This window comes from Petromyzon marinus, unplaced genomic scaffold (genome assembly GCF_048934315.1).
Source record: "Petromyzon marinus isolate PM22_M1 ecotype Great Lakes invasive population unplaced genomic scaffold, UKy_Petmar_22M1.pri1.0 PM_Scaffold_46, whole genome shotgun sequence".
NCBI classification, from domain to species: domain Eukaryota; kingdom Metazoa; phylum Chordata; class Hyperoartia; order Petromyzontiformes; family Petromyzontidae; genus Petromyzon; species Petromyzon marinus.
In genome coordinates this window covers 149,499-221,587 of record NW_027423457.1, presented here as the reverse complement: position 1 = coordinate 221,587, position 72,089 = coordinate 149,499, and the positions used below count along the sequence as shown (strand labels likewise).

At 46.8% G+C, this 72,089-nt stretch overlaps 1 protein-coding gene and 1 long non-coding RNA gene across 2 annotated transcripts; one reads left to right on the top strand and one right to left on the bottom strand.

Annotated features, from left to right (window-relative positions):
* Window positions 1-25,841: 25,841 nt before the first annotated feature.
* On the bottom strand, window positions 25,842-33,476 carry LOC142923368 (uncharacterized). The gene is made up of 3 exons (XR_012940704.1): window positions 32,400-33,476; window positions 32,119-32,275; window positions 25,842-26,149 (listed from the first exon to the last, which is right to left on the bottom strand). It is a non-coding gene; the product is annotated as an uncharacterized LOC142923368 (long non-coding RNA).
* A 22,678-nt stretch (window positions 33,477-56,154) lies between these two features.
* LOC142923367 (uncharacterized) lies at window positions 56,155-65,164 on the top strand. Its single transcript, XM_076064455.1, has 5 exons — window positions 56,155-56,236; window positions 57,507-57,902; window positions 59,223-59,385; window positions 60,613-60,699; window positions 63,415-65,164. Exons 1-5 carry the CDS (start codon window positions 56,184-56,186, stop codon window positions 64,267-64,269), a joined length of 1,554 nt encoding a protein of 517 aa, XP_075920570.1. The 5' UTR covers window positions 56,155-56,183; the 3' UTR covers window positions 64,270-65,164.
* Window positions 65,165-72,089: the final 6,925 nt, after the last annotated feature.

Here is a 72,089-nt window from a genome sequence, read left to right as displayed (position 1 = left end):
TCACCACAAACTAGGCTATAATGGTTATGATATTGTGATAATTAGATTTTCACCACAAACTAGGCTACAATGGTTATGATATTGTGATAATTAGATTTTCACCACAAACTAAGCTATAATGGTTATGATATTGTCATAATTTGATTTTCACCACAAACAAGGCTATAATGGTTATGATATTGTGATAATTAGATTTTCACCACAAACTAGGCTACAATGGTTATGATATTGTGATAATTAGATTTTCACCACAAACTAGGCTATAATTGTTATGATATTGTGATAATTAGATTTTCACTACAAACTAGGCTACAATGGTTATGATATTGTGATAATTAGATTTTCACCACAAACTAGGCTATAATGGTTATGATATTGAGATAATTAGATTTTCACCACAAACTAGGCTATAATGGTTATGATATTGTGATAATTAAATTTTCACCACAAACTAGGCTATAATGGTTATGATATTGTGATAATTAGATTTTCACCACAAACTAGGCTATGATGGTTATGATATTGTGATAATTAGATTTTCACTACAAACTAGGCTACAATGGTTATGATATTGTGATAATTAGATTTTCACCACAAACTAGGCTATGATGGTTATGATATTGTGATAATTAGATTTTCACTACAAACTAGGCTACAATGGTTATGATATTGTGATAATTAGATTTTCACCACAAACTAGGCTATAATGGTTATGATATTGTGATAATTAGATTTTCACCACAAACTAGGCTATAATGGTTATGGTATTGTGATAATTAGATTTTCACCACAAACTAGGCTACAATGGTTATGATATTGTGATAATTAGATTTTCACCACAAACTCGGCTATAATGGTTATGATATTGTGATAATTAGATTTTCACCACAAACTAGGCTATAATGGTTATGATATTGTGATAATTAGATTTTCACCACAAACTAGGCTATAATGGTTATGATATTGTGATAATTTGATTTTCACCACAAACTAGGCTATAATGGTTATGATATTGTGATAATTTGATTTTCACCACAAACAAGGCTATAATGGTTATGATATTGTGATAATTAGATTTTCACCACAAACTAGGCTACAATGGTTATGATATTGTGATAATTAGATTTTCACCACAAACTAGGCTATAATGGTTATGATATTGTGATAATTAGATTTTCACCACAAACTAGGCTATAATGGTTATGATATTGTGATAATTAGATTTTCACCACAAACTAGGCTACAATGGTTATGATATTGTGATAATTAGATTTTCACCACAAACTAAGCTATAATGGTTATGATATTGTGATAATTTGATTTTCACCACAAACAAGGCTATAATGGTTATGATATTGTGATAATTAGATTTTCACCACAAACTAGGCTACAATGGTTATGATATTGTGATAATTAGATTTTCACCACAAACTAGGCTATAATTGTTATGATATTGTGATAATTAGATTTTCACTACAAACTAGGCTACAATGGTTATGATATTGTGATAATTAGATTTTCACCACAAACTAGGCTATAATGGTTATGATATTGAGATAATTAGATTTTCACCACAAACTAGGCTATAATGGTTATGATATTGTGATAATTAAATTTTCACCACAAACTAGGCTATAATGGTTATGATATTGTGATAATTAGATTTTCACCACAAACTAGGCTATGATGGTTATGATATTGTGATAATTAGATTTTCACTACAAACTAGGCTACAATGGTTATGATATTGTGATAATTAGATTTTCACCACAAACTAGGCTATGATGGTTATGATATTGTGATAATTAGATTTTCACTACAAACTAGGCTACAATGGTTATGATATTGTGATAATTAGATTTTCACCACAAACTAGGCTATAATGGTTATGATATTGTGATAATTAGATTTTCACCACAAACTAGGCTATAATGGTTATGGTATTGTGATAATTAGATTTTCACCACAAACTAGGCTACAATGGTTATGATATTGTGATAATTAGATTTTCACCACAAACTCGGCTATAATGGTTATGATATTGTGATAATTAGATTTTCACCACAAACTAGGCTATAATGGTTATGATATTGTGATAATTAGATTTTCACCACAAACTAGGCTATAATGGTTATGATATTGTGATAATTTGATTTTCACCACAAACTAGGCTATAATGGTTATGATATTGTGATAATTTGATTTTCACCACAAACTAGGCTATAATGGTTATGATATTGTGATAATTAGATTTTCACCACAAACTAGGCTACAATGGTTATGATATTGTGATAATTTGATTTTCTGCCACCAAATTACAATTAGATTCGCTGCTTCGCATATTCCCTGATATTTTGTTTAGACTGCAAGCGTGTATCCATTTAAACTTTTGCTAACTAGCTTGTTTATGTCATCTAGAATATGAATACAATTTTCACCATCATCGTTTTCTTATTTCTGGGACAATTGTTCCCTAAATAATAGGAGTTGCATTGCATTCAGATCCTGGCTGATGACGTACTTGACTCCAGTCTGTGATGTCACAGTCATGTGGGTGGTACCTTTGACATCATGATGTCTATGACGTCATGCACCACGTGTCATTCATATTGGAAGAGCTGCGTTTATTGGTGGCTGTTTCTTGTCTCAGCTAAAATAAGCGTGAGATTATTTAGCCTCGTGGTTATTAAAGCCTCCACTACTGTTGATGAAACTGAAATTAATCTCAGCAGTTGTCAGCCTGCACATCATTGAACCGGTGAGCCTGAAAGGGGTGGTTTAAGGATTGTTTGCGTGTTAATGGGGTTTATTATTGAGGCTTTCAAGGGTGTGGGGGTCTCACTCACTACATGAGCATGAGGGGTTTGGGGGTTTAGCTTAGCTTAAGGTAACGTGTTGTAACAAATACTTTTGAATATACAATTTTAGCATATGTTATCAGAAAATCAAACTGCAATGTCGTGGATATTGTGATTCTTGGATTCTTGACGGTAGAATTAATATTGATGTGGATATTTCTGACATTGTCGTTTTATGTGACTGATTATTGATGTAAAAATTAGTTTAAAATAGAAACGGCATGCAAAAAAGGTGAACATTAATCATTAAACAATTCCCAATTGTTAATTTGTGTTGCAGTGTATGATCATCTGCTTGACACAATTTATGATTTTCTCTTTTATTTCTATAATATTGTAAATGTTACAATAGTTTTTTTTCATAAGATGCCATTTTAAAAATATAATTTTACATTGTCACCTCAAACTAGACTCAAATATTCATAATATTGTGGTAATTGGATTGTCTGCCATCAAATTAAGACAATAAGATTCGTTACTTGGAATATCGCTTCATATATTGCTGTTTCTAACATTGTTTAGACCGTAACCGTGTAACCATTCAAAACGTTGATAACGAGCCTGTTTAAGTCATCTAGATTACGAATAAAATGTACACAATCATCATTTTCTTATTACTGGGACAATTGTGCCCGAAATAATCTGAGTTACATTACATTTAACATTAGGAAGGGGTCTGCTGTTCAGGTCAGATCCTGGCTGATGACGTAGTTGTCTCCAGTCTGTGTCAGTCATGTGGGTGGTACCTTTGACATCATGATGTCTATGACGTCATGTACCACGTGTCATTCATATTGGAAGAGCTGTGTTTATTGGTCGCTGTGTTTCTTGTCTCAGCTAAAATAAACGTGAGATTATTTAGCCTCGTGGTTATTAAAGCCTCCACTATTGTTGATGAAACTGAAATTAATCTCAGCCGTTGTCAGCCTGCACATCATTGAACCGGTGAGCCTGAAAGGGGTGGTTTAAGGATTGTTTGCGTGTTAATGGGGTTTATTATTGAGGCTTTCAAGGGTGTGGGGGTCTCACTCACTACATGAGCATGAGGGGTTTGGGGGTTTCGCTCAGCTTATGGTAACGTGTTGTAACAAATACGTTTAAATATATAATTTTAGCAAATGTTATTAGAAAATCAAACTACAATGTCGTGGATATTGTGATTTTTGGATTCTTGACGGTAGAATTAATATTGATGTAGATATTTCTTACATTGTTGTAAAAATTAGTTTCAAATAGAAACGGCATGCAAAAAAGCTGAACATTAATCATTAAACAATTCTCAATTGTTAATTTATGTGTTGCAGTGTATGATCGTCTGCTTGACACAATTTCTTATTTTCTCTTTTATTTCTATAATATTGTAAATGTTACAATAGTTTTTTCATAATAATGCAGATACTCCTGCATTTTGTATTATTATGCAACAATTATTCAATTGATGGAAAACATTGTTTGTAAAGCAAAATCATGTAAATGCATTTACAATTAAATAATGTGCAACTGGACGCGATTATTTTGCATTCTAGTTTTTAATAGATGCACAACCGGTGATAAAAGTAAAGTTAATCTCGTCAGTAGTGAGCCTGGTCTTCATCACATCTGAAAAGTGAGCCCGACACGGGCGTTTTAAAAATGATCAGGGATCGTTGTTAATAATTAGGGGTGAAAAGTTGTGGTTATGGGCTACAGGCTGAGTTTTAGTGTTTGGGGATAGAGTGAAGGGTTAGAGTTCACAGTTATAATTAGAGGTTGGAGTTTGCCGTAGGGGTAAGTGTGATACAGTTACGGTTTAGGAGTTAGAGTTACGGTTGTGTATTAGGGTTTGTGTATTAAGGGTTAGTGTTCGGTATGAGGGGTTAGGGTTGCCTATCAGGTGTTCGGGTTATTCTTGAGTAATAGTATTTCGATGTTTGGGCGAGGGATATTGCTCAGGTTATTCAATTGGTTGACCTATGAATGGATTACCCGTTATGTTCCTGATTTCATCAGGTCTCAGAAGCTAAGCAGGGTTTAGCTTGGGGAGTGATTGGATGTCCTAGCATTGGGTGGCCACCACGTGCTATAAATGGTGTAATAGCCATTGTGAGCATTAGTGGGCAGTGCAGAAATATATTTTCTTTTGCAGTCTCCCCGACCTTCACCAACCCACACTGACCAGCGTTTTAAAGTATGGTTACATAACCCTCATCATCCATGAGGCATTGGGAGGCCTTTATCAACCAGTGGATTAATACAAATGGGTTCTACATGAACATGGTTAAGTCTGACGATTATGTTCAATGGAATAGTGGATTGGAATAAACATGTGTGAGTGGGTGAGTGAATGAGTGAGTGAGCGGGTGCACAAGTGAGTGAGTTGGCAGTAAGCAAGTAAATGAAGGGGCTTGTAAATCAACATGCACAAGAGTGAGTGAACTGGTACTGTGAGTGGGAAATGGTAATAATTGAGAGGATGAGTGATTAGTTGAATTAATAAATTTGATCCTTGTTCTAACCCCTCTAGGCCACCACCATCAAACAGACACCACACCGACAACATGGACAAACAACTTAAGTGGGCTGATATCTTGGAGCACTATGAAAGTAAGTTACATATACCTACATAAAATAGTTTGTTAGAATCAGAATATTTATATATTCTGAAGGATTCTGATGAGCTATAAACTTACTTTTCACAAATTACTAGGAAATGCAGAGGAGAACTCCCTAATAATGACATTCAGTAGAACTGGCTTGGTGGGTAAGGGATTAGACCAGTGGTTCTTAACCTTGTTGGAGGTACCGAACCCCACCAGTTTCATATGCGCATTCACCGAACCCCTCTTTAGTGAAAAATAAAATGTGATTTTTTTCAAATTCAAGACATAGATATGTTTTTTACTGGTACACAAAATGAGCCGTGCATGAACATTACCTTGTTCAAAGAATAAAACCAACACAATGCATAAACCAACAACAAATTACATACCTGGAAATCAATGTGACTTCTGCTGTTGCCTTTGAGAGATCAGTTCAGATATGCGTGGCTTCACCTTGGCAAGTGCCACTCTCATGTCATTTTCACAGCAAAGGCTGTTCCTTTTCTTCGTTTTTATGTCCAGCATCCTCGAAAAGGATTGCTCACAAAGATATGTTGTAACAAATGGTATAAAAAAATCCAGGGCTTTCTTAGCAATAACTGGATACTTGTTCATTTGTCGACACCAAAACGTTGAGAGCGTTGTTGTTCTGAAGAGTTGCTGTTGAACCTGGCTCTGCTGAATTTCAATGATTTCGTCGAGGAATTCATCATTGACATCTGCTGTTTCAACAGCAAACGTGAACGGCTGTCTCACCCATGCTGGATATGACTCTCTTGTAGGGAAATATCCGTCGAGAGACTTTGCAAGCTCATCTAAGTGTGTGGCAATTGTTTGCTTCAGTTCCGTGGATACAGAAATATCTCCGATTCCAGAAACATCTTCGATCTTACTTGCACAGTCGTCCAGAAGCGGGAAGTTTGCGAAGTTATTGTTCTCTGTTCGTCGTTTCCATAACGGTAGCTTTTTTTGAAAAGCCTTCAGGTGTTCTTCCGCTTCCATGATATTGACTCCACCACCCTGCATCTGCTGATTGAGATGATTGAGAGCTGCGAATATATCAGCCATGTACGCTAAAATGAGAATGAACTCAGGATTTTTGAAGCAATCTGCATGGCAGTGTTGGTGCTCTTGCAAAAACAGGGCTAATTCCACACGCATGGCAAAAACACGATTCAGCACCTGTCCCCGGGATAACCACCGAATATTAGAATGGAGCAGAAGTACCTCAAATTCAGAGCCCATTTCTTTACACAGCTCACTGAAGATGCAGTGCCTCAGAGCACTTTTTCGCACATAGTTCACACATTCCACCACAGTTTTTAATACTTCTGCCATTTTTGGAGGTAAGGTTTTTGTTGCCAACGCATGCCTGTGCAGAATACAATGCGTCACAATGATGTGTGGTGCATCGGCCTTTACTAGCGCACCAAAACCAGACTTTCTTCCCAGCATGACTGGAGCTCCGTCCGTACAAACTGCAGAAACCATATCCCATGAAAGATTGTTGTCTCTGAAGAAGTCATCCACAAGCTTCTTCACATTGGCTGCCTTCGTTGTTGTTGTAAGAGGCTTACAAAATAAAAACTCTTCTTTTATCATGTCGTCTTTCACATAGCGTACAAAAACAGCAAGCTGGCTTAGATCAGAAACGTCTGTGGTTTCGTCGAGTTGAAGGCTGAATTTTGCCGGGCTTGAAATCAGATCCGCGACTACTTGAGCCAAGATGTCTTTACTCATGTCTTCTATTCTGTCACTGACGGTGTCATTTGAAAGGGGAATTTGGGATAATTTACCTTCGGCCGCTGTTCCGAGTATCAGATTCGCCATCTTTAATGCAGCTGGTTTCACAAGTGTTTCACCAATGGTGTGTGGCTTGCCCTGCTTTGCGATCAGGTAAGCAACTTCGTACGATGCTGTCAGGATCGGTTTGTTAACAGGTACAAATCCAAGAGCAGGCAGAGTGGCCCTTTCATCGAATCTGGCTCTCTTCACCCTGAATTCAGCAAGTGTTGTGTTCTTGTATTCCCCGTCTCCATGCAGCTTCAAGAAGTGTTCCTTTAGTTTTGCCGGTGCAAGTCTAGAGTTGCTCAACTTGGCGTTGCAAATCATGCAGATAGGACGCTCACTCCCATCACGTTCCGTGATACATGAGAATCCATGTTGTACATATTCGTCCGACCACTTTCTTCTTTTGCCCGACATAGTTAGTATGGATAAAATATTAAAGAAATCACAGGACATACGACAACAACAGTCACACGTTGACTACTGAGTACGCACTAAATTCCCCGCAGCGCTGATTGGCCAAGCAGTGTAGCATGATCATCTGCAGCCAGTGATGGCCAAGCGGGCCGTGTGTGTCATCACAAATTTACACAATAATTCAAGTGTGTCCGGACCTCCGTGGCGGGGGCTCTGCCGAACCTCTGAGATCGACTCACCGAACCCCTGGGGTTCGATCGAACCCAGGTTAAGAACCACTGGATTAGACACTGATCCAGCATGGCAGAGAACATTGGTTAAGCTTTGGGTTTCAGCAACCTATAATTAAACTAGGGTCTCAAGTTTATGGAATGAAGGATCTCAACATGCTCACAAAAATATGACATGTAAAGTGTTAATGCCATGTGATGAATATTTCTCAATAGCAGGGCCTGTAGTGTGATGAAAGGTAACTAGAGGGATCTCAGAATGAGTTCTGTAAAATCTCCATGTTCTTCGTTCTCTAATCCATCACTCATCCTTTGAATGAAATGTCTGTGCTCCGTAGCCCGGAAGTCGCAGCTCCAAACGACCACGTGGGGGGACATTATGGACAGAGTTGACCCTTTCCCGAACCAAGGTGACAACAATGGCGACCAAAAGGTGTGCATGTGGTTGGTGAGGGTCAAGGACACCGTCTGTACACGATAGCACACCATGCCACCACACGATCAAACTACAACATGACTACACATCACATCAAATCATTTCTCCACACCACCTTTCCCATCATACCACCCCACCATCCAGTCAATAACCCATCATAGAACCTCACCATGTGTCTACACCATCACATGACACCATCTCTCCATAACATTCCAACACATCACATCTAAATACCACCACATCATCTCCCGACATCACCCCATCTTGCCACCATGTCATGCCATATCCCACTCGTACATGCACAGAAATTGGCCTTTTTTTCAGGCAGTGACGCGACCTCAGTCTGTGAGCTCATTGGAAGGTGCTATTCCAGTTGCCCACTATGAGCGCTGCTTTTAGATTTTTCTAGATTATGGGCAGCTAGATCCTTACAATGGAACATTCTTTGGCACCTATTGCCCGTGATGAATGTTGATAATAATCGCCATTAAATTATCGCAGTTGATCAAGGCCTCAATGGGGTTCATGAGGTCTGTGGGGTCGATAGGTGTCTGTGGGAATATATGAGGGTGTAACATGTATCATTAGTTTGTAGGGTTTAGGTGAATTAGGGGTTAGGGCTACATTAATTCTGTGTTCAAAAGTACTGATTGGTAAAGGTTTGTTTTAACATCGGGTGATTGTGTATATGTATGTGTGTGCTCAGCATATTTGGATGAGTCAATATGCATGTTTGCGTCCATGCATAGGTGTGTGAGTATGCATTAGTGTATGGGTGGAAATGCATGTTTGCGTGCGTGTGGGTATGATTTTGTGCATGTGTGGGCATGTCTGAATGTTCCTGTGCTTATCGTTGCGCATATGTACGAATAGAAGCAGCTCAAGTGTAGGCGCCCCAAGAACCAGAGGAGCATTCCGGAGGTGAAGAACCTCAGCGAGGTGAAGCGTCTCGAGGAAGAGAAGCACCTTGCAGAGGAGAAGCGGCTTGCAGAGGAGAAGCGGCTTGCAGAGGAGAAGCGGCTTGCAGAGGAGAAGCATCTTGCAGAGGAGAAGCACCTTGCAGAGGAGAAGCACCTTGCAGAGGAGAAGCACCTTGCAGAGGAGAAGCACCTTGCAGAGGAGAAGCACCTTGCAGAGGAGAAGCGGCTTGCAGAGGAGAAGCACCTTGCAGAGGAGAAGCGGCTTGCAGAGGAGAAGCACCTTGCAGAGGAGAAGCACCTTGCAGAGGAGAAGCACCTTGCAGAGGAGAAGCACCTTGCAGAGGAGAAGCGGCTTGCAGAGGAGAAGCACCTTGCAGAGGAGAAGCACCTTGCAGAGGAGAAGCACCTTGCAGAGGAGAAGCGGCTTGCAGAGGAGAAGCACCTTGCAGAGGAGAAGCACCTTGCAGAGGAGAAGCACCTTGCAGAGGAGAAGCACCTTGCAGAGGAGAAGCACCTTGCAGAGGAGAAGCACCTTGCAGAGGAGAAGCACCTTGCAGAGGAGAAGCACCTTGCAGAGGAGAATCACCTTGCAGAGGAGAAGCGGCTTGCAGAGGAGAAGCACCTTGCAGAGGAGAAGCACCTTGTAGAGGAGAAGCACCTTGCAGAGGAGAAGCACCTTGCAGAGGAGAAGCACCTTGCAGAGGAGAAGTACCTTGCAGAGGAGAAGCACCTTGTAGAGGAGAAGCACCTTGCAGAGGAGAAGCACCTTGCAGAGGAGAAGCACCTTGCAGAGGAGAAGCACCTTGCAGAGGAGAAGCACCTTGCAGAGGAGAAGCACCTTGCAGAGGAGAAGCACCTTGCAGAGGAGAATCACCTTGCAGAGGAGAAGCGGCTTGCAGAGGAGAAGCACCTTGCAGAGGAGAAGCGGCTTGCAGAGGAGAAGCACCTTGCAGAGGAGAAGCGGCTTGCAGAGGAGAAGCACCTTGCAGAGGAGAAGCACCTTGCAGAGGAGAAGCACCTTGTAGAGGAGAAGCACCTTGCAGAGGAGAAGCACCTTGCAGAGGAGAAGCACCTTGCAGAGGAGAAGCACCTTGCAGAGGAGAAGCACCTTGCAGAGGAGAAGCGGCTTGCAGAGGAGAAGCACCTTGCAGAGGAGAAGCACCTTGCAGAGGAGAAGCACCTTGCAGAGGAGAAGCGGCTTGCAGAGGAGAAGCACCTTGCAGAGGAGAAGCACCTTGCAGAGGAGAAGCACCTTGCAGAGGAGAAGCACCTTGCAGAGGAGAAGCACCTTGCAGAGGAGAAGCACCTTGCAGAGGAGAAGCACCTTGCAGAGGAGAAGCACCTTGCAGAGGAGAATCACCTTGCAGAGGAGAAGCGGCTTGCAGAGGAGAAGCACCTTGCAGAGGAGAAGCACCTTGTAGAGGAGAAGCACCTTGCAGAGGAGAAGCACCTTGCAGAGGAGAAGCACCTTGCAGAGGAGAAGTACCTTGCAGAGGAGAAGCACCTTGTAGAGGAGAAGCACCTTGCAGAGGAGAAGCACCTTGCAGAGGAGAAGCACCTTGCAGAGGAGAAGCACCTTGCAGAGGAGAAGCACCTTGCAGAGGAGAAGCACCTTGCAGAGGAGAAGCACCTTGCAGAGGAGAATCACCTTGCAGAGGAGAAGCGGCTTGCAGAGGAGAAGCACCTTGCAGAGGAGAAGCGGCTTGCAGAGGAGAAGCACCTTGCAGAGGAGAAGCGGCTTGCAGAGGAGAAGCACCTTGCAGAGGAGAAGCACCTTGCAGAGGAGAAGCACCTTGTAGAGGAGAAGCACCTTGCAGAGTAGAAGCATCTTGTAGAGGAGAAGGACCTTGCAGAGGAGAAGCACCTTGCAGAGGAGAAGCGGCTTGCAGAGGAGAAGCACCTTGCAGAGGAGAAGCACCTTGCAGAGGAGAAGCACCTTGTAGAGGAGAAGCACCTTGTAGAGGAGAAGCACCTTGTATTTTTACGATGACCTTCAGACCGCAGCTCTTTCGCCAGCATTGCCTCTTAATACCTCTCACACCACGGTTAATGGTATGGTTTACAACATGGAGTATACTAGGGCCTCGCAGCTGTCTCTCTCCCCCTCCTCTGTTCCGACCATGGACGAACTCGTCCGTCTGAACGGGGCCCGTAGCTATCCGTGGTGCTGAAGTTGAGGGTAAGAATCCACCCATTTTTTCGCCATATAGCATTGTGATATATAACGACTTATTGTTGGTAGCTTAGCTGATTGGAGAATATAGAGTTTATTGATAACATGAAGGTAATTTATATTTTAGTTTTTATTGGTTCACTATATAGTACTGTGAATAGCTCAGATGTGTAGGCCTTGACTTCAACATAGTCATTTCTGTGACCAGTCACTAGCTAATCACTCAGTTATTTCAATGCTAAATTCGCCTAGTTATTTCAATGCTAAATTCTCCTGTTTGATTTGTACTAAGTGCCTCGGTGAATGTGTATGGTCTGACTTTAACGTAGCTATTTCTGTGAGCAGTTACAAGCTAATCACTCAGCTATTTCAATGCTAAATTCTATGCTAATTCCATTGTCAAGGGGTGCCTCTGCGGATGTGTATGCTTTAACTTTTAACATAACTATTTCTGTGACCAGTCACAAGCTAATCATTCAGCCATTTCAATGCTAAATTATATGCTAATTCCTTTGTCAAGGCGCTTTGTTCCTCTCACACAGCTTAAAAGCCGTGATCTGAACGTGGCTCTTTCACTACAGCGCTGTCCTACCAGACAGTCTCGTCCCTTCACCTGATGAAGGCCGCTTGTATTGTGGCCGAAACGTCGTGAGAATATTATTGTGTTATTTTATTTTATCAATTTATTATTTTATTCTCATTCTACGTGACTTTACCGAAAGAACCAAAGAAGAGAAGCACCTTGCAGAGGAGAAGCGGCTTGCAGAGGAGAAGCGGCTTGCAGAGCAGCGGCTCGAGGAAGTGAAGCGCTTAGTGGAAAAGCGCCTCAAAGATGTGAACCACCTCATGGAGAAGCACCTCGATGAGTTAAAGCATTTCATGGAAGTGAAGCCTCTCGAGGAGGAGAAGCGCATCACCAAATTGAAGCACCACTGCCTCCGGACCATGGCCACCAGCACCACCGCCAGCACCACCACCACCACCACCGCCAGCACCACCGCCAGCACCGCCGCCAGCACCACCACCATCACCACCACCACCAGCACCACCAGCACCACCACCAGCACCACCACCAGCACCACCACCATCACCACCACCATCACCACCACCACCAGCACCACCACCAGCACCACCAGCACCACGGCCAGCACCACCGCCAGCACCACCGCCAGCACCGCCGCCACCTCCTCCGCTACCGCTACCACCACCACTACCACTCCTGTGCAGGGCCCAATCACACTGCACATTGGAGAAGATCTCTATAGAGAACGAGCCGCTGAGCCAGGGTAAGCAACTCTGCGTGTGTCCTGTGTGTATTTATTATTATTGTTTACGCAGGATAAGCATCACTGAGTCTCAAGACCTTTTTTCTGCAGGGTCCTGCCAAGTTTTGTTAGTAATCGGGAACAAATTTGCTGTTGTTTGCGATCTGATTTGAGTGATTTGCATTGCTTATGTAGGTTCAGTTATGGGGAGAAAGCTGCAGAGCCCACCCAGAACAGGGGGAGAGAACAAACTCCACACAGAGAAAGTGGCCCAAGTTGGGAATCGAACCCAGATCCCTCTAGCTATGAGGCAAAGATGTTCCAGCTCTGCCACCCACACAATCACACAGACAATGGAAACCCCACATGTACATTCGGCGATAGAATTGTTCTCCATAATTGGTTTCTGGGTGAGACCATGTAACAATGCGGTCATACATTCACCATGTAACCCTACATCCACTATATTGTTGCCAGACTAATGCCCGTTTCCTGGCCAACTACCAAGTGTATTTTTACTGCACAAGGACAGCTGCCATTGGGAGGAGGGGGGAGCCCCCTTTCAAATGCATTGAGACGAGAAATGCAAGATGTGAGTGGCTCATCACGTGTAAAGCGCTCTGAGATGCCATCAAAGTCAAAGGGGTCAACTTAGTCGACCACGAATCACCATAGATATTTTTTCCACAATCGTGCATGGGTGAAGCAGGCCAGCGATAGCGGGTTCATCACTCACTGCTTACAGTTCAGCTCTGGCGTCCTGCCCTGGGTATTACTGCTGCTGCGTAAACCACAAAGACACGCACACCCTCTCCTTCGTAGCAGACGTTAAAAATCTCCCCTGATGTCATTGGAAATGAGTATGCCATTGTGTGCCAGGGATCAATTATAATACACATATACAAATGTCACTGCAAGTAATTCGATTGGATTTACACAGCAATGGCAGCCACTACTGTGAAACTACAGCAGTCTGTGTTAGATTCAGCAGCACCTTTCTTCGTGCTAGCCTTGCATTGAGAGAATGACAGCTGCAATGCCAAGCGTACTCACTGATTGTGATGTTTTGTGTGGTTATTAAATTCGAATTAATCCGCCACACAGTCCACCTACAGATTATGAGGAGACGACTGCGATGTCTGCCATAGCAGGAAGGTTGAGCGGTGTCATGCGCGTCTCTTCACAGAGCGGAGCCAGCGCAGCAATCCTCGCAGGCCGTTGAAGAGGAGAGAGAGGTTGTGGAGAAGAAGATGAAAGAGGAAGTGAAGGGGGAGGTGAAAGAGGAAATGGAGAAGGTGGAGAGGGAGTTGGAGAAGACAAATGAGGAGATAGCGGTGTGGGACGAAGAGGACGACAAGGAGATGGAGGAGAAGATGGCTGTGGAGGAGGAAAAGGAGAAGGTGGTGGTGGTGGTGGTGGAAGAGATGGTGATGCAGGAGGTGGAAAAGAGGGAGAAAGAGAAGACGGAAGAGACAGAGGAGGCGACGGGGAAGGAGACAGAGGAGGAGACAGGAGACAGAGTGGCAGGAGGCGGTGGTAGTGCAGGAACGAAAGGGCCTGGCTCGTGTGGCGAACGCGATCCGCGCACTCTTCCGCAGCATGATGCTGTTTGGTTGCGGCCGGTCGACCGCACAGTTGGGGTGATGGAGGTGCCACTGGGACCGCAGCCGGGGAAGGAAACTGAGCAGCAGATGCCAGGACTGCACTGGACACTGACTGCTGCCAACAGACTAACTCTGTTAAGAGTTAGGATCAATCCAATGCATTATGGAATAATTATCATTGTTGTTTTTATTATAAACTTTATGACATAAACCTATGAGGAAACAATGTAACTTTGCATTGCTTGTGAGCGCTGCCTGGGTTGGTTCAATGTGCCTTGGCTCGTGTGCAGTGTCCCGGCTGTGTGTGCGGCGGTACAATGACAACTATGTCATGAGAGAAGTTTCAGGCAATGGCCCTTCTTCAGAACGTGTACAAGCAGTGGCGGGAAAAGATCATCAGGCGATTCGTCTGACACATCCACCCCTTCACTGCCCCACTGCCCCTCTGCCAAGCTGCTTCCGCTGCCTGCTGCCCCTCTGCCCACTGCCCCATTGCCTCACTGCCCCTCTGCCCACTGCCCCATTGCCTCACTGCCCCTCTGCCCACTGCCCCATTGCCTCACTGCCCCTCTGCTCCGCTGCCCCACTGCTTTGGTGCCACTCTACCCTAATGCCCCGCTGTTCCATTGCTCCACTTTCCCACTGCCATCACATCCATCACGAAGCAGCGAAACGTCCATACCACCTCATTAAATATTACCCTGATGTGCACGCAGAGAGAGAGACCCTCGTTTAGCATTGCATACTGGAGGGGGCTGCTGTGATGCAATGGCTCGTAAACTTCACTGGCAATAGAGAGGTTGCTGGTTCCACCTTCTGGCACAGCAGTTGAAACAAATGGTCGAGTATCTGAAGTTCCCCTGCCTTTGTCCGCCAAACAGTACAACTGGGTACACCAAAATCGAGTGGCAAGTTGCGTGTGGTGGGTAAATGTGTGGATACTCCTTCCTCTTCAAAATCATCTAACGAGTATGGAAGAATAGACCAAAATATCGTTCAAACGCCTTTCTAGAGGTCTCTCTTGTGAAATTTCTTCCTGCCAGCAGAGGCATGAGAAAGCAATTGCAGGACTGCTCCACATTACCAATTGCCTTGGCAAAGTATTACAATAATGCTGCTTACTAAACAGGCTGCATATGTATTTAACATGGGGGGGGGGGGGGTGTTGATTGTCTAGAGATGGTCCAGTGGCTCAGAGGTCAGAGCACTAAAATGGGGTTGAATCCAGGCATTCACCTACGATTAAAGCAGGTTCTCAAGTCTGGTGAATTAATGGTCTCAGCGCGGTTGCCATTGACTGCACATAATACACCATCACATTACTGCTTGGGTGAGTGGGAAATTGAGTAAGTGGGTGGGTAGGTGGTGGATGAATGAGTGCATCGGTGTGTGGATGTGTGGGTGAGTGGATGGGTAATTGGATGCGTAATTGGATGAGTTGGTGCCTGGGTGAGTGGATGGTTGGTGGTTGAATGGGTGGATGGGTAATTGAATGAGTGGGTCAGTGTGTAGATTGGTGGATGTGTGAATCTGTTAATGAGTAAGTGGGTGATTGAGTTGGTGAATGATTAGGTGGATGGATGAGTGAGTGGGCGGGTCAGTGAGTTTGTTTGAATGAATGAGTGGTTGAGTGGCTAATTACATGAATGGGGAGGTGGATACATTATTTGGTGCTTGGGTGGGTCAGTGGGTAATTGAGCGAGTGGGTGAATGAGTATGTGGGTGAGTGGATTTTTGAATGAGTGATTGGGTGAATGGGTGAGTTCGTGAGTCTGTGTGTGAGTGGGTAATTGAGTGGTTGGATGGGTGAGTGGGTAAATTAGTGTGTGAATGAGTGGTGGGTGAGTGGGGAGATGATTGGGTGGGTGGATGAGTTAATTGGTGGGCGAGTGGGTGCGTGGGTGGGTGAGCGGGTGGGTGAGTTAGTAGGTGGATGGGTGAGTGAGTGAGTGGGTGGGTGAGTGAGTGGGTGGCTGGGTGAGTGGGTGGGTGAATGGGTGGGTGGGTGAGTGAGTGGGTGGGTGAGTAGTTGAGTGGGTGGGTGAGTGGGTAATTGAGTGAGTGGGTGAATAAGTACGTGGGTAAGTGGTATTTGAATGATTGAGTGATTGGGTGAATGGGTGAGTTGGTGAGTGTGTGTGTGAGTGAGTGGGTGGGTGAGTGAGAGTGGGTGGGTGGGTGAGCGGGTGAGAGTAGGTTGGTGGGTGGGTGAGGGTGGGTGGATGGGTGAGTGGGTGGGTGGGAGATATAGTGAGTGGATGAGTGGGTGGGTGAGTGAGTGTGTCGATATGTGGTGAGTCTGTCCCTGGTGAGTGTCTCTGGTGAGTCTGAGGACCAGACACTGTTCTGACCATTCCGTCCCCTTCGAGCGCCTTGCTGGCCTTCATCGGGGCTCACTACCAACATGAGCTGCCCCAGATATGTATATAAGAATCAAAATCTGAATATGTAATCATACTGGAGGAATCCGATGAGCTATACAGCTTTTTTCAGAGATGTCCAGTAGGGACGGCTTTGTACGTTACAGCAACAAACAATAAAAAAACGATCGGAGTGCAAGGCATAGGAAAAGTAAACAAATCACAAAAAAAAGAATAAACTAAGCAATTTTTTAAAAATGTTATCAGGTAAAGTCCAATGAGGTATTAGCTTATTTTTCAGAAGCCACTTGACCACAAATGATAACTCATGTATGGGGGCAGCTATTGAAGGCTGAATTTCTTTCGCACCGTACATAGCCAACCGTGCTAATCGGAGGTGCCGGGGAAGGACAACAAAAGTATTAGGTTAGGATCAGGGCTATAGTTCAGGGCTATAGGGTCAGGGCTACAGGATGTAGGGGCACTGCAGGTTCTCCACAAGGCACGTGATTCCCTCTAGTGGACAAACGCATAACTACAGCTGCTGCTGCAGCTCAAGGAACAAGATGACCGAGCTGTACAGCCTCCACATCGCCACTTCCCCACGCACACAATGCGAGTGGTGCTACTCAGCCGCACAAGCTTCTGAGAGTGCATCTCATCATCAACATTAACGCAACACAAGCAGCACCCTGAAACAGGCTTCGTCTCTCAGTGTCTCATCAGCAGTCAGGCTCGCTTGAACTGGTGAACTGCCAGATGTTACTGAGAGGGAACCATTGTTAGACTCGCCTTTTGCCCGTCCAAGGACGGGTGTATTGCAGTAAATCTGAAATTTGCAAGCGAAAAAGCAGACCACGACGTGATATTCATTGCATTAATGCGTGTGTCACTGCGCCCTTACAAATTGCACAAACAGATGTTCTGTACTTTTGAGGCATAAGCAATTGGAAAATAACACTATCCAGGAACCTATTTTTTTGTTACACAGTGATATTCATGAGGGGAGTTGTTTGATGTATAGTTACGTCACCTGCTCATGATTATTTATGGGGGAGGGCGCTCCATGTGGAGTGACGTCACATGCTCATGATTCTTCTTGGTTCTTTCGGTAAAGTCACGTAGAATGGAAATAAAATAATAATAATAATAAAAATTCCCACGAAGTTTCGGCCACAACACAAGTAGCCTTCCTCAGGTGAAGAAACAGAACTGTCGGGAGGAAGACAGCGCTTCAGTGAACACTGCCAGGCTTGGCAGCGTCTTTTAAGCTGGGTGGGAGAAGCAGAGCACCTTGACAAAGGAGTTTACATATCAACAGTAGCTGTGTTAATGTGTTGGATTAGCAGAATGTTAAAGTCAGAAAATAGCATGTAACTGGGGGATTAGCATGGATGTTAAAGTCAGAAATTAGCATGCTAATCCCCCAGTTTCATGCTAATTTCTGACTTTAACATCCTGCTAATCCAATTTCTGACTTTAACATCCTGGTAATCCAACACATTAACTCCTCCTCCTCCTCCGTTCCGAACATAGATGGACTCGTCAGTCTGAACAAAGCTCGTCGCTCTCCGTGGTGCTAATCCCTCATACTAACATCATGCTAATCCCCCAGTTACATGCTAATTTTATGACTTTAACATCCTGCTAATCCAACACATTAACACAGCTACTGTTGATATGTAAACTCCTTTGTCAAGGTGCTCTGCTTCTCCCACCCAGCTTAAAAGACGCTGCCAAGCCTGGCACTGAAGCGCTGTCTTCCCGACAGTCTGTTTCTTCACCTGAGGAAGGCTACTTGTGATGTGGCCGAAACGTCGTGAGAATTTATTTATTTATTATTTTTGTTATTTTATTTCCATTCTACGTGACTTTACCGAAAGAACCAAGAAGATGAATCTCTGCAGTCACGAAAGCTTTAAATCGAAATGCTCATGCTTCCTAATGAGGGATGGGGGGGTCCATGTGGAGGACGTAACCTGTTCATGATTATTGAAGGGGGCTGTTCGATGTGGAGTGACGTCACTTGTTCATGATTATTGGTGAGGGGGGGAGTACTCCATCTGGAGTGACGTCACCCGCTCATGATTATGAATGAGGGGTGGGGGTGTGTCCATTTGGAGGACGTCACCTTCTCATGAATATTAATGAGGGGGGCTGGTCGATGTGGAGTGACGTCACGAACGTTAAGGACATACATTCCTGGGTGATTATAGTAGATATATAACAACCGCCATTCGCCCCTAAGTGGCGGTGACGTCACCACGACGCTTGTGCCAGGCCATGTGCACCTCGAGGCCACGTTTAGTGTCGAACGCCCGCTGGCAGGAGGTCACGGGGCAGACCCAGGTGCCACGGGTCGACTGACTGAGATGACTGAGATGACTGGCTGATGCACCACCTGTGCCCCCTACTGTGCCAACCTGCTGTGCCCTAGCCACCCGGCGCTCCGCTCGTTGTTGTGAGCGTCGCTCCTCTGCCCTCCGTTGTTGCTGGAGGGCAACTACCTCGAACTGCCCAGTAGCGTCGTTCACGAGCCTCCTCCACAGAGGCCGATTTTGACACCGCTGGTACCAGTCATGGGCAAGTCCACTCAGCTCCACGTCCTCCTGTACCACATCACTCCATCTCTTCTCTAGCCCGTGCGGCACCCATTTAACCCCCTCGATCCGGCCGAACAAAAGCTGTTTCGGCAGTGGTGGCTGGGCATGCGGGCTACATGACCCAGCCATCGCAGCCTTGCCTGACGGAGGAGCTCACCGATGGGACCTTGCCCAGATCTTTCAAGGATTTGTGAGCTCCTCACACAATCCAGTCTGGTTAAACCCAGGATGGATCGTAGGCAGGCCTGTCTAAATGTTTCTAACCGGCGAAGATGTTCCATTAGGGGGGTCCACGTTTCGCAAGCGTAGAGAAGGGAGGGAATGACCGTGGCCGAGAAGACCCGAAGCTTCGTGTGGCGTGACAGACCAGGTAGCTTCCACACAGCGTTACGCAACCGATGAAAATATATTGCCGCACGACTGATTCGGAGTGAGACCTCTGCTGTTAAACTGGAGCCAGTCATGAGCACACTGCCCAGATATGGGAAACTCTCCACTCTCTCCACAACTGCCCCATCACCGATTGGGAGTTGTGGGGTTGGAGTGTCCCATGGTACAAAATACCCAGGTAGGAGCTTAGTTTTGGTGGGGCTGATGGTAAGGCCCCATCGCTAAGAGGCACGCTCCAGCCTCAGCAGCAGCATCTCCAACTCCTCCTCTGAATGAGCAGCTATTACCAAATAATCGGCATACATAACGTGGTTGAGCAATAGGGAGCCATCCCTTGACCGCACCCGGGCATCGATCAGCCTCCCATTATATCTGTACCATATGGAGATTCCCCCGGTACAGCTATTGAAGGCGTCATGAACTACGTGGTCAAAATAGATGTTAAATAATGTGGGAGCCAGAGGACATCCCTGTCGCACCCCAAGGTATACAGGGAATGGCTCGGACTCCCGGCCACGTAGTTTTACCCGGGCCCACTCACCATCATGAAGGTCCTTAATGATCGTGAGCAAAGGGTCAGGTACTCCAAAAGCACGAAGAACAAACCATAGCCCAGGCCTACTGATGGTATCATAGGCCTTGACCAGGTCAATAAAGCAGAGATGTAGGTCTTGCTGGAATTCCCTACACCTCTGCTGTAGCAGACGGACAGAAAATATGGCATCTGTGCAGGACCGCCCTTTCCTGAAACCGCATTGGGGCTCCGCAAGCCTCTCCTCAGCGTGCCTGGCAAGGCGATGTTGAATAATCCTTGCCAGGACCTTTCCCGGCACACTGAGGAGTGAGATGCCCCTGTAGTTGTCACAGTCTGTGCGGTCTCCCTTCTTAAAGAGGGGGACGACCAGGGCATCCTTCCAATCCTGCGTAACCCGTCAAGTGGTCCTGACTGTTGTTATGATGTCATATAGGGCAGTCTGTGCACCAACGCCACCCTCCCTCAGCAGTTCGCTTGGGAGATCATCTTTGCCCGTTGCCTTTCCTGGTCTCAGACTCCGGATTGCCTTCAGTACTTCCTCAACAGATGGCACTTCAGCCTGCCACTCACAGGCGGTGACTTCTTCCAATATTTGAGGCACCGCAGCCTCAGCAGGGTCATCCTCACTTTGTGCCACGATGTTTTCCTGGCTGAGGAATTTTCCCTCCCCCAGGACCTCACAGAAATGCTCAGCAAATCTGCAAACCTGTTTCACCGGGGGGTCGGAGATTGGATCACCGTTTTTTCCCCTAATGATGGTAATAGGTGTGGCACTGCAGGTAACTTTTTTGATGGAGTTAAATAGAGATTTGTGATCGTGGGCCACCGAGGCAGACTCCATTTCCTCAGCAACCCGCGACCACCATCCATCCTTGCAGCGCCTCCTCTCCGAACCTCCGAGCGAAGGTTGCGGTAAGCCTCCTCATTCTCTGACGTGGGATTCTGTAGCCGATGACAGTGGGCCTGTCGCTTTTCTCAAATATCCTGAACACCTCCTCTGTCAGCCAGGGTCTCTGGGGAGGTCTGGACCGCGTACCCAAAGCAGCCATTGCAGCTGCATGAGTCACAGTCCTAAACCTCTCCCATTTACCCTCGACATCAGGAGGAGTCGGGGACGATGCCAACCCCAGCCGCAGTCGATGATGAAATTCTCAGTAGATATATGGGCCCTTCTTCACCCACCCACCCACCCACTCACTCCCTCATCCATCCACTCACCTACTCACCCATCCACTCACTTACTCAATGAGCCGCTCACCTTCTCACCCAGTACTTACACATTAACTGACCCTGCCACCCACTCAATTTCTAACCCACCCACTCAATTTCTAACCCACTCACTCACCCAACCAGCTGCCCACTCCCTCAGCCACTCACCTACTTACCCACCCACTTATACATCCACTTACCATGCAACCCACTCAATTTCTAACCCACCCACTCACCCAACCGCCCACCCACTCATCTACTCACCCATTACCACGGAATTATTCACCCACTCACCCATTAGTCAACCACCCAATAATTCAACCACTCACAAAATAAATCACCTATTAATTAAACCACCCACTAACTCAGCCATCCACTACCTCAACCACCCACTAACTCAACCACCCACTAACTCGACCACCCACTAACTCAACCACCGAGCCACTCACCCACTCAGCAAGCCACCTACTACTATATCTCTAACCCACTATTTCACTCACCCACCTCCCACTCACCTACACACTAAACTAAATCTAAATGATGTTTATTTTACCAGGTAAGGCACACTGAGCTATATAGCTCGTTTTCAAAACAACCGTTACCACAAATGATAGCTCAACAATGTGGCGTATCACGGATACATTTATAGCAGCCAACTCCTCTAAATGCATGTTTCTAAATGTTTAGGGAAATAGAGACGCAACAAGGTAGGGATTGAACCTAGAAGCTCCTGGATACCAGGCGAGATAGTATCTCGTCACCATGGCGCTACGCTCTTGGACTCTCTCACCCACTCAAACACCTACCCACTAACTTAACCACTCACTAACTCAACCAGCCACTTACTCAACCACCCACAAACTCAACCACGAGCCATTCACACACGAACCCACTCACCATGCCACCCATTGTTGTTATTCTGTCTCTCACTGTTCAAATAAACCTACCATTAAAATTATAGACTGATCATTTTTTTGTCAGTGGGAAAACGTACAAAATCAGCAGGGGATCAAATACTTTTTTCCCTCACTGTATATGTGATAAACCACTTTGTTTTCCTGTCATTTGTAACAAGGTCGCTTTTGAAAAAGATCTATATATCTCTGTGGACCTTAGCTAGTACGATGAAAAATAGTTCAGTTTTAGTTTATTGAGTGGGTAGGTGTGTGATTGAGTCATGGGTGGTTGGGTAGGTGGGTGAGTAGGTAAGTAGCTGGGTGAGCGGACGGGTGAGTGTGTGAGTTAGAGAGTGGGTGGGTGGATGGGTGGGTTTGTGAGTGGGGGAGTGAATAGGTGAGTGGGTGGGTGAGTGAAGTCTTGAGTGAGTGGGTGTTGGATATGTGGGTGTGTGAAAATTGATGAAAAGTAATGAAAATTAAATTAAATTCGAAATTTGCATAATGAATCCAAAATTATGTTCATTCGTGTAATTATGCGTATAACTGTGCTAATTAGAGAGGTAATCGTATTAATTTATACGAGTGGGTGTGGTTGTGTTAATGATAGCCTTTATGATAATCAGGCCCCGCCTCGTTGACGAGGTGGGGTTATCAATCAGGATAACGCAATCAATCGTGTGCAGTTACGCTAGTGTCAATTCGGCCTCGTTGTCTAACTTTGTATTATTGATCAGCATAATACAATGATTCTCGCTTTAACACTCTCAGTGTTCATATTTTAGGTCAAGTTCATATCATTCGTTTTAAAGTTTAATGAGTGTGGATTGGTGTGTTTATAGTTTAGGTTCCCGAGTTCATATCTCATTGCAGGATACAGATCTTATGCAAAAATTTCAGGAAAGAATCACACGACCACTTCTGTATTAATCAATTTATTTTCTAATTAAACCTTAACTATAATATGTATGCGAACTCTCAATCTCGGAACTTCAACACAGTATCCACACGGTATCAATACAGTATCATCAACGACTGTACGATTTCACTTTGATAACACATAGACCCCGCATAAAGCGATTGCTGTTAGTGAGAGAGTCCGAACATGCCAATGCTATGCTACACAAAAGCTTATACATTATAATACGAACGATCATTATGCTTGAAATGGTCAGCATGTTATCACAGGCGATTGATTAACATGCAACGGTATTCATATAAAAAGAAAATCAAACAGTTATTATTTCCAAAGGCATAAATGTAACAACAGATCCACCGGACAGAATATAAGATTACCGAAATGGCTTAGTGTGAGGGTATGCGGCAGAACGTGTTATCTCACGGGAGATTAATTAATTCGTGAATAAGATTGTATGATCAGAAAATCGGTTTAGCACGATTCCTCCCCGGGAGCGTAGCTCCGTGGCGAAGGTGCCAAGGGTTAATTCGTATTGATGGATCAGTTGGTAACTTATGCGATTAGAAGTACAGTCCAAAACAAAATAAAGAGGAAAATTACGAATATACTTATAAACGACGGACTGTTATCACACGATCGATGCTTCCACGGCCAGATGGTTCACGGACTTGAGTGTGTTTGTGCGTCATGAATTGTGTGGAGTAGTCATTGTTTGGAGTTGAGTCTTTAGGTCCAGCGAACGTCAGATTGGTCGTGTAGTGGGGCACAGCGCATCATCGTATCGTGGAGTTCTCTTTATAGGGTAATGTGAGTGTGGTTGGTCTTCTCGCGTTAACATACGTCGACGGGTCCCTTGTATGAAAGGGATACTCGCTCCCTTTAGAGCGGTCAGGGTGAGTGGGGAATGTGCATCATACGTCTCGGCGTTCCCTCCTCCACACAGCAGCCAGCCTCTGTCCACGGGGGGGGAGTTGCTTGATCGCTCTCAGTGCTGCTCAGTGGCCACCTCTCTCCACTGCTGGATGAGCTGCGCGATCACGCTCGTGCTGGTTCGCCGACAGCAGTTTCTCTCCGCTGCTGGATGAGCTGCATCGGCACGCTCCCTCTCTCTGGGTGGAGAACTCGAACGTGCTCGTTGCTGGTTTGCTGAAAGCAGGTTTTTCTCCACTGCTGGATGACTCAAGTCACACGTGCTCTTGCACTGGTTTGCAGAAGCTCTTGCTTGGTGCGTCGGTCCCTGTGCAGCTGGACTCAATGTAGAATAAGCTTTCAACAATACTCTTTTTTTCAGCTCTTTTAAAATCACACTCGGTGGCGCCTCACTACCTTGCGAGTCTTGCCAACGTCAGTGGGTAGCGACGGGGCCACTTTGGCCTCTGTTCGCCGCCCCCTGCTCTGCAGCTCGCCGGCTCGCGACCTGTTCCTCTCGTTCCCGATTTGAACTGCTCCTGAGCCGACTCACTGGTCGAACTCTCTCGCGTTCCGACCTCCTCCGAGTCGAACTCCCCGAGTTCCGACCCCCCTGGTCGAACTCTTCCGAGTTGCTCCTCCGAGTCGAACTGTCTCCCGAGAGTCGACCCCCCCCCCCGGTCGAACTCTGGTGAGCCGACCCCCTCCGGTCGAACTGAGGTTTCAATGCTCAGGATCCTCTTTTTATGCCCAAAAATCCCTTCACTCGGATCCTGCCCACAAGGCGGGGTTTCTTTCGATTTTTGCTGTGTCAGGATTTGTCCGTATGTATCTGCGTCCGTGTGTGTCTGTACGTGTGTCAGTGTGTCATTGTGTGCATCACCCACGGTATATTCCGTTGTCATACTCCTACCATAAAACCCACAAGTAAAACAATCAAATGTTATAAATTGTCTCGAAGGCGCCTCTGTCTGGGTGCACAACCTGGGAGGGAGGGGCGATATTCCCTCCGACTTTCACCGACGCACAAAGAAATGGTTAAACAGTTTTAAGTTAACATTTAATTTCATCAGCGTTCCAAAGTTATGATTCTGTATTAATCCAAGGTCTGGGTCGGCTTCCCGTTGTGGTGTTTGACTCGTGTTTCCTCGAGCGTATACACACTCCTACCCCGCGCTGTGGGGATACAAAGACGGCCGGGATCTCCCTCTCCGACCTTGGGTTTAACATCGCCCTTTGCTTACGTTGCAGTTTTGCTGTGCGCTTGCATTTCTTTTCCTCTCTACTCTTGCTTTAACCCTGCTTATTATTTGCGTATGGGTGGATTAGAGCATTCATGTTGACTTAGGAAAACCTGATTGTTATAGGCTTCGGGTCAAGTCGTATAGAAATTATTAAAATGTAAATACATTTCATATTAAATTAATAGACGGGTGATGGTTACATTGACATAGCTTGTGGCAGGGTTCAATTGAAGTGGGTGTGAAGATAAATAACTTTAGCCTACCCTGTCGTTAAATTCCGACTTTAAGTTACTTTAATAGTAATGCAGAACCAATTAGCTTTTTTGACTTAACTAGATCTAGGCTAACGCAACCTCCCAGTGACCCTGGCTTTGTGTTTACGTCAGCCCCTTCCAATCCGCTGGGCTCTGCTCTCTATCTGCTCCCTCCGACCCTGGGAGGGCTCTGAACGTCAAAATCGTGTTAGTGGGTCAAGGTAAATATGACCTCCACATGCCATGCCGAGGCCTGGTTTGGTGTTTTTATTCATGGTTAAAATAATAACAATAGAAATATGTATCTATATGTATCAAAAATTACTTGTTAATATTAAGATGGAAAGGGGGGCATATACAACAGTGGCCTGCTTCATGTATCTATTTACGAACGTTCGATTTTACAAAATGTCACGTTCATGCAATTGACAAATTATGGACACCTTTAGATGAACAAAATCGAATTTCCGCGTGAACGAAACACCATACGGCACGCGCCAGATCAAACGAGAAGCACCGTGGAGGCTGCATCATCCGTCCACTACAGCGTCACGGTGTCCCTGCAGGGCAACAGCAAAGCCTCCACATCACCTCCAGTCAATTCAACATGCAAATCTTTTGGTGAATACCCTGCAAAGGTAAAAAAATTCCTTACGGGTACTTTTGCATTGTGAAAAGTGATAGGTGTATATTTTTAGATAAGGAGTGGAGTTGATATGTCCGAAACGCATCCCGATTTTTTTTGCATTAAATTAATGGGAAAATTCATTTGATATCTAGTTTTTCGCGCGTTTTATAAAGAAAGCATCGCTTTCGTAAATGGAGGGACATCAGTGAGTGTCCCTGTTGGTGAGCGTGACGCTAGCAATGATGGTCGAGTCAGAGGCGCGAATGTGGCCCAGGGCAGACACGCGGACGTGCGGGCGTGACAATGGGGAACAACGGGGTCATGATTCCAGTTGATTCCAGTCGTATGAGCACAGGGCTCGTTTCAAGTTTCATTTATTATTGGTATATCCCTGTGAGCCATGCGGCTCTTGAGTCGGGTGCAAGCACAAACAATATGAACAGAGAACATCTTAAAGCGACGACACGCAACAGAAACATCCTGGATAAAACAGCAAATCTTCCAGAAAAGAAAACGGTATTACAACGCTCTGTGCAAAAATCTAAGTGTAATGCAAGTCAAAGAATAACAACCATAAGACAATTTAGATTTAAGTTATCAGGCCAACTCCGCACTTCCACAAGAAACATGGCTTAAACCATGTTTTCGAAATCAAAATAAAGCTATAAAAACAATGTAAGAACAGTAATCATAGGAACTGTGATTCAAATTTAACAAAACACATTGCAGCGGAGGGAGCTGGTAGGAACGTTGGGTTGCTCGGTCAATGACCAGGGTCAACGGCGGCGTGGTGTATTCCGCAAATATGCCCGACTATGAGGGCAGGCACAAGTCGGCGTGAGTAGGTTAAACGTTGAGTTTTATAAGGGCACCACGGGGTGACCAGCCCCTCCCCACCCAGCCCCTCCCATTTTTGTATGCACGACGGACGGTCACAATGATCCCCTGTGGGCTGGTGTCACCAGGAGGTTCCTACCAGTATTAACGATATACATTTCAGTTTATTTATTTATTTGGTATAGCCCTGTGAGCCATTTGGCTCTTGAAATCGGGAGCAACCGCAACAAACAAAAAACAAGAAAAAACGAACAAGAAAACATCTTGAAGTGACTGTGCAAACAGAAAATCCAGGAAAAAACAGCAAAATATTCTTGAAAAAGCACCGTACACCAACGCTGTGTGCAAAAATCCCAGTGGGATGCAAGTCAAACAACAACAAGAAACTTAGATTAAGGCCACCATTCTTACTCCGTACTACAAACATGTCCAAACCAAAAAACGTTTTCGAAATAACCAAAAATGAAGCCATAATTGCAATGTAACAGTGATCATAGGGACTGACCTAATTTTTAACAATAAACTACATGAATAACTTGAAACACCAAACCCTAGAGCCACAGCTGGCTGAATGAGTTACTCCACAACAGAAGCATCAGTCGGAGTATCTATTTTTTCAATGCACCTTTAAGATCAGCACGCTAAATCAAAATACAGATAATACTTTGCAGTAGTCATCTGGAGCGAAACATTTTATTTTACGCTAATGAATAGCAGTAGCAGCTAGGGGTGTACAACTCCTCTAGAGCAGTGTTGAGAGAAGATCTCATTGGTAGCGATTCAAGTTGCAGTTTATTGGCAATAGCATTCCAGAACCTGGGGGCATCAATAGCAAAGGCCCTTCCTCCAGTTTTTGTACGGCAATAGGGAATGTGAAGCTGGTAAATGAGCGAAGACCTGAGGTCAAATTTGTTCTTTGAAACAGAGACGAGATCCAGTAGGTAGTCTGCGGAATTTTTTGTAAGTACATCGTGAATAAATAAGATCTGTTGCACAAGCCGTCGAACATTAAGAGATGTTAAGTTTGACCCAATGTAGAGAGATCAGTGGCGAGTCCTATATGGGCAGTGCAATGTAAATCTTAAGGCCGAGTGATAGATGGAATCAAGCTTCAGTACTTGGGGCTGATTTTTACACGATGTCACAGTAATCAAGTAGATGCAGTATGGTAGCTTTTATCAATGCAAAACGGAACATTGGGGGAGAAGCAGGGCTTGTGTCGATACAGAAAACCAATTTATATTTTCGTCTTTTTACCAATATAATCAATGCGATCTTCAAAATTCAGTTTTGAATCCAGGATGACCAAGATACTTATAGATCTTGACTTGCTCTATTTGATAATTATTTAAGGACTGTAATTGGGGAAAAATAACTTCCAGCTTTAGTCAAGGTGAGAAGCATAGCACCTTGGTTTTGGAAGTATTCAGGACTAGTTTAAGAGCAACTAGCTGATGTTGTAGTTTGTTGAAATCACCCTGTAGCTTAGCAATCAAGTCATCCGGAGAGCGGCCAGCAGTAATTAGTATCGTGTAATTTGCAAAAAGATTTACCCTGGAATGATCCAGGACAGTGCCCAAGTCATTGACATAAAGAGAGAACAAAAGGGGGCCAAGGATGGAACCCTGTGGAACCCCTTTTGTTATCTTAACGCCGATTGACCTCCAACCATCTGTGAATACAGTTTGGGTAAGAGAAGAGGTAATTTGTACCCATTTTACTGCGTTTTCGGAAAAACAGAGGCAACTTAGTTTACTTAGCAGGGTGTTGTGGTCTACTGTATCAAAAGCTTTGGACAGGTCAAGAAAAACAGGCACATTACTGCTTAGTATCAAGGCTACTGTAAATGTGATTCAGAGAGTCTAATGGAGCAGATGTGGTGCTGTATTTTTTTCAGAACCCAGATTGTTTTAGATGTAGTAGATTGTTGGTGGACAGGAAACTGATAATTTGGTAGTTCAATAATTTTTCTAAAATTTTCATGAACGGGGACAAAATTGAGATAGGTCGGTAGTTATTTGGATAACCTTTAGGGCCCTCTTTGTGAAGTGGACGGACATAGGAATGTTTCCATTCTAGAGCAACTGATGCTTATATGATGGACAGGTTGAAAATATGGGCTATAGGTTTGTATATTAGGTGACCAACAGTTAGTAGAGCAAAGATGGGAATACTATCTGCTCCGGTAGAGGAAGACCCTTTGAGGTAGGACAGTTGTTTCAGAACAATACTTTCGTGGATTTGCTGGAAACTAAAGTCGTTTAATATTTGGACAGGGGTGTATGAATTTGCATGAGCAGGGGTGACTCCCAATACATTATCAAAAAGATTACCAGCTTCAGAAAAATGAAGGTAAAAAAATTGTCAACTATTTTTTTGGGATCTGAAAAATATTCCCCATTTCCGTTAAGCTCAACGGGCAGATTATCTGTATTGGATGCCTTTTCGATACATTTGATTGTTTTCCAGAAAATCCTGGCATTTCCATGTGATTCCAGGAGGAAAAATAGGCATTTTTTTTGACGCATCTATTCCTTAAAATCCTGTATTCTAGCCAGTCATTGACCAAAGTACTTTTCTGAGCACATGTCCTAGCCTTGTCCCTAGTTTTCATGAGCTTTGTAATCAAAGGATCAAACCATGGTGGGTGGTTGCCTTTAGTTTTAAATCTAACCAACGAAGCATGTTTGTTAAGAATTTGGAGAAACGTGTACCTGAAGGTCTCCCAAGCCGTAGTTAGGTTGGGGATATCACAGACCTTGTCAATATCCGAGTGAAGCACATCATTAGTAAATGCCCGAGTGCTGAAGTGTCCGAGTGCTTCGGGTCTGGCTGATGATCTCACCCCAAAAATGGAGCGATCACCAAGGTTTTTACCCAGAACACCAGTCAGTGTGAAATTGTGAGGGGCATTTGTCAATAGGACGTCAAGCAGAGATGACTGTACCAGATTTTTTAGGTTGGGTCTTGTGGGGACATTTATTAATTTAAAACAGGTTAAATTCATCTGCAAAATTTGTGGCCACGGCCAGCGGGTTTAGCAAATTCCAATTTAGATCACCCACTAAAACTATTTCACCTTTAGGGAGGCCTCCAAAAAGCTCTGCAGATGCAGCTTCAACATCCTTCCCACTAGGCGGTCTATATCAGGACACTACCAATATATGTTATTTGGGAGAGTTAATCTGAGAGCCAGACCTTCACAGCAACATTTTTTAAACAAGGAGTGAGCTGGTGAACATGCAATAGTATTACGATACTATAAACATGTACGACCAAAGTTGCAGCCATAGCTGGCAGCATGACATTCCCAGTGTATGATGTGTGCGAGTCAGTGGTAGTGTGAGCGAGTGTATGATGAGTGAATGGGTCTGTGGTTGCGCGAGTCATTGATGTGCGAGTGAGTCGGTGTAAGATGAGCGAGTTTATCACGGCATCCTTTCCGCTACCACGGCTTTCTCCACGCCATCACGGCCTCCATGACGTGGCGAGCGAGCACTCGAGTCAAGAAGTGCCGAAAATAAATGTCATTATACTCTTGGTAGGTAAGAGGCCAATGTTCAGTATAACCCTCCACCAACCGACAGAGCCAATCACTTCAAGTCGTCACTTGGGAAAACATGCCAATTGATTTGGCACTTCAGCAATAGCCGAAATGTTAAGAGAGCAAAATTTCCAATCTCATATTCGACGTTTCGCTGCAGATACCATTGTCGGCGTTAACAAAACAATAAAATTCACGACGTTTCGACTGCAACACAACAATCATCAGGTGTGAAAACCACGTGACTTTACCGAAAGAACCAAGAATATAGCAATACAACTGTTAAACTTTTTTTGGTACACTGTATTCAATTGACACCTTTTATTGCCTCCATACGCAATAATATAATCGTGATTGAGCGAACCAGTGAGTGAGTGTTGTTGAGACCTGTAGTGTGGTGGTTGAACACAGCTTAAAATGTTAATACAGGTTTTAGGATTAGATCCCATAAGTATAGATGCGTCGCAACCCTCTACCACCCGACAGCCAGTAAGGTATGTCACGCAAACAACGTGCCAAATAGTTAATTAAAATACAATATATTGCCAACAGCCTACTGTAGCCAGCACCTATGAAGGCTGGTACGATACACAATGGGGTGTGTGGCCAGCACCATGCTTGGCCGCCTTTATCTCCCCAGTGGCGTTGTTTACACATTGTAATTGATACTCATTCGAGGTTGAGTTAATCTAGGGGAGGCCCAGGACCGGCTCAGATAATTGTCACTGGTGTTGGACAATCGAACCCTGGTCGCCATGTTCATTAGTGTGTTAACCGCTGCGCCACCGCTCCCCACACTAGGTCTGATGCCCTATAAAAATTTGCCCACGAACTGCTCTATTTGAAGGGGTTAGAAGAACCTCACTCCCAGCGATTTTCTGGTCGAGCCGTGACCGCAGCTCAAGGGTATGAGCATCTGTGCACCCAGGGGAACCCTAACAGTTTCACACACCATGGCCTGAACCACAGTGTTAGCGATACACCATCCAGTAGGGGACTCCAAAAATCTCAACCGATGCCCCGACGGTAACTCCACACAATCCTGGTCAATTAAAATCCAGAGGGGCATCCTCTTCCAAAAATCCTTCCACAATAAACAAGGCACCGCTAACGAATTTGAAACCAACACCAGACCCGTCCTTTCAATATCGCCAGTCCGTATAGATGCCTTGATTTAGCCCACAATGCCTAAACTTCCACCATTAGCGGCAACAGATTATCTACCAGACCCAGGCAACCCACATCTATGGCAGAGTCCTAAAAATAAACTCTGAACCCATGGTGGCGGATGCCCCCGTATCTATGAGCATTCGCACCTCAACAGCCTGCACAAATCCACATACTGTGGATGATCCCGCTGCCATGACACAGTGTGCCAGTGCGGTCCATTGCCAACCATCATGCACCACCTTCATACCCCGTATTCCTATGAGGGGCGATGGCGTGTGCACCTGACACGGACTGAAATGGGATGCATGAGGTGGCTGTGTCGGCCGGGTGTGTGACCTATCGCAACCTGCCTTTGGACCCAGAGGAGCGGAGGCGGCCCCAAATCAGCACGGCAGCCCCTGGAGATGTGTCCCGGTAGGCCACAACTGAAAGAGGTAATGGGGCCCCCCCCCAGCCGCTTGTCCCATCGTCGTCCCACTCCGAATGTCCTCCGCAGGCTCCAACCACCTGACGCGCACACCCAGGGAGACGCTCGGAGCGCCTGGTTGCCCTTTTCTCCCGGAAAACCAGCCCCTGCCGTCACCCCAGCACGTCGTCGCAGGTTATAGTGGGCCTGGATGCAATGGGCTACCTGAATCGAGGACAGGTCATCCTCCTCTGTGGCCGGCAAACAAACGTTAATTTCCTGAGCCAGCGTCAACATTTTCTCAAGCACCAGAGAATCCAGTCCTGCCCGCTCCATCTTTGGGTACGCATCCTTGGCCAGCGACAGCAGTGCGCTGCAGAAAGCGCGGGGTGTCTCCGTCTCCCCCCAACTCTGTATTACGAATGTCTGCCGCGTTGGACGGCACTTCAAAAATTGCCGCCAACTGGGAGTACGCTTGACGCAGCTTCGTTCTGTCCACCTCCGGAATGTAAAAAAACGCCGCCAAGGCTGTCATCCAGTGCGGTGGGAAGAATAAGTAGCACCTCCACATCGGACCACCCTGCGAGCTCGCAAGTGGTGAAGAACCGCCGCTGGAAGACCGCCCAAGCACCCCCCGCAGCCGAAAATTAATTGAGAAGCGGCAGCCGCTGCACTAGGGAAGGTGCCCCCGGATGAGCTGTCGGCGGCAGGTTAAAGGGACCCAATTCATGCCCTCGGTCGGCAGTGATGGTGGAGTCGCCCGCTCGCCACCCCCGAGCCACAGCCCCTTCCTTCGGCTGTTCCCTGCCCAGCTGCCCCACCAGGGTCGACACTGTGGAAAGCAGCCCCACGATGCGCTTGCCGATTGCCTGCAGCCCCCCTTCAGCCGGCGGCAGCGCAGAGCCGTCGCCCTTTGCTCGCTGCCCCGCCGGGATCACCACTCCGGGGCCCCCCACAAGGGGTCCCGGTTGCCAGCCCTGCCCGGGAATCCTCCTTGCCCGAGGGTATGCGGGTGAGAGCCTTCCTCTTCACGTGTTTCAGCATAGTCTATTTCCCCCTCAAGGATTCGAAGAAAAAACATTCATAACAACCCTAAAAATATAAAAAAAATTTCGTTAACACGCCTGACACCAAATGTTGTGTTCTAGTTCACAGACACTAATAGGAGGTACTCTATCTCTTTTATTCCGACCTTCAGAGCCTTAGGGGATAACCACACACCGGGTCGGGACAGCCAACATGCTGCCAAACCCACAGCTGAAGAGGGTGACGATCACAATTACGACAGCGCGACGAATTCCACTCCAGATCGCAGCTGCCCCGGCTGTGAGTTGGAGCTCGCCTTATATCCTGAAAAGCGTGGCCAGGCTCCACCCTCGGCCCTGCACCCCTCTGGATCCTTCAGATGGCTTCATGCTTTGCCCACAGCTGCAACTGGTAGAACGGGCTGATAGTCCTAATGCCATTGTCTACCAATCTCCCAGCGGCACGCGCTCCAGTGACTCATTTCACAGCACCACACAAGTGTGTGAGCATTAGCTGGTAATTAAATCAGTATCCATCGAGCAGTGGATTAAACATGTCCGATGATGATGAAGAATTTAAACTGCAAGCATACACTTATATTTTATTAACGAAGAGCGTACAGACATTAAATGGCTCAATCGTGGCATGATGCCTCAATCTTCCACCTATCTAAATATGGCAACATAATTGACGTGAATAATTTCACACATTAAACTCATATTGCACACGTGTATATATTCTGCGCGAAGATGACTGAACAAAATATAATATATAATGCCAACCAACCGAATAAATGTTCCGTGTAGTAAACTGGTTCACAGTGGGTGTCCATTACATGTGTAGTGACATATAATGGGTCACTACGGCACCTAGTGCCATCTACCGACAGAGAGAAGAATAGTGGGTATAGTAGCCCTCTGCCAGCAGAGTATATGTCATGGTAGACGTCTCTGGGGCTGGCAGAGTAGGGGGCAGTTGAGGATGTAGCAGCCCGATTGGCCGCAGGGGCACGTGATGGCATGTAGGCCAAAGGTGACAGAGGGGACACGTGTTGTAGGACCCAGTACCTTCTAGTGAGTTCCAGAAGGGGGCGTGGCCGAGGGCAGAGCCAGGCAGGGGACACGTGGAAGGCGATCCAGAACCTTCTAGTAAGTTCTGGATGAAATCGTGTCCGAGGGCGGAGCGGGGCCCCGCTGAGGGGTATGAAAGGGGGGTCCCGGGGCTGCATCAGGGCTGTTTGCTGCAATAGAACCCGCCTTGCTACGTCTTCTCTTCGGTCTTCATGCTCAGCAACTTGGGTCAGGCAGTGTGCCGACTTACCTGACGCGTTTGTGTCGTTACCCCATTGTGGTCATAGAATAAATGTGTTGCCTCCTGAATCAGTGTGTCTTTCAAGTGAGCCCACTACACGTGCACTGTACTTAAATACATACGAAAAAGACTTAGAAATTACAACTAAGCTCATCTGAATTATACGTGAGGCTAACAAGATAACTACATTGTAAATTGAGAATGCCGCAATTAAAAAAAATTACATAATACTATCAAACTTAGTCACGTATTATTGATGTAATAGACTTGGAGTGAGTTCAACTGAGTTGCAGACATAGACTTGGAGGCAACACATGTATTTAACTCCAACACACGGGATAACTACCCCTTAACAGAATAACAACCTATGGTGGTGACCACCAGGCTAACTAAACTAATTACAACGTACCGAGCTACTACGGACCGGGACCACAGCTCGGGTCCAGGTCCACGTATTGGAGACTCATTGAACTGAGAACGGAGAACGTAGAACGTAGACAAAGGTTTATTCAAGGATGAACAACAACGCCGGTCCCTCTGGGGACCCAGATTATATTCTCTGCGGCGTGGCTGGCTCTACACTTGGCCATGACCACCTTCCAAAATCCTCGGGAAGGATCTGGATGCTAACCACGTGACCAAACCTAGCCACCACTTGGGCCCCTTTGTAGACTTAACTGGTCACGTGTCCTCTCGGGTCAACCAGAGTGCCATGCCCTCTAGTAACCTCATTCCTATGGTCAGCACTCCCACACCTTGTCTTGTAGGGTTGGCACTGCACGCCAAGCATGGTGCCATCTAGCGCTATCCATCAGCGCTCACCGGGCCCCTCTAAGGCCAGTACTATACCCACACTTTTGTGGTATCCATGATGTGGTTACACCACACACAGTGCCTCTCTAGGGCCGGCACTGCACAGTGACTTCCCGCGATGTCACTACATCAACCCCCCCCCCCCCTTTGTAGCACTCAGCAGTCCCGCCTGTCAACTCCCCCTTCAACAAAAGAACAAAACGAACAACACCTTAGTGTTCCGCAACAAACAAATACCCCAACCCATCTATACAACATATACACTATATACAGAATATACAGTAACTAATGGGGGAAGAGGATGGAAGTACATAACAACAATAGGCAAAAAAAGGAAGAGAGAAAAGGGAAGAGAGAGAGAAAAAAACAAAACGCAGTAACACACGGAACCTTTGGACACCCTCCAGCACCAGCAGCTCCCACACTCACCGTGTAACAACACCCGCAAGCATAATGAAGACCAGGTTCAGCCAATAACCAATACAACTGCCGAGCGGCTGATGTCAATTTTTTGGAGCAGATGACACTTCTTCGGCTTAAATTTGAGGTTCGCCGCACGCATTTTAAGAATGACAGCACGTAACCGTTCCAGATGTTCTTCAAACGTACGGCTAAAAACGATAACATCATCGAGACATATCAGGCACGATAACCACTGCAGGCCAGCTATAACCAGTTCTATCAATCGCTGGAACATAGCCAGCGTGGAATGAAGACCCATCGGAAGCTGATTAATTTCAAATAAGACTTGTGGTGTATGAAAGGCTGTCTTGGGCTGAGCCGATAGGGGTTCTGCTGGATGGGAGTGGCGTCGCCCGTATCGATGTGGTGACTCAAAAGCGTAGTGCGGCTGATGTCAAATTTGCCCTTGCTAAATACATTGGAGAATTCACGCAAAAGCGCCCTCAACTCCCACCTCTGGGACTCAGAAAAATCAGAATTTTCGGAACAAAATGTATCCATCAGAAACCTGTTGCGGCTTCGTATTTGAAACGGCCCCCTTACCGCCATCGGTATTTCCCTCATGAAGCGCGGGTGATGTGTGGGCTAGCACGGTGTCCTCCTGAATGACAGACGTGTCCAACCCTGCATTCAGGACTTGAATGAACGGTTCCTAGTCATTGGATAACCAGAGTCTGGGCGCCTACCAACGTCAACTTCCGAATGGCTTTGTTTGAGGGTCCTAGGAGAATTCCTCCCGCAGTCGCCTCCTGGTCTAGCGGCTTGCGCAATCATAAAGAAACGAACATTTTCACACCGGGGGGAATCTTTACGGTCTTACTCGCAAGCGCTTGTACAGTAGTGTGGCCATGCCCATTCGAGTGGGAGAAAGCGAAAAGGCCATTTGACGGCCCGATGGCGACTCAAGGCAACCTTGATCAATCAAAATTATTAGGGGCATCTTCCCCAAGATGTCAGTCTCGAGCAAGCAAAGCACGGCCAAGGATGTTGATACATGAACTGGTCCCGTCATTTTCTGGGTTGGAATCATTCTCAGGTGGTGCAATATATTTGGGAGGGTCAACATTGTAATCAAGTGCACCCTGTTAGGAAGAGACAATGGGATATGATTCCACACTGCCAGGGAAGTTTGGATCTATTGGGGTAGATGGGAGAAGTTCACCTTAAAAAGCTCACTCAGCCGACTCGGAATAATGACTCCGAGATATTTAATCCTCTGAAGGCACCATTTGAAGGGGCATAATTTAATTGGGAGGCCTTGAGAGTCTGGGAGATGGTAATTAGTTATGATTTGTTTACATTTAGCTTATATCCTGCCATTTCTCCATATTCCTTAATCTCCTTCAGGAGGGCCGGGATTGAGGTTACAGGCTCGGTGATGGTTAATATTATATTGTCTGCATAGAGATGTTTTTGATTTACTCAATCCCCACAGGACAGCACTTTGATCTCTATGCTTTTTCTAGTCTTCTCAGCCAGGGCCTCTATGGATAGCACGCTCAGGAGGGAGAATTCCATGCGTGAGTGTGAACCTTCTTGAAATGATTCCGTTGGTGGAGACCGTTGTGCAGGGGTGGCGAGTACAATATATGGCACCAATTGACGATTCGGGTCAGTATCCCTATTTCTCCCATGGTACTGAACAGGAACTTCTATTTTGTATTTTGTGGTGTGTTGTATATATATAGGCCTTTTTTTCCAAATATTGATATTAAGAATAATTCTGCCAATATTTGTTTTTTTTTTTATAATAATAGATCGGGGTGTCGCTTGGGGCAAAAAGGGGGCGACACAAACACCCTCCCCTCAAACAGCAGCTACCTCCCACAAGCTACACCAGGCAAGGAAGTAGCCATAAAATGTAATAAATAAATAAAAACCGGTGCAAAACGGGGAGAGGGGGGGTTGCTAATGAGATTCTGGGGAAATCTCTACACGGCTTCAAAGACCGCCACAAAGCACGTACAAACAATAGGCGCCACAATTCTTCCCGGGCGGCGAGAACCGAACAGACAACTTTTTTTGTAGTTTATTTTAGTTAACGGTAAAGTTTGAAACTTCGCGACAAGAATACGTCTACATCCTAGACTACCAACACATTCACCCAGATTACGAACCAGACAAAGGTCGAGAATAGTGACTTTTATTGATTACTTATCTTATTTTAATCTTATTCACCATATATTGTTTTTTATTGTATCTTTCTATCTATGTGACTTTACCTAAAGAACCAAGGAATATGAGTTCTGGCAATCACGAAAGCTTAAGTCAAAACTTAGTTATATCTCCAACCTCAGGATATTAAAATATAACTCGAGAATAAGAAGCACAGATCCCTGGTGACATGGACAAAGAACAAAGCTTAATAAAACCATCAGAATACCTGAGGTAACAACTATGGTAGATCATCCAGAATAAATACAATGCGAAACAGGTCAATCACACACGACCAAGATAATATGTATTCCATAGAATCAGAGCCTCCCATCCACCTTTGTCTTCCAGAAGGACGTGGTAGCAATAAATCACACATGCAGGGAGGGCGCCTCCCCTTGAGATATCAAACACCACGAAGAAATTCTAAACCAGGCGTACTGTAAACACTGCTCAAAATATACCTTGAGTCACTTAAAGAGTCAACACCGCAAAAAGGGATACACACTAAGATAAGGGGTGGAAAATCATGTTTCTTTTTCTCTCAACTCACAACCCACAAGAGTGAACAGAACACATGGTAACGGGAGGTCACACTTCAAGAGACGGCGCCCCTCTTTGTGAGAGACAAGAAAATGTAACACCTCCAATGGCGAGGGAAGAGGGGGGGAGAACGCAACCGGGCAAAAGGAACCCCTCCCTCCTTCCAGATTAATCATTGCAGAAGTTGGAAAACTAGAAAAACACACTTAGGGACAATTGAAAGCATCTGTTTCCACAGTTGGCGAGATGGCTTGAGGAGGGGGACAGGAACCAGGCCTTGATGAGACTTAACAGATTGCTTAATAAATCAGAACACACACACACAACGTACACCGGACAAACAACTGCTCCCACAAGCTGAGAGTGAAATCAAAGGAATTCCGGTCATTTGTGAGAAGGAAAGCCAAGGGGAGAGAATTTTAGATATAAGCAGGGACACAACACACACAATTCAGTTCTGCAAGTGGCAGGCTCCGGGAATCTTCCCCCGAGCTGCATCGGCAGAAGCCACGAGTCTACGAAGTCAACGGAAATTGAGTCTTGCTGCGGCAAGCTCCGGGGGTGGGCCCCGCAATCGACACAGGATGGCGAGGCTTGCAGAGTGGCGATGTGTCACCGATTACGAGTTCGGCGCTGACAGACAAAGTATCGCTGAAAGTTTTATTCTACATTGAATGCCAGCTCCCACAACGAAGCCGAGCTTAATCAGCATGCTTACATCACACTTGCATAACTTCATACAATTCAGTGTATTATCCCGATTGATAATACAACCCTATACAACGAGGCAGGGCCTAATTATCATAATTGCATACATTAGCATACTTACATACACTTGCATAACTTAACACAATTACACCTTCCTAATTAGCATAAAGTTATTTGCATAATTACATACGTTGTTGGATAATTACACGTTTTTTATTTTCATTTTTTCGTTATAATTTTTATATTTCAAGACCCAAAATATACAACAGGTGACATCAACCGCATTGACGAGGGTCCTTATGTTATCTGCGGAGTCTCTCCCCCTGATGACTATATATGCTGAAGTTACTTTTAAATTTCCATACGATTTTTGTTTACATATATAATCATTGACAGCTCTCGTTTAATCTATTGCTGGATGAATGTCTTTCCATGGCTTGTCGATCGTGGGGTTTGTTTAACCGTACATGATCACCCTCGTCAGTGCGGGTTGATAAATTTGTATGTATGTGTGTTACGTAATAAACCGTGTTAATCGGAGGTGGGGATGACTGATTTAAGGGAACACCACCCTGTTTATATACCAGGTTTTATTTGATCAAAACATTCATCATCTGAAAGGTAATAAAGTATTTGGCTGCCATCAATTTTCGTGATAAGCCACTTCGTTGAGCTATATGGCCAGGTCGCTTCTGAAAGGGAACAATACGGCTGAGTGGACCTTGCATGGTAAAATAAACATAGTTGTCTAGAAACATTGGCGTTCAACTCACAGCTTTTAAGTTGGTGCTTGCGGTGTTTTAAATTAAATATCAAAAGCAGCCTGGCTGGGCACTGGAATAAGTGTCCCGAATAGTTTGAGGACCATTTGTGATATTTTAAGAATTTTTTATTATTATGAATTTAATCAATATTTTAATGTTGCTTGTTGTTTTACTGTGAGTCTTAAATGTTAATGTCAATGTTACATCACGAAATCTTGGTCTGTGCGGCTTTTCAGTTTCCTGGGTGTTAAGTGGGCTAGGATTTTTTTCTTTCCAATCCTGGCCAGCTGGCTCAAAACAGTGATGTTGGCCGTAGCCAAAATAGTTCTGAGATTATCGGGTTCATAGAGCAGCGCTGTTCTACATCCACCTCTACAAATCTGTACATTATCTTTCAAATTGTATCAATCTTGATTTGAAATTGTATCATTTCGATGTTTTCTGCAATCATGTATTTTTTTACGTCGTGGTCCTAAAAATCTGAAATGTAATATTTTACAGATTGTGCTTTGTTGTTTGTTTTTGACAATACAGAGATACAAATGTGATTAAAAGTAATGTGCTAATACATTAATACGTAAATATATCGGGCCCTGGTCTACAGAATACCTATTACTGTTTACGGTGATTTGGTCCAGTTATAATGAATGCGTGCTATCTGAAGCAGTTTAATGCCAGAATGATCATAGCCAAGACAACCAAGTAATTAATCTCTATTTTATTTATAGTGTGCTTTAACCTGGTAAGGCAGGTTTGCGTTTAGAATATCACATAGCTCAAAATCATAACGTTTTAATTTCCAGATTGGGAGTAGTTTCATTTTTCTACGGTTGATCAAACGAGAACCACTTAGATGAGATTTCGAGTCACACAAACACTGCCAACTATGTTAAGAGGCCACCTTTATGTGTGTTCCGCAGTACACAGCTTCATGTGAAGCAACGGCAATGGTAGTATGTCCGACATCCTTCCATGTGTAATGAGCGACTTCTGCGACACGTTGTTTAGAGGGTACTCTTCTTTATTTCACACATGGGCACAACACAGGCCAACGTTATCTTCTCTTCTCCCGAGTACACACGTAGATATTAACGCCTCACAGACGACACACACGGGTGATCTCCCGGCGGGTCCCGCCCGTCCACTCCCGGCCTCGCCGCTGACTGATGGCGTGCTGGTGAGGGCGGTGGAGCTCCGCGTGGCCGGACGACGGAGAGAGATGACGGCGAGCAGCGACGCAGTCCGGACCCAAGACTCCACACACCGACCACGAGTCCGCCTCCGCTTATATTACTGCAGGCGCGGCTAATCTCCGCCCCCGGCCACGCTCTCTCGTGTAACTTTCTAGCCGGTTCTCGGAGTTTCTCGGTCAGCCCCACCCTTCACCTTTGGCCCAAATACCTCTCTCTTTTGGAATTGGATAATGTTTATAGTGGTGCCTGTACCCGTGCTTCCCTTTACTAACCAGTAGATGGCACTATCTGATTACACATGTGATTAGAGAAGATGCAACACGTGTTACCTTCACACATCAGCCGATGACCTTTATACGGTCTTCCCTGGCGAATAAACCGATGGCAGCAAAGCAAATGGACCACCCCTGAAGGACACGGCAGCCTTCCGATTAGTCCATCGCCGTGAATCGTGCAGCTCAACGTGGACGGATTGTGAAGCATCAAATGCGACTATCTTGTGAATGTTTTCAGGACAGAAGACATCATGTCCTGGCGCTGCATGATGGTGCACTTGAGAAGTCAAGGCTCCTGCTGGAAGATTCGTGGATACTGCCTTGTGACAGTGAGCCACAAACCCCGAAACGCTGACTGGCATCCTTTGTTACAGAAGACATCAGAGACACCATTCAAGTGCTGGACATCCCCGCTTTCCTGAACTATCACCATCAAGATCAGTGAACTGGCTGTGGTGAACTCGTATCAATCACGACCCACAGAATGGTCACAGCCAACGCTACCAACAGTGAATGAACACCTCAATACCACACTGAAAATATATTTGTATTGTTAAATGCTATACAGAGCGTTTACTCATTTTAAGTTAATACATAGTTTACTGCATATCAGAATGCACATTTTGTTGTATTTAAGACAGTTACATTAGATACCAAGGGCAAAGATAAAACTTGCTTGAAATGTTCAGGAACCGAAAGCATTAGCCAATCCCATATCATAGGTTTGGTCCGTACACTCCTTGAGAGCATCTCTAATGCTTTTGAAATGATCATGAAGCCCAGGCGATCATCACTAAGTGCATTGCGCTCATTCTAATCCTGCGGTCGGGGCCGTGCCGGGACTCAGCCGCGATTGAACGTGGAGGTCACGTAAAGAGCGAAATACCATGCTCAGAGAAATTGTTCAAGAAAGGTACGGGCAAGAAGGCGTGACAAGGGGATGTGGGATTTTAAACCATTAAATAAACTTTTCTTCATTTTTACAGATAAAGACCACTCAGCTATATAGTTTTTTTTTTCAGAAGCGACCTGGCAGCAAATGATAGCCCCATGAAGTGGCTTATCATTTTGAAATTTATAGCAGCCAAATACTCTAAACGCACATTTAGAAATGTGTAGGGAAACCCCATCTACCTGACCAAGAGGAGAGAGACATGTAAACTCCAAATATACAGGCATCCGAGTCGGAATCGAACCTACGAACTCCTGCATACAAGGCGAGGGAGATAACATTTCGCCTCTGCAAATTAGTGGAAAATGTTAAAGGATGCCACCAATGCATTATTTGGGCTAAAATGCAAAGAATACATTGGCAGGAAGAGAGAGGAGAGTAAGAGAGAGTTTATAAACAGGTGTGAGACAGGCTGGGGGCTCGGGGTGAAGAAAAGGGGTGGATGTCATTAATGAGTGTTGATGCCCTGCCCAACGCGCGGTCGTGTTCGTGTTGAAGGGAACAATACAAATTCCGTGATCAAGACGAGTTTTGTGGATTTCCTTTCACGATTGAAATTAGATTTGAAGCCAGAAATCCCTCACTCAGTGCTTTATGTAAAGACTATTAATCGTAAACACTTTTTGCTTTATAATGTAACTAGCAGTCCGCGCGTCCTGTCGACGTCACCCTTCCTCCAGTCAGCTAACCAGCAAAACATTTGTCTTCATATTATCGTGTATTGGTGGATGGTTGGTGGATGGTTGGGGGATGGGGGGGAGGTGTGATGACGTCACCACGTACAAACCCTGCTCAATGCCGTGGGATGATTTTAAACTACTGACTGCAACTCTCATCCACTTATATGGCCAAAACGTCAGCTATTGTCTGTTTCATTTTAAGGAAGCGTTATTGACCAATCCGATTGGTTTGTTGTTGTTTGTGCTTGCGCACCACTACCAACATAGTAATACTAAAGACACTGATGAAACAATACGAATCGGTTTTACCCTTTCTGGCAAAAAAAAACAGGCGGTGTGCATTAACCACACGTACTTGTGGCAAAAGAAACTTGCTTTGATAATATATGCATTGTCTTTAAAACTGATTTGCCTACAGCAGAGATCCTTCTTTATGGCATTGTTTCACCATTGTTAGACCAGAGAACGCCAAAAGGTCAACGCATTTGGGGGAAATTCTTTCATTTTCCCCTGCCACAGAAAGTAACATTTGTAAAATAATCAAAACCACGTTGGTTTTTTGTATTCCTATACAACAGAAATTTTGAAAAATTAATTCGAGAAGTAAACTTAATGGGTCCGTTTAACACGTAGGCTTTCGTGACCTATATTATTCATAATAAACATAATAAACGTTTTTGGGTGAGATCGCGTTATTTATAAATGTGTCGTAACCCTCCACCACCCGACACGGCCAAACAGTAGAAAATATGTCACGTTCACAGAAGACAAATAGTTCTCTTCTTTAGCCCACCGGTGTGGAAGAGTGATTCAACATCATTTACAATTTTTGAGTACGACGTTTCGCTGGTAATTACATCCAGCATCATCGGGCAATTTGCCAGAATAGTGAAGCCCTCCACTCCCGGTCTTAAATAGAGCAGCACGGTGACGTCATCATATAACCTAATCTGGTGCAGTGATTTGAGGCGGAGAGGGGGAGGGTATTGTAATTATATAATAGATTGGTAATCATTCAATTGTTATTAATTAGTATTTCATTCCCCTATAAGGAATTGGAATTGTAATCTATTTTTTTTAACAATACGCTTCCAGGCCGCACTAAGCCTGTAGCTGTCATAGCGATTAAAGTATTTATCTCAATTTCAATGGATTCTCTAATTAGTTTTGGCCAGTAATAATTAGTTTTACACAACACTTCAACGTTATCAAAATCAATTGAGTGTCCTTGTTGACAAGCATGTTCTGCCACTGCCGAAAGTTGTGTTTGAGATAATTTTACATTTCTTTGATGTTCTTTTATGTGGCAGATGCTATATTGGTCAGACCGGATGTAACATCAGAGTAAGATGGTTACGACACATTTATAAATTACGCGATCTAACCCAAGAACGTTTATTAATGGGTCCGATTGTTTCGTAGAGTCATTAGCGACTAGGCTAAAACTCTCGAGTCCTTACACTTCAGAACTCAGCTTCATCACAAGTGGCTCTTTCGATTCGAACCCAGGATCTGAGCGGTGCAACACCTTGACCTCTGCTCAACCCGACCACCTCGAGTTCAAACATATTCAACATGAAAGCTATATTTGGTCGTGCTATCAATGATGACCATGGCGACACAATCAACTTCCTGATCTCTCGGTCGTTTTTGGATGTGGGGATTCACTGAGCTCACAGCGTCATCGTGACAGGTAACATGCATTACACGGAAGTGTCAAAGTGCCATCAGACTATTTTAGGAAACTGCTGGTGTTTTGATGTTAGTGATGTATATATGTTGTTTACTTCTTGATTTGTTTGCTTATTGATTTGTAACACTTGCTGCGTGTTTGTCTGCTGGCCGAGTCACCGTTGGTAACGAGCTGTAGAGTTCAATGTGTTATTGACTTGGCCAATCAACTTCTTATTCTATTTCTGAACCCCGCCCCCCCCACATAGATTCCCGACCACGGCGAACATCAAACGGCAAGAGGATTCAGAACTAATTCCCCCACCCTCCCGCCGCCCCTCCTCCCACCCCTCTAAAGATAGAGGTCCCCCGTGTAGCCTAAATAGACCTGTTGGGGTAATTGCTGTTAGAGAATAGCACCTGAGAAGTCTTGCACGGCACACGAGGAGGTGGGTAGATATCACAATGCCCGGCCGCATTTGTCTCTCTCGTGGCGATGTTTGCTACACACGACACCAGGTACTCATTTGAGGCCCAGAACCGGTTCTGGTGATCGTCATTGGTGCTGGCCGTGAGCAGGAATTGAACTCGGGTGGCCGGGTTCGTAGCACAACGGGCTAACCGCTGTACCGCCGCTCCCCACCCTTTCAAACAAATACCCCATATAGCCTGAACAAACTGGTGGGGCAGGGGATCTTAGCGAGCACCTATGAAGGCCAGAACAGCACACGAGAGGGTGGGTGAGCAGCACCACACCCAGCCTCCTTTGTCTCCCTAGTGGCGATGTTTTTACGCACCGCACCAGATACTCATGTGAGGCTAAGTCGACCTAGGGGAGGCCCAGGACCGGTTCAGATAGGCGTCGCCGATGTTGGCCGTGAGCGGGGAATCGAACTCGGGTATTCGGGTTCGTAGCGAAATGCGCCAACCACTGCGCCACCCATCCCCACCCCTCCCCACCCCTCCACCCTACTCGTCGCGAACACTGACCCAGCATGGTGGTCAAGTATGGTCGAAACAGCTCCCACAACCAACGTGGCGTCGGGATTCCATCATCTATTGGTAACGATGCTGGTGGGTGATGTTGATGAATGATGCTAATGTTCATCATGATTATGATAATGGTGGCAATGGTGGTAATGCAATTAATGATGGCGATGGCGCTGTTGTTGATGTTTGATGACTCAATGTTAATGATGATGACGTGATTGATGTTGTTCATGGCAAACAATGATGATGACGGAATTACGCTGCTTTGAACATTAACTCACGAAATCGCGACTGTGAACGTTAAGCCGCAGAGAACATCAGCTTCCTCATTGTAAATGTATGCCCCGTGGCTCAGCAAGTCTCTGCCTCCCTCAGCTATGTCATTGACCACTTGCAAATTAGGGTGTCAAACTGAACCCGGGGTCATCGCTCCCTTTCGATATATATAATCAGTGGTGGTACCACGCTATCTGAGACTAGTACCCCACTCCCTAGAGGGCTCAGTGCTGATGCCTCTGTAGAAGTATGTAGACAGTTGAAATATCTGCATTCAGTGTCAGATGTTTTCTTTCCTCACCACTGGAGTCTAATCTTGCCAATTTTCTAATAATCATTATCGCTAGTTCGTGTGACAATTATAATACACGTTGTAAGAGTGTAGCGTATCAACGCAATCGCATCTCAAAGATAAAACTATTGGGCTGATTGTCTCAACGACTCTCAGTTGAGCTCTACAGATGAGTTATGTCCATTAATCACGCCACAGCTCATCGCAGACAGGTAGGGGTTTAATGATTATTGAAGGGAGACCCGAGAGGGAGACTCTACCACCACCGGCATTTGAGCTCCCAAACGCGTAGACGGGCGATGACGAAGCCTCAAGCATCACCGAAGTCCTTAAAGCCACCAGAGAAAGGAGAGGCGGGAGCTGTTGAATGGAAATGCGAGTGCCCGTGTGCGGACGAACGCAGGGACGTGCAGAGGAAAGCACAACCAGAAGAAGTGGAGCCCCAAACCCAATGCGAGAAGTAAGTTAACGTTTCACCACCACCGCAATCACCACAACCAAAACCAGCACCATAACAACCACCACTATCAACAACACAGTACCAACAACACTACCACCATAACCACCGCAAAAGAAACAGATCCACCTCATAGCTTTAACAGACTGTTGGCCCAAATGCTGTTATCGAGCACCTATTAAGGTTGGAATGGCACACTCGGGAGTGGGTGGCCAGCTCCACGCTCGGCCGCTTTTATCTCCTTTGTGGCGATTTTTACAAATATGTACTCATTTGAGGTTGAGTCGACCTAGGGGAGACCTAGGACTGATACAGATAATCGTCTGTACGAGTGGTAGTTAGCGTGCTAGCGTGCTAACTACCACACTACCACTCCCTACACCACAACCACCCCCACAACCACCACAACCACAACCGCCATCAATAATCGTGAGCATCAGCCATGATCCATCCACTGCTGGATGAACACCGCCTCAAGTCGGTGTCATCTCTCACGGTGCTTTGTGGAATGTTCTCGCCCGTCGGCGAGAACATTTCATTGCTCCGCCTCTCAGACGGATGTACTCCCGGACGCGTTCCTTCCTTTGCTTCGTCAGTTCGCGAGGATTTTTTTGACCGTCGGCCACCATCAACGATTCGCGACGATGCATTCCCAAAAAACGCGCACCACTAACGCACGCTTCGACGTGTCAGAGAGTAACGCAGGGTAACTCGCGCTGTGAAATGTGTGACTTGAACTCGTGCATGCGTTCTCTGATCCGCGTGCTCGATGTTTTTTTGTTTTGGTCTCTCGATGCAATTCCAATCGCGCATCTCTCCATTCATGCACACGTGACTCAGAACCGTATTCATATCCTGTATATGTAATTGGATTAGACATATATACATATATGTATACATTGAAATATGTTTTCGCACCTCCAATGAGCACGGTTGGATCTGTACGGTGCGAAAAAAGGTCAACATACATATATACTTATTTATGTGTCTTAGTATTTAGCGCCTTATATATTTAAGTCCCGAAATCACGGGCTTGCAATTTAACGTTATTTTCGTCGGCGTTTTTGACAATGACGCGTGAATATCTCTATGACCGATTATTGGCTGACACGTGAACCATACCGCCAGGTACGTTAAGCGAAGAATACTAAATCAGCTGATTAAAACCAAGTAAACAAATATAAACTATTTTATTTTACCAAGTAATGCCCACTGTGCTGTAAAGCTATTTTCACATGCGACCTGGCCACAAATGATAGCTCAAACAAATGGCTCATCATGTGGGAATTTATAGCAGCCAAATACTCTAAACGCGTGATTTTTATTTCAAATGTGGAGGGAAAACTCGGAGGACCCGCAAAAAAATCCATGCGGCCATGGGGAGACAGCGAGAGAGGACATGCAAACTCCAAATATACAATAGGCGCAATAGGCGTCAGGGTCGGGATCGAATATACGACCTCCTACATACCAGGCGAGGGAGATAACATCTCACCACCGTGGTGTTGCTGGTGGCAGCGCCTCCCTTCACCACGGGGAGTCCTATGGGCCCACGCTAGGGTTGTATGCGGCCCACTCTTCGAGACGGGCCTAAATGACGTATTGAATGGGTGGGGGTACCCACACTTTAACCCACCACATGCGATCAGTCGATCGACTTGAACTGCTGGTTGGACAGAGGCCAGCTGCCGCAACGGGAGAATCGCAAACACTGCAGCATCCCTCGATTATGTTCATTGTCTGCGTGCGTCGATTAGCCTCGGATGAGGGGCGAGATTCAAATGAAACGGCAATGGCCAAACACGCAAATAACATTTTGGCGAATTCCGTATCACCCCCAATTGGTGGCATTGGAGACACTGGTACGTTTTCGTCAAAACATATAATGGAGTTACTGCGTGCGTGAGACAAATCATGGTCAGCCAACTGCCCTGTGAACCTGGTTACCTCAGCAGCACCAGCAAACAGGTGGGTGATTCGATCGTAGGCGACGAACTAAAATGTGTATTTAAAAACAATTACGTAATAAAACCAACCCTCTTATGTTTAGCTTTAATAGCCAACCAGTTTCTGGAAAAGCAAAGCAATGCCCCAGAATGCGTCGCTCAAGCTGCTTGAGACACCGTCGTCTGGGATCAATGTCGCAGAGGTTGCCATCGCTCCAGCCTCGGCGACAGGGGATGTCAATTTCCTCTCAGGCATGGGTGAGCATCGGTCACAAAGTGGCATCTTCCCCAGTCCACGCTGACCAGAATGGTCACGCATGGTCTTCCTCTCCTTGCCTCTTCGTGCAATGCCCAGCGTCCACCAATCCAGTCTCCTTTGCGCAATTATAAGAGGGTTGTTTTTTTGCCCTCCTCTCCATTTGCTTCGTCAACGTCTTCTTCCTATTGGCAACGAATATCGTCGATTAAAGCTCTGAAGTTATTCGACTGAATCTAGCAAAGTGTAGACTGTTGCGACCACTTATCGTGCTTCGTAATCGATTTTCGGGTCAGATCGTATGTGTAAAGCTTCCTCCACCTAACGCAACCAATTAAAAAAGTTGTTACGTGAACAAAAGATATAATGCATTACTGCAGCTTCAGCAACAGCAGCAGCTGATTTCGGAGAGCAATTTCGCAACACAACATTCACTGTGACTCGACCGAACGTCTGTTTCCACCGTAGATCCTGGGACAGGTTCAACATTCGCCCAGACATCAATGAGGAGGAGTCCTCAACTCGGGGTCTTCGGGTTCTCAGGTTTATCCTCCTGACACTGCTCTTCCTCGCCGTGTTCGGAACGGCGGTGCTCAGCAAGGTGAGGAGAAAGGAGGAGGAACTCCCTCACCTCTCTCCCCAGCCTCACCTCATTGCTGCACGATCACGCGATTCGTTTCCCACACCTCCGATTAGCACGGTTGGCTACTTACAGTGGGAAAGAAGCTCAAGATACATACACACATGCCCTCGATATGAAAACAACTAAAACACATTTTTATTTTACTAGGTAAAGCCCACTGAGTTGCATAGAATAAAAATGTCATGAGCGACCTAGCCACAAATGATAGCTCAACTTAGTGATGTATCATCATCACTTGGAAATGTATAGCAGTTAAATACTCTGAACGCGTGATGTTGATTCTAAATGTGGAGAGAAAAATTGGGGGATCCAGCGAAAAATCCACACGACCACGGGGAGAGAGAGACCACGCAGACTCTAAATATAAAATAGGCATCGTCAGGGACGGGATCGAACCCACGAGCTCCTGTGTACCAGACGAGCGAGATAACATCTCGTCATCTCAACCCTCACATCGTGTTCATGTAGTCGGCATCTCAGTTGCTATTATTGTTAGTCTCATCGACGACAACCTGTGGGACGTCTCGGTCTGTGGGTTTTATTGTATTCTGTAAGCATATTTATTTTTTTGTCATGCCATGAAATACTTTACACTGCCCTCACCATAACCGCTGACACAGCAATGCCTTTCAGATGTTGCGGATACACACAGGCACAACCGTGTACGTAGACGAGATATATCTCACTTAAGCCATACTTAATTAATGAGGTTGTCACTGAACAAATGTGCAGCCAATCAATGTGTATTACTGCTTCAGCAGCAGCAGGAGCATTGATTTATTGATTGACGTTGAGCGCCATTGGTGTGGTTGTTGTTGTTGTTCGAGAGTGATCCACACACATTCACCAACTGGGTATGGACGCCTCGCTGGGAGTTACAGCCAGCATCATCAGGCAGTTGCCAGAAATCTGAGGAGGGTTAACTGCACATGTATAGCGAGCAGTGTGCCACAAGCAAGATTCACGTTATAGCTAGAAGTCTGTCACATACTAGACTCGCGTTATAGCAGGCGCAGTGCGCATTTAACGAAAAACCTTCCATAAAATATAAATTGCGTGAAAGCAGAAGACGCGGAGAGTGAATTCCGCACGCTCAACGAGGATTCCCTATGTAGATAGGATGCGCAGAGTATCGTGACGCTTTTTTCTGTCTCGCGTGCGCAATGTGGTGGAATGCAGCTGAGCCTGGTGTACTTGGCCGAGATGAAGAGGGTCGCCAGGCAGGCCGGCGAGCTCGACCAGAACCAGTTCTATTCCTGGGTCCTCGCCTTCGTTCGCGTCCTCCCCAACATCTTCAGCTCCATCCGCTGCGGCCTCCGGCTCGCCTTCAAGAACTCCGATGTCTCCAATCGGATGATGATCGCTCTGGTAAGATTCAGAGAGACAAAGACGGACAGAGGTCAAAGCAAAGGTGCAGTCTTGAAGTTGCTCTGTCAACGCGTGCTGCCCTACTTGTCCACGCTGCAAGCCCATGTCTAATCTAAGTTATATTTCTAAGAGTGCCTTCTCCCAATGCACTCTATGATGTAGCTTGCATAACAATTACAGAATGTAATGATCTAGTGTACACGGGCGTGTTACAAGGATTGAGGAATGAGTGATGATTGAGGAATGAGTGAGAGTGATAGAGGCATACTTAGGGGTAACGGAAGAGCGATAAAAAGAAGAAAGAGACGGAGTTGAGGGGCGAGGGGAGGGAAGAGGAAGCGAATGGGTCACCGCAATGGCGAGATGTTATATTCCTATCCTAGTATATAGGTCGTGATTTCGATCCGGACTCTGACGCCTGTATATTTGGAGTGTGCATATTCTCCCTGGGTGGAGTATTTGGCTGCTATAAATGTCCACGTGATAAGCCACTTCGTTGAGCTATCGTTTATGGCTTCTGAAAAAGAAGCTAATAGCTCAGTGGACTTTACCTGCTAAAGTAAAGTTTTTTTTTGTAAATCCTGTTCATAAGTGATTTGCTTATCTTTCCCATACTTTACACTTACGTGTTTTTTGTATTGTTTGTTGTTGTAACGATCTGACCCACCTCGAATGGACATCTAAGAAAAAGAGTTGTATAGCTCATCGCATTCCTCAAGTATAAATGTAAATGATTCTGCTAGACCCCCCCCCCCGCCCCCCCTTGGTTCTGGGTGGACAGAGCGAGGAGAGGTCACAAACTCGCCCGTTTATTTCAGCTGCCGCACTGGGAGATAGACCCGGCGGCCTAAGGAATTGCACGTCGACTGTGCTGACCATTACCTCGCAGCAGCAACATCGCGTCTATGTCGCTAACAAAAATGAAACAATGAATATCATTCACGGAGTCATTTGACAATCCATTTCTGGACATACAAAATGTGGAAAGAGTATGTTGGGGATGCTGCAGCTGCGTTGGCAGTGGTGCCCAAGGCCAATTAACAACAATAACAGAATACTCTTTGGTTCTATTCGGTAAAGTCACGTAGGTAAAAAATAAAACAACAAAAATCACGACGTTTCGACCACAACACAAGTGGCCTTCATCAGGTGAAGGGGACCGTACTGTCACGAGGACAGCGTTGGAGTGAAGACAGTCCAGCCCAGGTCGCGTCCTTTTAAGCTGTGTGGGAGGACACAAAACGCTTTGACAAAGGAATTAGCATAAAATTACCGTAAACTGCAATAGGACCGGCAAGGAGGGGGGGAGGGGAGTGTGAAGGGGAATGACCGTAACGTAGAGGACCAGCACGGGGGGGGGAGGGGGAGGGGAGTTTACAAATGTGGTTTGAAGTGAAATAAGCTGCAATGAAAGTTCTGTATATCACTACTTGGATAAATATACTACCATTGAAATTAGTTTAATGTTTGGTATGATTTAGTACCCCGGGGTTTACAAATTGAGCTGCACTTGTGGTGATTGCTATATCGGGGAGACGAAACGACATGTCTCTGACCGAATTCGCGAGCACAAATTAGATTTGAAACACGGCAGAACGAATTCTTCTGCCGTAGTTGACCACTGTTACAACGCTGTGGGTGATCACGATATCATTTTCTCCGATACCAAGGTCCTTTGTAAAGCCACGGGTTTTCATCAGCGATTTATCCACGAGGCAATTCAGATTTACAAACACAGAAACAATTTCAGCCGAGAAGATGGTTTCAAATTAAGCAATCATTGGAAAGATGTTCTATTTCACTTCACACCACATTTGTAAACCCCCCTCCCCCTCCCCCGTGCCGGTCCTCTACGTTACGGTCATTCCCCTTCACACTCCCCTCCCCCTCTCCCCCCTCCTTGCCGGTCCTATTGCACTTTACGGTAATTTTATGCTAATTCCTTTGCCAAAGCGTTTTGTGTCCTCCCACACAGCTTAAAAGGACGCAACCTGGGCTGGACTGTCTTCACTCCAACGCTGTCCTCGTGACAGTACGGTCCCCTTCACCTGATGAAGGCCACTTGTGTTGTGGCTGAAACGTCGTGATTTTTGTTTTTATTTTTTACCTACGTGACTTTACCGAATAGAACCGAAGAGTATGGATCCTTGCAGTCGCGAAAGCTTCAAATCTAGAAACAATAACAACCTTAATAACAAACTCTGCGGGGCCTTGATGTATGCATTCCTTTTAAGGAGGTCTTGTTGTTGTCGTTAATCCACGTTGGGCCATGTCCATCAGTGGGGGTTGATTTTTTCTCAAGCCTCACCAACGTTGGCCAGCGCAGTTGTCACCTGTTTTGTACAAATACGACAATTAGGCCTTTAAAAAACAAACCACGATAGCGCCGGTGTTTGTTTGACGTGTGTTTCACCATTCCAACAATCCTCAATCTCTTTAAGTCTCAATGTCCTTGAGTTTGTTTGGCCGTCACCCAGAACTGCCTGCTGGAAGGCTTCATCGGCCTCGGAGCGGCGCTCATGGCCATCGTCGTCCTCCCGGCGGAGTCGGCGAACCTTCTCAGCAGCATCCTCAACGGTGTCACCCTGGTGCCGAGCTCGCAGCAGTTCGCCGGCAGGTGGACGGGACGCAGGAAGCCGCCCCGGACGTCCAAGCTCCTGAGTCTGGCCTCCCTCTGCTGCTGTCTCGTCGCCTTAGCACTGTCGGTCGCCAAGGCGGCGTTGGTGGCGCCCGACGATGGCTCCACGGAGGCAAGAAGGTTCGCGCACCTGGCGCTGCTGCTGCTGAGCCTGCTGCTCGTGTCCCTGTCGTGGTGGGAGAACTTCCTGCCCGCCGGTTGGCTCCGGGAATTCCGCGACGCCATCGGCGAATCGCGGAACCTCGCCGAGTTCTACGGCTCGCTCGTGCGCACGCTCATCATCGTGGCGGTCGTGCTGCTGGACGCGGGCGTCGAGGGCGAGTGGAGGAGCTTCAGCGCCATCGCCGGCATCGCGGAACACCGCGAGAGCATGGCGCTCGTCCTGGCTCTGCTGGGCGTGCAGGTGGGCGCCTCCATCCTCTGCAAGTGGCTCGCGAACGCCGCCTGCAAGATCCGCCAGCAGGGGAGCTGCTTCGCCGCGCCGCTCTGCCTCGCCACGCCCGCCGCCCTGGCGGTCGTCTTCGCCCTCCACCTCGCGCTCGACGCCTCGGGCGACTCTCGCTACGACTGCGAGTCGGTCCGACGGTGGAACGGCTCCGAGCGGACGACGCCCGCAACCGCCTCACTCTTCTACGACCGCACGGCCGCCGCCGTCTGCTCGTTCGTAGGCGCCGGCGAGGACTCCGCGGTGGACGCCGTGGCCACGTTCGGCGCCGGGGCTCTGTGGTTGGCGGCGCTGCTGCTGGCGGCGGCGCCGGCGTTGCGCCCAGATGACGCGAGGCGCATGGAGCGCACACGCGAGCTCTTCGTGCGCCGCACCCCGCAGCCTGCGTGTCTCGTCGCGGGGCTGCTGCTCAACCGGCGGCAGCAGCAGCAGCAGCAGGAGGAGGTGGTGGTGCTGGAGGAGAGGAGGTTCGTATGTTGGTGTTGGTGCGGTGTATTGGACTTGCGTGTGTGACTATGAGCGTGTGTGACTATGAGTAATTTGTGACTAGGTATTAGGTGTGTGTGTGACTAGGGGTCTCTGTGAGTAGGTGTGTGTGTGTGTGACTAGGTTGGTTCATGTAACCCGCATGCCCAGCCACCGCATGCCGAAACAGCTTTTGTTCGGCCAGATCGAGGGGGCTAGGCGGGCGCGGCATGGGCTAGAGAAGAGATGGAGTGATGTGGTACAGGGGGACGTGGAGCTGAGTGGACTTGCCGATGACTGGTACCAGCGGTGTCAAGATCGGCCTCTGTGGAGGAGGCTCGTGAAGGATGCTACTGGGCAGTTGGAGGCAGTCGCCCTCCAACAACAACGGAGGGCGGAGGAGCGACGCTCACAACAACGAGCCGAGCGCCGTGTGGCTAAAGCATAGCAGGTTGGCACAGGTGGTGCATCAGCCAGTCATCTCAGTCAGTCGACCCGTAGCACCTGGGTCTGCCCCGTGACCTCCTGCCAGCGGGCGTTCAACACTTTACGTGGCCTCAAGGTGCACATGGCCTGGCACAAGCGTCGTGGTGACGTCACCGCCACTTAGTGGCGAATGGCGGTTGTGTGACTAGGTGTCTCTGTGAGTAGGTGTGTGTGTGTGACTAGGTGTCTCTGTTAGTAGGTGTGTGTGTGTGACTAGGTGTCTCTGTTAGTAGGTGTGTGTGTGACTAGGTGTCTCTGTGAGTAGGTGTGTGTGTGTGTGACTAGGTGTCTCTGTGAGTAGGTGTGTGTGTGACTAGGTGTCTCTGTGAGTAGGTGTGTGTGTGTGACTAGGTGTCTCTGTGAGTAGATGTGTGTGTGTGACTAGGTGTCTCTGTGAGTAGGTGTGTGTGTGTGACTAGGTGTCTCTGTGAGTAGGTGTGTGTGTGTGTGACTAGGTGTCTCTGTGAGTAGGTGTGTGTGTGTGACTAGGTGTCTCTGTGAGTAGGTGTGTGTGAATAGGTCATGGCCTCCCCTTGCTCAAATTAGTAACTGGTGTGGTGTGTAAATATCACCACTGGGGAGGCGGCCGGGCGTGGTGTTGGCCACCCACCCGCTTGTGTGCAGTGCCGGCCTTCATAGGTGCTCGCTATCAGCACGTGCCCCAACAGTTTGTTCAGGCTACACAGGGGAACTCTTTTTGTTTGCTGTATTTATGTGACGAGGTGTAAGTGTGATTAGGTGTCTGTGTGACAAGGTGTGTGTCTTGTGTGACTAGGTGTGTGTCTGTGTGACTGGCCATAAACTCCCTCAAGTCCCGTTTCCCGCTTCATCGGTGCTAGTCGCTTACAGCCCTTGCCCCAACAGTCTCTCAAGGCTCTATGGGCGATCTTTGTTTTTAGTTTGTGTTAGTCTGATCGATGCCTTTGTCTATGTTTCGTGTTTTGAGTGTCAGAGGTTAAGTATGAGCAGTGTAATCAAAGCAGGATTTTTTTCTTTCTGAATTTATTTAATAATGATGACGATTTGTGACGTTTGCCCTTCTGTTCTACAGACTGAAATATGTCCATCCCACAATATGCCCAATGCATAAAACAGAGAACCGTGCTCTGCGATTCCCTCTCTCAATCTGAACATGATTTCATCTTCTCGTTGTATCCTCTAGCAACCACAAGCAAGAGAGGGGTTGTGCGCAACCATGTGGCACGAGACCAAGGAGGAGATGACGAAGATCATCTCGTCCATCCTGAGGTGGTGTATTCCCTATCGCCCAATTCCATCAAGCGGCCGGATCCCAAGGGCCAGTGGGGGTCCCTCGCGATTATGCAGATGGGGTGTGGTCACGGCACCGCACACTTTCAAATGCCCTTCTGCGGCCGTCTGGAACACTCTTCCTTCCGATATTAGGAAACAACTGGAGCTATTTACTTTTAAATAATATTGACAACTAATTTCTTCAGAATTTATTTTTGTGTTTAGATTGTTGTCGTTCTCCTGCACATTCGATTATCTTGGTTGGGTATGTATGGTGTGAAATAAGTCCACCACACATACGTACATTCATTTCTGCAGGGCACCACACCAGTCAGGCTACCACGCTACCGCGTCCCTCCCTTCAGCTCAACGAGATTTGAGGATATTAATCTAAACTGCACGTTTAAAGTGTCCTGAAAAAAATATATCGTGATATATGCAGCAATGCATATGCCGGTGAAAAAATGTTAAACAAAATAGAACCACATTACTGTGGCTCTTATTTGGACAATCTACAGCAATGCCATATTACCATGTCGCATATACGACCGTCATATTTCGACCTTGGACATTTAACCGCTTACACGCAGTGCAGTATTTGTGGGCGGTGTATTTTCAATTTTCTTTGGATGCTCGTAAATATGACATCTTCACATGGAGCAGCGCGTTACTAACCTCGAGAACATTTGCCCTCCTTCGAACGTCGCAACTAATCAGCTGATCGTGTTTAACGCGGACCGGTCTTTGTATGTGACCATTGAACGATGTTTGTGAATTGTGCAAGCTGTAAACTTCTCTTGAGTTAACACGTCTGGGCTCCCGCAACAAAAATTATTATGATGCATGCTAATATTGAGAGCGTCGACAAGTGAGAGCCTGGGCAGGTGAGAGCCTCAACCAGGTGAGATCCTGGACATATGAGAGCCTGGATGGGTTAGAGTCTGCTTCTTGGTTGCTCCTGCGTGTGCACCAGTGGGAGATACAGAGAGAGCTCCAGACGGCTGCTGACTGGTACAGCTACAGAGAAACGCACTCATCCAGAAGCCGGTGCCGGCGATGGGTAGAGATCGTTGTGAGTTGAACTCAGTAGGATGCGGTGGAAGTTTGCTGTGATCAGTGGGATGAGAAAGGTGTAGGAAACGTTTCGGCGGGAGACCTTGGGAGAGCGCTCGATTGCAGAGGAGAGCGATGCTGTACCATGACCTTGACTCGATGGGGAGCGTGTGGCGGGATAACAATAACGACCCTTCCCCCTTGCCGCTGCCAGGCTGGACAGGAGTGAGCCAAAGGATCTCAACGTCGGTTCCCGCGGCAGAGGGAAGAAGAAGAATGAGAAAAAGGAGGAGATGGAGAAGAATGAGAATAAGAAGGAGGAAGAAGAGGGGAAGGAGGGGCAGGATGGGAAGAAGGAGGAGGAGAAGGAGAAAAATAAAGAAGAGAAGAAGAAAGAGAATGAGGAAAATAAGCAGAAGGAGGAAAAGGAGGAAAAGAAGTGGGAGAAGGAGAATAATCATGAGGAGGAGGAGGGGAAGATGGTGAAGCGGGAACCGTACGACTTCTCGGCTCACATCTACTTCGACGACGCCTTCGAGAGGAAGGGAGATCGCATGGTGCTCAACCAGTTCGTGACCAGCCTCACGGACGTCATCGCTGAAGTGTGCCGGTCAGTGCACCGGATGTTATTCTGTGGTAGCGATGAGCTGGGTGGGTGGGTGGAGGGAGGGAGGGAGGGATGGATGGATAGAGGCACGGGCCTTGTAATAACAAAGCACGGGACGACACGGGGTGGTTAAGCTCAGCTCGTGGTGCGAGAGACCACGGGAAGGATGGCAACAGGTTGCGCCGATGCCTTCGTTCAGAAGTGAATAGATCATGGTGAACGATGACGATGATTGGTGATGGTCACGCAGATGAACGTCGTGAGTGCGGATCGCAGGGCTAGCAATGCCTTCCTTGCGTCACCATCACCGTTGTTGAGTGCAAATCCGAAGGTGCACAAACTGACAATTGGCCGGCAAACAGAGACACTATGGTGGGCGGTGTGATAGATGGACGTTCACGCGCGTGTTGAATTGAGCAGAAACCTCATCTGTTGAACTATTTTTTGCACCATACGTAGCCAACCTTGCTGTAGAGCGGACTAGGCGCTTAACATAATTTACACAAACGGTGCAGCACTGGGGAGATAAAAGCAGGCGGGTGTGGTGCTGGTCACTCACCCCCTTGTGTGTCGGGCCGGCCTTCATGGGTGCTACTGGCTAACAGCCCTTGCCCCAACACTCTGTTGAAGGCTATACGGAGGGATCTTTGTCTTTTGTTCGTGCGTTGGTAAGAATTTGGGCAACGAGACGACTCAGTCTGGGCGACCGAGGCCCTCGCCGTGGGTGGAGCAATCGAGCAGCGAAGTTCGTGTGAACAGTAACAATGGTTGTAGAAGTAGTAGCGATAGAAGTGAGATACGGAGGCGACTGACTGGCAGAGAGCGAGCAAACGACTGGGAAATAATCTTTGAGTGCTGGATCATCAGTCACCCACGACTGCTGCTGCTTTACTCAATTCCGAATCAGAATATGTATTTATACTGCAGGAGGAATTCGATGAGCTAAAAGCTCTATTTCACAGATGTCCAGCAGGGGCGGGTCAGACCGTTACCTCAACAAACAACACGATAGGAGTGCAAAGTATAGGACAGGTTAGCAGATCACAAATAAAACGAAACTATTCTTTTTTTTACCAGGTAAGACCCAGTGAGGTATAATCTTTTTTTTAGAAGCGCACTGGCCGCAAATGATAGCGTAACGAAGTGGCTTATCATGTGGAAATTTATAGCAGCAAAATAATCAAAATTATTTAAAAAATTCGAGTGCAGCAGTGAGGTGGCAACTGGGGACTTCATCCCAGATATGACAGCAGTAGCAGCAATGGAACATAGTAATTGGGGAACGTGTTCTTTTTCGCTTGTGCTGCTGCTGCTGATGTGAAGGTATTTTGAGAAAAACTCGAAGATTCCACAAGAGGCGCCCTCAATGGAGAGGACTCAGACGCCGTATAGAGCGCGACTCTTCTACAAACTCCCGCACGGCAACTCGCTGTGCGTGCACCTCAAAGACAAGGAGATGATCCGCCACCGCAAGCGCTGGTCCCAGGTATTTGTTGCATCCCTGGGCTTCAGATCTTCTGCCCCAAATCTCATTGGGCCACAAACCCTACAACCGCATCCACACTTAGAGCATAGTAGCAACAGCAACAGCTGATGTGCTTATACATGACGATGACGATTATGCACAATTGGAAAAGTAAATATCTCCGGTCAGTGTCCGGCGACGATACGTATGTATGTTGAACTTCTATTGCACTGTACCTCACCAACCATGCTAATTGGTGGTACAGAGAAAGATAAAAATAAATAAACACAAAAAAGCAGTTCTAAATAAATTAGTATCCAATCTAGAGTTAAAAGTGCACAGCTTCGGTGCATTCCTAATATCGACAGTGGTCACCACCTGGAACAGAGCGACTGAACACACAACGACTCAACACCCGATTCACAACACGAATGAAGGGAGAGGCATCATCACAGCAGCGATGATTCGCCACTCCGCTACTCCTGACGCAATCATCTGGATCGTCAACCACCTCGATGTAAATTTACAGCTCGCTCTACGAGTCGACATGAGCATCAGCCGTAAGAAGCAGATGGCAATAGCTCACATCTATTGAAGCCATCTGTATGCTACCTCGAGAGTCATGCTCTCATATTGAAATTAAATCACGTGATGCTTAATTATTCGTTTCACGTGCGAATCAGTGCACACCATAGAGACGAAGATACCCCGTATAGGCTCAGCAGGCTTTTTGGGGCAAGTGCTGTAAACGAGTTGCACACAGCAGTGTTGTCCGTGACCGAGTGTTCCCCGACTCGATTGATTTGGTGTTCCGTGGTGTTACCCGTTGAGTGCTATGACGATGATGATGACTGCACCAGGGTTGTTATCGATGTATCACAGCAATCTCACGCCGATGCTCATTTGCGTGTTGTTCTATTGCCTTCTATCCACGACTGGGGGGGGGGGGGGGAAGGTTGGTGGCGCTGTTGAGTTACACTTGAGCAGCACGCGCCGTCATGGCCATTGGGTCGAGAATAATAACGGAGCGGCAGCCAAATAATAGAACTCATTGCGGAGAGGTGACCACTGGGGAGATGGAGCGATGGAATCAGTCGGTAATAGAGGTTCTGGGTGGATAACGACTCAGGATCTCATGAAACATCGCGACGACTTGGGTAGGTCTTAATCCAGTAGTGGATCAATCACGGTTGCTGCTGCTGCTGATGGTGATTGTTGTTATTAAACCCCTTGACGTGTTCTGTACAGGTGATGTACTTGTACTACCTCCTTGGCTGGAAGATCTACCACAAGATCCACACAGTTAAGAAAGATGAACAAGAGGAATGGGTAGAGGTAAGGATTTTGTAAACTGCAAAGACAACGACGCCTCATATATCCATTAACAGACTGTTGAGGCAAGTGCTGTTAGCGAGCACCTGTTAAGGGTGGGATGGCATGCGAGCGGGTCGTGTGTCCAACACCACGCCCATCCGTCTTTGTCTCACCAGTGCTAATGTTTACTCATTTAAGGCTAAGCCGACATAGGGGAGGCCACTTTCAACTTAGCAGTATAAATGGGTAGGCCCTGCACATTCCGTGGATGGGCAGTTCTACATGTGAATACTCACACTCTACCCCACCGCACGCGAACCGCACGCAAGCTGCCCATCCAGGGAACGTGCAGGGCCTACCCAATTATACTTCTCCCAAGACGTGGGAGCAGTGTGGAAGTGTAGGCCAAATACACCCTGCTAGGGTGCCGCCATGGCGAGATTTTAACTACCTCGCTTGGTATGCAGGAGGCACTGCGTTAGATCCCGACCCTGATGCCTGCATATTTTAAGTTTACGTGTCTCTCTCCCCTTGGCCGCATGGATATATCTCTGGGTCCTCCGGTTTTTCCCACCACATTTAGAATCAACATCACGCATTTCGTGAATTTGGCTGCTATAAATATCCAAATGATAATCCACTTTGTTGAGCTATTATTTGTGATAGCCAGGTCGCTTCTGAAAAGAGCTAATTGCTCAGTGGGTCTTGCCTAGTAAATTTAAATTGTTTCGTTTGTTAGAGGGTCTCTCTCTCTCTCAGGCCCTTTCCCTCTGGGTTGAGGCCCAGTCATAGCGTGCACTATGCGTGTCTCTGCACACAGAGTCGGCACATTTAGAAGTTAATCTTTGGTTGCCTTTCTGGCACAATCTGTCACTCAACGCGCCATCATCACGTTGATACTCAAAATAGTGTACTGGGTTCCACGGAGGCACACACTTGAACTCGGAGGCAACACGTTTATTCTTACACCCCAACAGGGTAACTACATAAACATACAGCAGGTTAACTAGACGACAACGGGTAACTAGACACAACGGGGTAACTACATAACCGGGTCAGTAAGTAACACACTGCCTGACCCACGATGCCGAGCGTAAAGACCGACGACCGAGGATCGAAGAGGCGTAGCACCGACGCGTTCCATTCCAACAGACAGCCTGGATCGGCTCTCGGGACCTCCCTTTTATGCCCCTGAGCGTGGCCTGGCTCCGACCTCGGCTACGCACCCTTCTGGATATTACCAGAAGGTTCTGGGCCTAATATCACGTGTCCCTCTCGCCACCTTTTGGCCCCCCTCATTTTCCTGTTCTGGTCACGTGCCCTCTCGGGTTCACCTAGACTGTCACGTCCTCAACTGCCCTCTCTCTGATAGTCACCAGAAGCATGCCCCGTAGGGCGCCCTTCCATGCCAAACATACTCTGGTGCCAGAGAGAGGCTCTAACACGCACAGTTCCTCTCTTCTGTCAGTAGCTGGCGCTAAACGCCGTAGTGACCCAATATAGGTCACTACAATAGCAATATAACTTTCTATACAAAAAGAAAAAAATATATACACTTATTACAGTTGTTTAAAATAGAAGTGTAAAATAGGTTTGCGGCTGAAATTTATTTGTATTTATGTTTAACTTCTTTAACACCGTACGTAGCCAACCGTGCTAATCGGAGGTGTGGGGGCAGGACAACAAACCAAACACAAAAAGCAGTTCTAGAGAATGTAGTTTCCAATCTAATTGATTATTTAAAAGTGCAAACCTCCAGTTGCTTCCTAATATCGGAAGGAAGAGCGTTCCAGACAACCGTAGAAGCGCATCTGAAAGCGCGAGATGCAGTGCCCATCTTTGTTCGATGGCTCGCCCAAAGCCGCTGCTGCGAGGATGACCGGAGTTAGTTGTTGGTGTACGCAAGCGAAAAGAGCCGCGTTGTTGCTGTTGAGTTGTCACTTAATGAAGTGACGATGGAGTCGAGTGTGTGCACCGCTTCAGGGAGGTTGTTTCCAGAGGTTGTAGCGCTGCAGATAGAAACGATCTCTCCACCCGCGTGGTTGTTATTAGGAATCCACTGGAGCTATGCACTTTTAAATAATCTATTTGAACACTCATTTCTGTGAAATGCAGTTTGTGTTTAGTTTGTATCCTTTCCTGACGAACATGGTTGGCTACATACGATGCGAAAGAAGTTATACATACATACAATATACATACAGCTAAGGCCGTAGCCATGGAGTCAACATTGGGGGGGACTAAGTCTTCCAGGGGGTCTCCCCCAGAAAAAAAAATCTTAATTTGAATACTGGTTTCCTGCCATTTCCTGCCTAAAATATATAAAAAAATATTCACTAACACATAGGACTTTTTTTTACAATAATGTCTAATAGTGTATTGTATTCCAATGCTCTGTTTTTTCTTATTTACCTTTTCTTGTTTCATTGTATGTAATGGCAGAGATCAGGGATTAATAAAGTACAACCATAACTACAATCATATAAACAGAAATGTATTTTATAGCAATACATTGGGGGGGACATTTTGAGCATATTTGAATATTGGGGGACACATCCTCCTTGCATACAGCATGCATACGTTGTGTGTTTGGTTGTTAGAGGTTGGAGAAGGAGCGTTGGGGTTGAGGAGCTAAGTGAGACGGTTGCTTTGCTTGCTCTGTACGAGGTCACGGCTGTAATGCCACCGCTGTTGCTGATCTGTCTCCATGCCACTACTTCCCGTTCACCCCCGCAGAGGAAGAAGCGCAACACCTACGTGCTGGCCTTGGACGGAGACACGGACTTCTACCCCTCGGCGCTCTCCATGCTGGTCGACCGACTCACGAGGGACTCCACCGTTGGCACCGCCTGCGGGAGAATTCACACGACGGGCGTGGGTGCGCAGACAGCTGTGGTGTGTGTGGTGGTGCAGGGTGTGTGTGTGTGGTGCAGGGTGTGTGTGTGTGGTGCAGGGTGTGTGTGTGGTGCAGGGTGTGTGTGTGGTGCAGGATGTGTGTGTGGTGGTGCAGGGTGTGTGTGTGGTGCAGGATGTGTGTGTGTGTGGTGCAGGGTGTGTGTGTGGTGCAGGATGTGTGTGTGTGGTGCAGGATGTGTGTGTGTGGTGCAGGATGTGTGTGTGTGGTGCAGGGTGTGTGTGGTGGTGCAGGGTGTGTGTGTGTGGTGCAGGATGTGTGTGTGGTGCAGGATGTGTGTGTGTGGTGCAGGATGTGTGTGTGTGGTGCAGGATGTGTGTGTGTGGTGCAGGATGCTTGTGTGGTGCAGGATGTGTGTAGTGCAGGATGCTTGTGTGGTGCAGGATGTGTGTGGTGCAGGATGCTTGTGTGGTGCAGGATGTGTGTGGTGCAGGATGTGTGTAGTGCAGGATGCTTGTGTGGTGCAGGATGTGTGTAGTGCAGGATGTGTGTGTGGTGTAGGATGCGCGTGTGTGTGGTGCAGAGTGGTGGTGCAGTGGTTAGTGCACTGCGCTATGAACCTGGCGACCCAAGTTCGATTCTCGCTCAAGGTCAACACCAGTGACGATTATCTGAACCGGTCCCGGGCCTCCCCTAGGTCGACTCAGCCTCAAATGAGTACCTGGTGCGGTGTGTAAACATCGCCACTAGGGAGACAAAGGCGGTCGGGCGTGGTGCTGGCCACCCACCCCCTCGTGCGCCGTTCCGGCCTTCATAGGTGCTCGCTAACAGCACTTGCCCCTACAGTCTGTTACAGGCTATATGGGGGATCTTTGTCTTTGTCTGGTGGTGCAGGGTGTGTGTGTGTGGTGCAGGATGTGTGTGTGGTGCAGGATGTGTGTGTGTGGTGCAGGATGTGTGTGTGTGGTGCAGGATGCTTGTGTGGTGCAGGATGTGTGTAGTGCAGGATGCTTGTGTGGTGCAGGATGTGTGTGGTGCAGGATGCTTGTGTGGTGCAGGATGTGTGTGGTGCAGGATGTGTGTAGTGCAGGATGCTTGTGTGGTGCAGGATGTGTGTAGTGCAGGATGTGTGTGTGGTGTAGTATGCGCGTGTGTGTGGTGCAGAGTGGTGGTGCAGTGGTTAGTGCACTGCGCTATGAACCTGGCGACCCAAGTTCGATTCTCGCTCAAGGTCAACACCAGTGACGATTATCTGAACCCGTACAGCGGCTCCCCTAGGTCAACTCAGCCTCAAATTATAACCTGGTACGATGTTTAAATGTCGCCGCTGGGGAGACAAAGGCGGCCGGGCATGGTGCTGGCCTTCATAGGCGCTTCTTGTGAACAGCACTTGTTCCAACTGTCTATTAAGGCTACACAGGGGATCTTTGTCTTTGGTGCGGGATGTCACCAGATATCAGCAGCGCCGAGCCTGGACAGGGTGCGTGTGGATGGCAGATGTGTACAGCGTGATTTTACTGGTAGGAAACGTAGTGCACTGGAAGCCCAACCGGGATTAATTCACAGGAGGCAGGGGATTAATTGTGTATGTCTGTGGATGTCTGTCCACGTGGGAGGGGTGCGGCTGGGTGGAGAAGGGATGGTAAGGAGGGGCTGGGTGGGGAGGGTGGGGAGGGGCTGGGTGGGGAGGGTGGGGCTGGATGGGGGGTGGGAGGGGTGGGGCTGGGTGCGGTGGGGCTGGGTGGGGAGGGGCTGGTCACCCCGTGGTGCCCTTATATGGACTGGAAGCCCAACCGGGATTAATTCTCACAGGAGGCAGGGGATTAATTGTGTATGTCTGTGGATGTCTGTCCACGTGGGAGGGGTGGGGCTGGGTGGAGAGGGGAGGGTAGGGAGGGGATGAGTGGGGAGGGGCTGGGTGGGGAGGGGAGGGTGGGGCTGGGTGGTGGGAGGGGTGGGGCTGGGTGGGGAGGGGCAGGTCACCCCGTGGTGCCCTTATAAAACTCAACGTTTAACCTACTCACGCCGGCTTGTGCCCGCCCTCACAGTCGGGCATATTTGCGGAATACACCACGTGGTGGTGCCGCCGTTGACCCTGGCCATTGACCGAGCAACCCAACGTTCCTACCAGCTCCCTCCACAGGAATGTGTTAATTGTTTACAAGTTATGGAAATGTGAAACCCGCGACAGTGATTAACGTTCGGATCGGATCTGATTTTGTTGATTTCGCATTCTGGGTGGGGAAATCAACGCCCCGCCCACCCCCACTTCCTGGTCGTGCCACACAATTTAACTGTGCGAACCGCATGCCCGCCCCGCACGTTTTATTGCTCGGCTTTTTATTGCTCGGCGTATTAACTTCAGCACCTTGAACGCCTTCGCCTCTGTTAAAGTCCTGCAGTAAAATGGCACTCAACCCAATCAGATTACGCACAACCGTTGCAGGTCGGAATTAAGCATTCAACAATTAATTCCCATCAGGTTATCGTTGAAGTAATTGGAAAACATGCAAATGCAGTGGCCTAGGGTGTCCCTGATGCAATCCTCACACAAGATTCACCCTCAGTGCACACGCTGTTTCAGCAGACTAATAGAACGCCAGTTTCACACGTAGGCTTTTGCAAGCAATATTATTCATAATAAAGGTTTTTGTGTTAGTTCGCATACGTATAAATGTTTAGTAACCCTCTACCTCCCTACACAGCCAGTCAGGTTTGTCACTTAAACAAAATGCGCCAACATTTACAATTCGAGTACGATTTGTGAAATCGCCCGATGATGCTGAATGCAATTACCAGCAAATCCTCGTACTCAAATTGTAAATGTGTTGTCTCTCTCTGCTTGTGTCTGTCTTTGTGTCTCCGTGTTTGTCTTGTCTCTTTCTCAAATTTTACACTTAACTTCTAATTTAGTAATCTTTGGAAGAACGTAATCAACCAGGCTATGCGTTAATTGTGTGTTGACCGACTCTCTGTGTTGCATTGCAATACTTTCCCAAATTTTACTAAGTTTTTTTATTCAGTTGATTTTCTCTGTGTCTCCATGTTCTCTTTAGTATTTCCTGCAGTCACGAAAGCTCCAAAGCTCTCATTGACGTGCTAATTTATCTACCCCCCCTCTCTCTCTGCCCCCCGCTCTCTCTATTTAAGTCCTCGACACAGAGGCCATGTTTCTCTGTGTGCCTATGTGTGTGTCTCTCTCTGCTGACGTGTCTGTATATGTGTCTCCGTGTCCGTGTTTTGTCTCTCAAATTTAGCAATCTTTGGAAGAGTGTAATCAACCAGGTAGGGTTGATTACGTTGTATTGCATTATATTTCTAAGTTGACCAGGTTTGTTTTTTCTCATTCATTCGTACATGATGATGATTGCTTGTGTTGCAATCGAAACGTCGTATTCTATTATTTAATTTATTTTGTTTCTACGTGACTTTACCGAAAGAACCAAAAAGTAATTCCTTCAGTCACGAAAGCTCCAAATCAAGCTTACTGGCTGTGTTGGATGGAGGAGGGTTATGACACATTTATACTTACGTGATCTAACCCAAAAACCTTTAATGTGAATCACAGAACGCCGTTGCTACCACAACTACTCGGGATGTTTAAATAAAGTTAAATAAACACACACGTAAGCACAGTGGAAGGATTGTAATTAAATCAACACGCATCCACCACAGCAATACCGAGTGGACATGGAGCAGGATTAGTATATCATGAAGTGGTCTGAGAAAGACCACTACCACCGCTAGTAATGGAAGTTTAACTTTACATAACTCAAATGAAATACCAAAATACTGCAAAGACTTCGGAGTAAATTACGCAAATCCTATAGAATTGTTAAGTGAAAACAAAATCAATATCATTATTATCAGCCGTGGTCCATACACTGCGGGATGAAGGCCTCCCCCCAAGTCGTCGCCATCTCTCACGACTCGCGGATGTAATAATCCAACACATCGCCAACCTTGGTAATCTTTCGATTTAAAGCTTTCGTGACTGCGATGATTCATCTTCTTTGGTTCTTTCGGTAAAGTGACGTAGAATGAGAATAAAATAATAAATTGATAAAATAAAATAACACAATAATATTCTCACGACGTTTCGGCCACAACACAAGCGGCCTTCATCAGGTGAAGGGACGAGACTGTCTGGTAGGACAGCGCTGGAGTGAAAGAGCCACGTTCAGATCACGGCCTTTAAGCTGTGTGAGAGGAACAAAGCGCCCTCAACTTTAGCACCACAAGATCCAGGTCCGTTTCAACACATTACATAAAATCCGTGATCTGGTTCCGTCTGTAAAAGATGTGATTCCGGACATACAATACCCTGGTATCTACAAACTAAGTTGCCTCTGTGGTAGTAGTTACATTGGAGAAACCAAACGCCATGTCTCGGACCGCATTCATGAACACAAAGCAGACCTTAAACACGATAGGACCAACACCTCGGCCGTGGCAGATCATTGTTATAATTCAGTAGGCTCACATGACATTGACTTTTCCAAGACAGAGGTTCTTTGTAAGCCATCTGGTTACCATGAGAAATTCGTTCATGAGGCTATCCACATATACAAGCACAGAGACAATTTCAACCGAGAAGATGGATTCTGGCTTAGCAATCATTGGAAAGATTTGATAAGCCATTTCAGGTCTTAATTGATTGTTCACGCTTACAGTGGCTTTCAGACAACATACATTAATTTTTTCGTCTCTCCCCTCCTCTTTTCAGAACATAGATGGACTCGTCCTTCTAAATAAACTGCTAAATCGCTGCGCGTGGCGCTGTTTTTTATAAATAAATACACGGTTTAAAAATAAATAAATTTATGCAAACCGACACACCTGATGACGACCGTTTGTGTTATGGTCGAAACGTCGTGAGAATTTGTTTTATATATATTTTATTATTTTATTGTTTCCCTTCAACGTGACTTTACCGAAAGAACTAAGAATATGAATTACTGCAGTCACGAAAGCTTTAAATCACAAACCCACATCATTAACACGGACCCACATCATTAATAAGAAACTCACATCAACGCGAGGTTACATCTTTACCACTCACCCACAACACTGGACATCTGTGAGAAAGAGCTGTATAGCTCATCTGACTCCAGTATAAATATTCTGATTCTGACATGAACTCACATCGTCACGACTCACTCACAACACACCACCATCACTATCAGTAACACCACTAACGCCACCACTCCTCCTGCCAGTACACTACACAGACACACACGTCCTCACCACTCACATCACCACTCACCTACAGTTCCTCACTTCCTCCAGAGAGTCGCTGCTTGTCCTCTCGGTGCTTCTCTACCGCCACATGTGAGAAAAAAGATCGGCAGAAGCAAGTGGGGGCGGGGCTCGGTGATCACGCCCTCAGTGACGCAATATCCTGTGAGCCCCTCCCCCCCCGCACCTTCCCCCCCCCCTACGCCCCCTCCCCCCACTAACACCACCAAATACAAAGCTCCCCCGTATATAGCCTTAACAGAGCACTCCTAACAACAACCCCACCTCTAACAACCCCACCACCAATAACAACCCCACCACCAATAACAACCCCACTACCAATAACAACCCCACCACCAATAACAACCCCACCACCAATAACAACCCCACCACTAACAACCCCACCACCACTAACACCACTACCACACCACCACTAATACACAGTTCTGATCCACACCTCAGCTGCTCCCCACACGCGATGCTTCTGCTGCTCTCTCTACTTCCGCTTCCGCCGGTGAACGTGGCGCCAACTTCTGAAGCGGTTCGCTGCCTGGGCCTCCTCTGGGTCGACTCAGCCTGAAGGTGAGAACCTCGCATGGTGTGGACACCTCAGCAGTGGTGGAGGAGAGACAAAGGCGGCCCACAGCCGTAGGCTTCTAAACAGCTGCTGGGCTCACGGCATCGGTTCAAGCAGAGCCCGGCTCTGCTGCTGAGGCACTGAAGGTGGAAAGCGCCCCAGAGTGGCGCTCGAGTTGAGCCATTGCTGCTGATGAGAGGCTGATGGGATCAGTCAAATATACTTTTTTTTATCTTTGCAAGGAAGGGTTTATTGTGAAGGAGGCGAATCGCGTGCTGGCGGAGGAGGCCTCCACTAGACGCCGCTAATTAGGGTATTTGGTCTACTCTTCCACGCTGATCTCCACGTTTTGGAGCAAGGTGGGCGTACCCCCACTTTACCCCACCACATGCGGGTCGTTAGCTCACTGGACTTGCACTGCAGAGGTGCAGGTTCGATTCCATCGCCCACACACCCACCCACTCACTTGCCCACTCACCAACTCACCCACTAACCCATCTATCCACCCACCCACAGGGACATGTGGAGACACACGGAGACACATGGACACACGGATACATAGAGCCTTGATAAAGTGGTTGTGTAGGTGGTGTTAGAGTATCAGCATCAATGTGGTTGTTGTGGTTATGTTGCTTGTTATGGTTGTGGTGGTTGAGGTGATGTTGGTTGTGGTGGTTTTGGATGTGGTGGCTGCAGTTATAGCTGTGGTTGTATCGCTGGTTGTAGTGGTGGTTCAGGTTTTAGTTGTGGTGTAGGTGGTTATGTTAGTTGTTATGGTCCTTTTGGTTGTCGTAATAATTGCGGTTGTGGGGGGTATATTTTTGTGGCTATAGTTGTGTACGTGGAGTGGAGGTTGGGGTTTTCATGGTTATAGTTACAGTTGTGGTTATGTTATTGTTGTTATACTTGGGGTTGTGGTTATAATTGTGATTGTGGTCAAAGTTGTGATGGTTATGTTATGTTTTTGTGGTTATAGTTGTGGTGAAGGTGGTTATGTTGGCTTTCATGGTTGTTGTATGTGTAGGGAGCGGTAGAGTAGCGGTTGAACGCCACGCCACGGACCCGAGGAAGTTCGATTCCCGCTCACGGCCAACACCAGTGACGATCATCTGAACCAGTCCAGGGCTTCCCCTACGTCGACTCTGCCTGAAATGAGTACCTGTTGTGGTGTGTAATAAACATCGCCACTCGGGAGACAAAGACGGTCGGGTGTAGTGCTGGCCACCCACCTGCTTGTGTTCCACACTGCGGGCCTCCATAGGTGCTCGCTAACAGAACTTGCCCCAACAGTATGTTATAGGCTATAGAATAATTTTTTGTCTTTTGTTGTTGTATGTGTGTTGAACTTCTTTCGAACCATATGTTGCCACCTGTGATAACCGGAGATGCGGTTATAGGTGTAGTGGTTATATTATGGTTGTGGTTATAGTTGTGTCTGGTTTTAGTGCTTAGAGTTGTGGTTATAGATATGGTTATAATTGTGGTTATAGTTGTGGGTGTGGTTATAATTGTAGTTGGTTTTGGTTATAGTTGTGGTTATAGTGGTTATGGTTGTTGGTTATGGTTGTGGCTGTGGTTACATTTGTGGTTGAATTTGTAGTTCTAGTTGTGGTTGTTGGTTTGTGGTGGTGAGGCTGGTGCAGGTGGTGGGTTGGAGGCCACGTTCCCTGCCCATGCGGTTCCAACAGCGATGGCTCCCTGTGCTATGTGGGTCACATGAACTTGTCTCCCAGCATGCCTTGAAGTCATCATTATAGGAGCCCTCGCCTCCTCTACGCACTCTCCTCCTATCTCTCCCCTCTCACCTCCACGCACTCTCCTCCTACCTCTCACCTCCTCCCCGTGTCTCCCCCTTTCTCTTTTTCCCAGGGTCTCCCTCCTCTCTCTTCCCGTGTCTCCTTCCTCTATGTCGCCGTGTCTCTCTCCTCTCCCTCCCCGCGTTTCCCTCCTATCTTTCCCCGTGTCTCTTCTCTCTCCCGGCTTTTCCCTCTCCAACCTCCCCCTGTCTCCCTCCTCTCTCTCTCCCCGTGTCTCCTTTCTCTCCCCGTGTCTCACTCTTCTATCTCTCCCTGTCTCCCTCTTGCTTCCCGTGTCTCACTCACTCAGCCACCCACTCAGCCACTCACTCAACCACTCAGTCACTCAGCCACTCAATCACCAGCCACTGACTCAATCAGCCACTCAATCAGCCACTCAACCACTCAGTCACTCAACCACTCAATCACCCAGCCACTGACTCACTTAGCCACTCACTCAACCTCTCACTCAACCTCTCACTCACTCAACCACTCACTCACGCAGCCACTCACTCACGCAGCCACTCACTCACCCAGCCACTCATTCACTCAGCCACTCATTCACTCAGCCACTCATTCAACCTGTCAATCACTCAACCACTCAGCCACCAACTCAGCCACTCACTCAACCACTCACTCACTCAGCCACTCAAACACTAACTTACTCAGCCACTCACTCAGCCACCCACTCAGCCACTCACTCAACCACTCAGTCACTCAGCCACTCACTCACTCAGCCACTCACTCACTCAGCCTCTCACCAGCCACTCACTCAGCCACTCACTCAACCACTCACGTACTCAAGCTCTCAATCAACCACTCACTCACCCAGCCACTCACTCAGCTGCTTAGTCACCCTGCTACCCACTCACTCAACCACTCACTCATTCAGCCTCTCACTCAGCCACTCACTAACTCAGCCACTCTCTCATTCAATCACTCACCT

Bases quoted from the DNA above. Each gene is read 5' to 3' on its own strand.
- LOC142923367 (XM_076064455.1), top strand. From the start codon at position 56,184: ATGTGGCACGAGACCAAGGAGGAGATGACGAAGATCATCTCGTCCATC. The intron at 56,237-57,506 runs GTGGTGTATTCC...TGCCGCTGCCAG, and splicing joins ATCATCTCGTCCATCCTGAG to GCTGGACAGGAGTGAGCCAA. The intron at 60,700-63,414 runs GTAAGGATTTTG...TCACCCCCGCAG, and splicing joins AACAAGAGGAATGGGTAGAG to AGGAAGAAGCGCAACACCTA.